A 72,089-nucleotide genomic window follows, 5' to 3' on the forward strand; every position below is an offset into this window, starting at 1 on the left:
TGAGTAGAGCGCTCTAGCCCCCGGCTAGGGTTTTGAGCACTATTTAGTCGCCTTTTACGACAAGCTTAGCGCTGCTTCAGGCCTATTCCTTTAACACCCGGACCTGCACGGGGAGACTGCGCAAATATGTTTGATTTGTTCAAGACCGTTTCATCGAAGTTATGTTTCTATATGTATTTTATGTCTAATGTTTACCTTTTTATATGTAAATAACTGTTTGTTTTAATTTCATTATTTTATGAAGAGACATTGATATTGCTTTTAATATTTTCCTTACATTAAATGTTCTTGCCGTTATATGGCCGTGGTCGCCGAAACGGCATTAAACAACAACAATTAAGCAATCGATCATTAATTTGTTAAACAGTAGAATACGTGTACAAAGCTGCATACCAGAGAATAACACTGATCAAACTGTAACAATTTTTATGTCAAATTAATATATCTAGAATTTGCAAATTTATAAATGGATATTTTCAGTGATGTGACTAGAGGATGGTATCGTTTTGAATTAAAATTTTATATCATTCTTAATTAAAATAAACCACTACATTCTGCCTAGAGAAGTATAATACATACCTCATTTTCATCATTTATAGTTGCATTAGCATGATCTTCACTGTCATCATTGTCATCCTTCAAAAAAGAAAACGTTATAGTGTTAGTCATTTGACTCAATGAAATGTTAACCATTTTACAGAACTGAAGTAAAAAAAAAATTCTTTTTAACAATTCAGGTTATATTATCTCACTTTTAAAGAATGTAATTGTAAAAATAACTTTGTTTGTTTGTTTGTTTGTTGGGGTTTAACGTCCGAGCAGCAATATTTCAGCTATATTCAGACAATGAACATGAAATGGATGATAAAATGAATATAAAATGAATATGAAATGAAAAAAAGGGACGGGTCACAAGGATAATAAGGTCGACAAATTTTGATTGCCACTGGAAAAAGGGGGATGGGTAAGATCGGGCAATTTAGCCTCCTGTGGCGGAGCGCAAAGGTTCCTACTCCTATCGAATACCACAGCAGGGTTCTTTAACGTGCGAGGAACGTGGAATCTTTCCCAACACGGTGCACCACTATGGTTTGCGGTCAGGTTTTCCGTATTATAGCCTGACAACCCCAGCATGTAACACGCCAGGGGTACCCCATTCCACCACCTGAGGCACACATCCCAGTTGCTCTGTGGGCAGAGCGCTTATCCCCCGGCTAGGTTTGTAGAAATAACTAAACTTGCATCATGCACATCACACATGATCTACACATTCCACATTAAATTTCATCAGCCCCGTGCAGGTCCGGGTGTTAAAAGAATAGGCCTGCAGCAGCGCTAAGCTTGTCGTATAAGGCGACTAAATAGTGCTCAGAAACCTAGCCGGGGGCTAGGCGCTCTGCCCACAGAGCAACTGAGATGTGTGCCCCAGATGGTGGATTTGTTTGTTTGTTTGTTGGGGTTTAATGTCCGAGCAGCAATATTTCAGCTATATTCAGACAATGAACATGAATTGGATGATAAAATGAACATGAAATGAAAAAAGAAAGGATGGGTCACAAGGATAATAGGGTCGACAAATTTTGATTGCCACTGGAAAAAGGGGGATGGGTAAGGTCGGGCAATTTAGCCTCCTGTGGCGGAGCGCAAAGGTTCCTACTCCTATCAACTACCACAGCAGGGTTCTTTAACGTGCGAGGAACGTGGCATCTTTCCCAACACGGTGCACCACTATGGTTTGCGGTCAGGTTTTCCGTATTATAGCCTGACAACCCTAGCATGTAACATGCCAGGGGTACCCCATTCCACCACCTGGGGCACACATCCCAGTTGCTCTGTGGGCAGAGCGCCTAACCCCCGGCTAAGTTTCCGAGCACTATTTAGTCGCCTTTTACGAGAAGCTTAGCGCTGCTGCAGGTCTATTCTTTAGACACCCGGACCTGCACGGGGCCCCAGGTGGTGGAGTGAGGTACCCCTGGTGTGTTGCATGCTGGGGTTGTCAGGCTATATTACGGAAAACCTGACCGCAAACCATAGTGATGCATCGTGTTGGGAAAGATGCCACGTTCCTCGCACGTTAAAGAACCCTGCTGTGGTATTTCCCGGAGTAGGAACCATAGGGCTCCGCCATAGGAGGCTAAATTGCCCGACCCTGCCCACCTCTCCCTCTTTGCAGTGCCAATCAAAAATTATTGACCCCATTGTTCTTGTGTCCCATCACTTTTTCATTTCATCATCATATCATGTTCATTTTATCATTAATTTCATGTTTATCCTCTGAATATAGCTGAAATATTGCTGCTCGGACGTTTGTTTGTTGGGGTTTCACGTCCGAGCAGCAATATTTCAGCTATATTCAGACAATGAACATGAAATGGATGATAAAATGAACATGAAATGAAAAAAAAGGATGGTTAACAAGGATAATAGGGTCGAAAAATTTTGATTGCCATTGGAAAAAGGGGGATGGGTAAGATCGGGCAATTTAGCCTCCTGTGGCGGAGCGCAAAGGTTCTTACTCCTATCGAATATCACAGCAGGGTTTTTTAACGTGCGAGGAACGTGGCATCTTTCCCAACACGGTGCACCACTATGTTTTGCGGTCAGGTTTTCCGTATTATAGCCTGACAACCCAAGCATGTAACACGCCAGGGGTACCCCATTCCACCACCTCGGGCACACATCCCAGTTGCTCTGTGGGCAGAGCGCCTAGCCCCCGGCTAGGTTTCTTGTTTGTTTGTTGGGGTTTAACGTCCGAGCAGCAATATTTCAGCTATATTCAGACAATGAACATGAAATGGATGATAAAATGAACATGAAATGAAAAACAGAAAGGATGGGTCACAAGGATAATAGGGTCGACAACTTTTGATTGCCACTGGAAAAAGGGGGATGGGTAAGGTCGTGCAATTTAGCCTCCTGTGGCGGAGCGCAAAGGTTCCTACTCCTATCGAATACCACAGCAGGGTTCTTTAACGTGCGAGGAACGTGGCATCTTTTCCAACACGGTGCACCACTATGGTTTGCGGTCAGGTTTTCCGTATTATAGCCTGACAACCCCATTATGTAACACGCCAGGGGTACCCCATTCTACCACCTGGGGCACACATCCCAGTTGCTGTGGGCAGAGCGCCTAGCCCCCGGCTTGGTTTCTGAGCACTATTTAGTCGCCTTTTACGACAAGCTTAGCGCTGCTGCAGGCCTATTCTTTTAACACCCGGACCTGCACGGGGCCTGCTCGGACGTTAAACCCCAACAAACAAACAAACAAAAAGCATAAATTAGAAAATGATGCATTATTTTTTGTTTTGTATTGTTATATTTTTTAATTATAATGATCCATGTTAATTTGTTCTTGTTAATTTTCAGTTGCATGAAATATTAGAGCAGATAAGAGAGGATGTAGATTTCAGTTATGAAAATTGAATATATTATCTAAATAGAGATGATTTAAATGACATTTAAAAAAAAGCTACGTAGCTGAGTGTGCACATTTTTGACATTTAACTCAATTAGATGAGAAGTGCCTACATATATTTAGGTAAGGGTAATAAGGGCTTTCTTACTCTTGATGAACCCTTTGAGTGGTTTTGATGAAATTAATGTTTGTTTATTTGTTTGTTGGGGTTTAACGTCCGAGCAGCAATATTTCAGCTATATTCAGAAAATGAACATGAAATGAAAAAAAAAAGGATGGGTCACAAGGATAATAGGGTCGACAAATTTTGTTTGTTTGTTTGTTGGGGTATAATGTCCGAGCAGCAATATTTCAGCTATATTCAGACGATGAACATGAAATGAAAAAACAAGGATGGGTCACAATGATAATAGGGTCGACAAATTTTGATTGCCACTGGAAAATGGGGGATGGGTAAGGTCGGGCAATTTAGCCTCATCTAACGTGCGCGGAACGTGGCATCTTTCCCAACACGTTGCACCACTATGGTTTGCGGTCAGGTTTTCCAAAATATAGCCTGACAACCCCAGCATGTAACATGTCAGGGGTACCCCATTCCACCACCTGGGGCACACATCCCAGTTGCTCTGTGGGCAGGGCGCCCTAGCCCCCGGCTAGGATTCTGACCACTGTTTAGTCGCCTTTTACGAGAAGCTTAGCGCTGCTGCAGGCCTATTCTTTGAACACCCGGACCTGCACGGGGCAATTGCTTTAAAAAATATTCGATACATTCATTTGCATACTAGAAAGATGAATTTGTAACTGTCTAAATTGCAAATTATGAAACTCTATAATATTGAGCATCACCTGCAAGGCTGATAATAGACATTCAGTCAAACGAGAATAGGTATCAGACAGGCCCTTACATGTGGGTCAGGGAAGTTTATTTAAAGTGAAAATAGCCTTTGAATTGGTTTAAAATAGGTAATTCAAAAACAAAGAAAAAAAAGAATCATTCAGTTTCATTAGTTCGGAAAAAAATGTTTGTTTGTTGGGGTTTAACGTCCGCGTAGCAATATTTCAGCTATATTCAGAAAAAAAATGAAAGTAAAAGGTAAATACAATTTCTGTTGAGAAAAGGCTATTATTCATGTCATTTTAAGCTTACAAATTCTCTCTGTTTGTTGTAGGCCAAAGGTGGAGGTCGACCACCTACACTGTACATTCAAGCAGACAATGCTGGTAAAGACAAAAACAACTTTGTCTTGATAATCTTGGCCATGCTAGTCAATTTGTTTGTTTGTTTGTTGGGGTTTAACGTCCGAGCAGCAATATTTCAGCTATATTCAGACGATGAACATGAAATTGATGATGAAATGAAAAAGGGATAGGACACAAGGACAATGGGGTCGACAAATGTTGATTGCCACCGGAAATAGGGAGAGGTGGGTAGGGTCGGGCAAATTTGGCCTCCAGTGGCGGAGTCCTATGGTTCCTACTCCGGGAGAATACCACAGTAAGGTTCTTTGACGTGCGAGGAACGTGGCATCTTTCCCAACACGGTGCACCACTATGGTTTGCGGTCAGGTTCTCCGTATTCAAGCCTGACAACCCCAGCATGTAACACGCAAGGGGTACCCATCCCAGTTGCTCTGTGGGCAGACGCCCTAGCCCCCGGCTAGGGTTCTGAGCACTTTTTAGTCGCCTTTTACGACAAGATTAGCGCTGCTGCAGGCCTATTCTTTTAACACCCAGACCTGCACGGGACGAAATTAGGTCTTCTATATGTACGTCATCTTATGGCCTACACAGATAGCCCTGCCTGCGACTGTGTCATTAATCCTATTTATGTCGACATTTGTCGAAAAAATGAAAGCAAAACCTCATTTGGAAGCAATTCATCTGGACACCAATGCAGTGACACCTGTTGTTATTTCAAAATGCCCTCCATGTGAGCTTCTACACCCTTTTTTCATTTTTGATCTGCGTGAATATAAAAAGTCCGATACCAATCCTTTATTTTTACAACAAAAGTTTTCTGAAATTAAAGCAAATTATCCAGATATTTTGACGGTGTATACAGATGGCTTAAAACATGGCGATAGCGTTACATGTGCGGCAGTCCATGGTGACAGAACTGCAACTGAACGGTTGCCATCGAACGCTTCCCTATTCACAGCTGAAGCGCTAGCCATCTTATTAGCACTTAAATTTTGTTTGTTTGTTGGGGTTTAACGTCCGAGCAGCAATATTTCTGCTATATTCAGACGATGAAAATGAAATTGATGATAAAATGAACATGATTGATTGTTGTTGTTTATTGCCGTTTCGGCGACCAGGGCCATATCACGGCAAGAACATTTAATGCAAGGAAAACATTAAAAGCAAGATCAAAGTATCTTCATAAAATAATGAAATTAAAACAAACAGCTATTTACATATAAAAAGGTACATAAAAGGTGAACCTAAGACATAAAATACATATAGAAACATAACTTCGATAAAACATTTAAAATATTGAAAAATCAAGGAAGGTATCCAATTTAGATTTTATTAAATAAACCGATGTCCCGCAAAAAATCGATAATGTTTTTAGATGAAACGGTCTTGAACAAATCAAACATATTGGCGCAGTCAAAATAATTTTGCCTGATCTTGGCAAAATCCACACAATCTAGAAGAACATGTTTCATAGAGAAAGGGCAATCACATGGGATACACTCAGGTGGAGGATCACCAACAAGCAAATGGCCATGTGTGAATCTAGAATGTCCAATGCGGCATCTAGTCATGACCACTTGCTCTTTGCGATATCCCGACCCGGATTGATGAACGCCTAGATCGGGTTTTATGGAATTGAGTTTGTTGTGTTCAAGACCGTCCCATCGGTCCTGCCACATCTTTAAAATATATTTCCTTATTAAAGGTTTAAAATCGGTGTATGGCAAACTAACGTCCTTTATTATTTCATTTAATGCCTTCTTGGCAACCCTGTCTACAACTGAATTCCCCTGAATACCAACATGACTGGGTACCCAGAGAAAAACAATCTCTATATCGAATTCCCGAAGTCGATGAATAAAATATAAAATTTGTAAGATAAGAGTGTTTTTCAGTTTGTGATTCTTAATTGCCAAAAGACAGCTCAAAGAGTCAGAACAAATAATAAACTGTGACAGATTAAATTGAGTAATCAATTTAAGTGCTAACAATATGGCTCGAGCTTCAGCTGTGAATATGGAAGCGCTTGATGGCAACCGTTCAGTTACAGTTCTGTCACCATGGACAGCAGCACATGCAACGCTATCGCCATCTTTCGAGCCATCTGTATACACCGTCAAAAAATCTGGATAATTTGCTTTAATTTCAGAAAACTTTTGTTGTAAAAATAAAGGATTGGTATCGGACTTTTTATATTCACGCAGATCAAAAATGAAAGAAGGGTGTGGAAGCTCCCATGGAGGGCATTTCGAAGTAACAACAGGTGTCACTGCATTGGTCTCCAGATGAATTGCTTCCAAATGAGGTTTTATTCGAATTCCAAAAGGAGGGGTTTTGCTTTCATGTTTTCGATAAATGTCGACATAAATAGGATTAATGACACAGTCGTAGGCAGGGCTATCTGGGTAGGCCATATGTTTACTTACATATTGAAGACCTAATTTTAAACGTCTGTCTCCAAGGGAGGGTTCATTTGCCTCGGCATAAAGGCTCTCAATAGGAGAGGTTCTGAAGGCACCAAGGCAAAGTCGCAACCCCTGGTGGTGAACAGCGTCTAAAATTTTAAGGTAAGATTTTTTGGCGGAACCATAAACAATAGATCCATAATCAAGTTTAGACCTAACCAAAGATCTATATAAATTTAATAAAATTGAGGTATCAGCACCCCAATCGGTACTGGACACCATTTTTAAAATATCTAGTGCCTTAAGACACCTAGATTTAAGTAATTTGATATGGGGAAGAAAAGAAAGTTTACTATCAAAAAGTAATCCAAGGAATTTTGTTTCTTCTACTATTTTGATTTTATTACCATAAAGAAAGAGATCTGGGTCCGGATGCAGCTTTCGCTTTCGACAAAAGTGCATACCAACAGTTTTAGATGTAGAAAACTTAAACCCATTCTCCAAAGCCCATTTCTAAATTCTTTTGAGGCAAAGTTGTAACTGCCTTTCAATATTACTCATATTTTATCCCCTGTAGCAGATCAAAAAGTCGTCTACATACAAGGAACCGTCAATATTGTCCTTCAAAACTTAGGCTAAACTATTAATTTTAATACTGAAGAGGGTGGCAGAAAGAATACTTCCCTGAGGAACTTCCATTTCCTGTTCCTTCTCCTCAGAAAAAGTCGAATTTACTCTCACATTAAAATGACGATCTGACAAAAAATTAGACAAGAACAGAGGAAGTCTTCCTTTCAACCCCATATCAAGTATATCTTTTAAAATACCATATTTCCACGTCGTGTCATAGGCTTTTTCTAAATCGAAAAAGACCGACACAACATGTTCATTTTTAGCAAATGCATTTCTGATGAGCGTTTCAAACCGGAGTAAATGGTCAAGAGTACTTCTGCCTTGCCTAAAACCACACTGAATATTAGTGAGTAAGTTGTGCTTCTCAAGGAACCACACAAGGTGATCATTGACCATTCGTTCCATTGTCTTGCAGACGCAGCTTGTCAATGCGATCGGGCGACAATTTGAAGGATCCGTATGATCTTTTCCTGGTTTTGGAATAGGGACTACTGAAGCCGTTTTCCAGATGGACGGAACGTTACCAGAAGTCCATATCTCGTTCATTAACGCAAGAAGTGTATGTAGAGATGGATCAGGAAGATGTTTCAAAAGTTGATAGTGAATATTATCTAGCCCACTAGCGGTATCGTGGGCTTTAGCCAGTGACGATTTTAGTTCCTCTATAGAAAATTGAGAGTTGTAGGATTCAGCATTATTTGACTTGAAGTTTAATTTTGTCTTTTCTGCAGATGATTTAATTTTTTGAAAATCCGGTTTGTAGTTAGTTGAGGATGAATGTTTAGCGAATGTTTCAGATATCTTTTTCGGTGGTTAGAGTGGTATTACCAACTTTAAGGTGTTTCACTGAAGAATTCGAATTTTTTTCCTTTTACTTTTCTAATAAAATTCCATACTTTATTGAGGGGAGTGTGTTTGTTTGTTTTGTTTGTTTGGGTTTAACGTCCGAGCAGCAATATTTCAGCTATATTCAGACAATGAACATGAAATAGATTGATTGATTGATTGTTGGGGTTTAACGTCCGAGCAGCAATATTTCAGCTATATTCAGACAATGAACATGAAATGGATGATAAAATGAACATGAAATGAAAAAAAAGGATGGGTCACAAGGATAATAGGGTCGACAAATTTTGATTGCCACTGGAAAAAAGGGGATGGGTAAGGTCGGGCAATTTAGCCTCCTGTGGCGGAGCGCAAAGGTTCCTACTCCTATCGAATACCACAGCAGGGTTCTTTAACGTGCAAGGAACGTGGCATTTTTCCCAACATGGTGCACCACTATGATTTGCGGTCAGGTTTTCCGTATTATAGACTGACAACCCCAGCATGTAACACGCCAGGGGTACCCCATTCCACCTCCTGGGGCACACATCCCAGTTGCTCTGTGGGCAGAGCGCCTAGCCCCCGGCTAGGTTTCTGAGCACTATTTAGTCGCCTTTTACGACAAGCTTAGCGCTGCTGCAGGCCTATTCTTTTAACACCCGGACCTGCACGGGGCTGAGATTTAATACTAGAAACAAAATTTTTCCAAGAGGTTCGTCTGGCTTGTTTACATGTACATCGAGCTTTTGCTCGAAATATTCGGAAGTTTGACAGATTTGCTGGTGTAGGATTTTTGTCAAACCGGCGATGGGCCTTGTTGCGTTCTTCGATCGCTTTGTCACACTCATCAGTAAACCATGGTTTACTAGGCCTTTTTGGATTTGTCGAGGTTTTAAGTATTGTTTTATTAGCAATTGATGTCAGTCTTTCATTAAATAATAAAATGGGATCTTCAACATCCTTCATCGTTTCTAATCGTAATTCTTCAAGACAGTGGTCTTCAAATGAAGCCCAATCTGCTTTCTCAAGTTTAAAACGAGGTTGACGTTCCTCCGTTTTGGAGGATAAATGCTCCAAAATAATTGGAAAATGATCACTCCCGCACAAGTCATCATGAACTCGCCATGTAAACTCTGAAAGTACGAGAGGATCACAAATGCTTAAATCAATAGAAGAATACGATCCATTGCCTGAATGAAGGAACGTTGAAGATCCGTCATTAAATATGCACAAATCTTCTTGCTGAAGGAGCTCCTCAACTTTTTTACCTTTATCATTCGTATGATTACTTCCCCATAAAGGATTATGGGCATTAAAGTCACCCAAAATAATAAATGGTTTGGGCAACTGCTTAACCAAATCAACTAATTTATTTCTGCACAAAATTGAATTTGGGGGAATGTAAATGGAACAAACGGTTTTGGTTTTATCAAGGGATAACCGAACGGCCACTGCTTGTAGATCGGTAGTTAAAGGAACTGAACTATGTATTACTCTGTCCCTAATAAAAATGGTAGATCCACCAGCAGCTCGTTCATTTGCCTCAGCAAATGTACTATACATTGTATATCCTTTTACGGAAATTTGATCCGTTTCTTTTAAATGAGTCTTCTGGAGACATAATGCAACTGGTGAAATAGACTGAACAAGAAGAGCCAATTCCAAAATATTAGCCTTTAAACCTCGACAATTCCATTGAAGTAATTTGGCCATTTTTATGGGTGACGAATGGGGGATATTTTCTCTGACTTGGATCCGCGACCACGACTCGATGACCTTCTAGTACGAGTGCCACCATTAAGTCCAATTCGAATTGACTGAGCGCGCTGCTCCTTGTATTTTTTCATGGCAACAGGATCTGTTTGGTCAATCTGATCAAGGTCGGGACCCAGCCAGTTTTCACCTGGACAAAGTCCATGATCTGTTGTTTCCATGTCAGATTCGGAATCCGAGTCCGACACCACAGGCGACACAATCTGTCGCCTAGACTTGGATTTCTCCAAGTCCTCCACATGGAAATTCCCAAACTTTTTGGGGGGTTGGACATTCTTCTGTTGAGATTTGGAAGACGATGACTGTTGTGATGATGGAGATGATTTTGAAGATGATCCGGAATTTTGGGATGACTGAGTCTGGGAACATTGGTGAGATTTCTTAGCTCTGGCCTTTTTTATTTCCTCTAAACATTTTTTGGATGGTTTCATTATTTTGGTGGATACCTCAGTGGGCAGTTTGGCAAGACCATTGATATCCTCTTTCCAACTCATGATCGTCTGCACCTCAACAGTCGAGGACAGACAAGCACGCTTTGCAACACTAGCATAAGATGTTTTGCCAGATGCAAGAAAATTGTTGGAAAGGGACCACTTCTGGCGAGCTTCACTATATGAAATTTTGTTTTCAGTTTTTATCTTTAAAATATCTTTTTCTTTCTTATAAAGGGGGCAATCTTTAGATGATGACATGTGAGCTTCCTCACAGTTTCTGCATTTCAGATCTTTTCTGCAGTCGATTCCCTCGTGTCCTTCTTCAGAGCATCGGAAACAAAACAGTTTTCCTCTACACTGGCCCTTTCCATGCCCAAACTTCTGGCATTTAAAACACCGAAGTGGGTTAGGAATATACAGACTGACAGCTGTCCTGTATGGACCAATGTAGACATGAGATGGCACTGAAGTGGAACTAAATGTTAACAGGATTGTTCTCATTGGTGTGGTTGCATCTGCTAGTCGAGAAGTAAATCTTTTCACTGACTTAACGCCTTGTGATTTCAGTTCCTCACAGATCTCTTCATCAGTCAAGGCGTCGAGGTCTCGACCCCGGTATTTAAGGACACCCTGTGACTGATTTAGTGACTTGTGTGCAGATGAAACCACATCAAGGTCACCAATCCTGGTTAATTTTAACAAATTTGATGATTGGCCAGGTCTGAGGCATTCAATTAAAATTCCTGATCTTATTTTCTTTGTATCTTTAACATCACCAGCTACACCCTTGATAGTTTTCTGTATTAAAAAAGGAGAAAGGTCATTAACATTTTTGTCTTTATCTTTTGCAGAAATTACAATAAATCTTGGCCAGTTTTTATCACTTTCGTCAGAAGAATTGCAGACATCACTTTTTCGTTTTTTTGAATAAGAAACATTGGACTCCCCGTTGTTTTTTGTCGCCATGTTAAGATTTAGTAACTTTCATCGTCTCTGTTCCCCACCCGCCACCGAGTGCCAACACGGGCGATGCTAGGACTCTACGGATTTCCAGCAGATAGCATCAGGGATTCCAGAGACGACATATTCGAACAGAGCGTATCTATCAATGGCGCATAGACAGCGTACTACTCGATTGACCCATGAGCCACCGCCTTCTTCATTTGCCATTTGTAAGGTTTTGAAAATCTTAGAAACATTGGATTTAACAAAATGCCATCAGTAAAGCAGGTGGACAAATGAAGGGCATGGCGTGACCAGCCGATTGATCGAACCGGGTCCATCCGATCTCCCGTTTAGACGACCTAAGAGCCATCGATGACACGGGGGTTACGTCACGACTGGAGTCTAGATACGACCTTCATCCACTAGGACCTCCTCGCCCACCAATAACTCACGGCAAACAAGTAGGTGAACCCACTTTTTATTTTAAACACCGGGCCCACGGTCGATGTTCGGATCGCTTTAGTCTGGCCTCTAACCTTTGACCTTTCCAGCATGGGTAACCCTACCAGGAGAAAAAACTCCAGCTGGCATAGTTCTTAGGATCACTGAGGCACGCAAGCCCCCCTACCACGACAAGGATAGCGATCCACAGGGGGGAAAATGAACATGAAATGATGATGAAATAAAAAAGGGATGGGACAAAAGTACAATGGGGTCGACAAATTTAGATAGCCACTGGAAATACGGAGAGGTGGGTAGGGTCGGGCAATTTAGCCTCCTGTGGCGGAGCCCTATGGTTCCTACTCCGGGAGAATACCACAGTAGGGATCTTTAACGTGCGAGGAACGTGGCATCTTTCCCAACACGGTGCACCACTATGGTTTGCGGTCAGGTTTTCCGTATTATAGCCTGACAACCCCAGCATGTAACACGCCAGGGTTACCCGATTCCACCATCTGGGTTTGTTGTTTGTTGGGGTTTAACGTCCGAGCAGCAATATTTCTGCTATATTCAGACAATGAACATGAAATGGGTGATATAATGAAGATGAAATGATATGTTTGTTGGGTTTTAACGTCCGAGCAGCAATATTTCAGCTATATTCAGACAATGAACATGAAATGGATGATAAAATAAACATGAAATCAAAAAAAAAAGGATGGGTCACAAGGATAATAGGGTCGACAAATTTTGATTGCCACTAGAAAAAGGGGGGATCGGTAAGGTCGGGCAATTTAGTCTCCCTCCTGTGGCGGATCGCAAAGGTTCCTACTCCTATTGAATACCACATCAGGGTTCTTTAACGTGCGAGGATCGTGGCATCTTTCCCAACACGGTTCACCACTATGGTTTGCCGTCAGGTTTTCCGTATTATAGCCTGACAACCCCAGCATGTAACACGCCAGGGGAACCCCATTCCCCCGCCTGAGGCACCCATCTCAGTTGCTCTGTGGGCAGAGCGCCTAGCCCCCGGTTATTTTTCTGAGCACTATTGAGTCGCCTTATACGACAAGCTTAGCGCTGCTGCAGGCCTATTCTTTTAACACCCGGACCTGCACGGGGCTCTTGGTCAATGATATTAAGTGTATACTGAAATGTACCGGTACTTTGGTGTCACTACATTACATTCCTATTTCTGATCCAGGCATATGCCCTAGTAATCACGGTCTGTTGAAATTTTGAATAATTGTGATCATGTGAGATGAGTGTTACTTATCTCTGATGATATTAATGCTAAACCTGACTGCAACCTGTCAAACAGTTTTCAGGTTTTAGCGATAGGTACTTTTGACAATAAACTATTATAACATGTTATATAGCTGCATTTCTTTCAGATATAAAATTATGAGATCTAAAGGTTGTATTTAATTTACAGATAAAATTCAGCTTCTTGATGGTAGGCCACACCCATGAAGATGTAGATCAATTCTTTAGCAGAATATCAGTCAAATGCAACCAACAGTCTGCAGTTACTCTGACCTTCAAGCTATTACAAAAAAAAAAAACATCAGTAGAGCCAACACCAAAAGTAACTAATTTGTACTCTACTAAAAATAAGAGAATTTGTCAGTAAATCAAAAGGCTCTATGTATTCAAAGCCCAAATGGGAGAGGATTTTCTCGATTTCCTAGAGGAGAAACATATCAAAATAGTCTTTGTTCCAGCTTGCTGTACTGACAGACTGCAGCCCATGGATGTTAGTGTACAGAAGGCTGTAAAAAATCACATGCGTGGTTCTTTCGAACAATGGTACTCAAATGAAATCGTCAAACAATTAGATAAAAAGGAACAAATAGACCAGGAAATCATTAATCCTGTGGATTTGTCACTTAGCAGATTATAACCGCTTTCCGCAAAATGGCTGGTTAAGATGTTTCAACATATCAAAAACAATCCGGAGATTGTCCGAAGTGGACTCCGAGAAACCGGAATTAGTGTTGTCTTGGGTGACCTTCTCGAGGACGAATTCGAGGATGAACTACCACTTGCTAGGATGTCACGCTCAAAATGATTTGATTTTATTTTAATACCGTATTATCTGTATATGTTTTATTCTGACTTTGTCTTTCTTGTTGTCATTCAATAAAATATTTTATTTTTTAGTGTTTCGTACTTAAAACAATTTCCTTTTAGTACTGAACATTTCCGTTTTTGCAATGATGCATCTTTTTTTTTATTTCCTACAAAAATGCAACAAAAAATATATGTACACAACACACTTACCGCGAAAATATTTTGTTGCAAATTCACGAACCGCGAAAATAAAACCCGCAAAAATTTTTTACACACTTTTTGATACAGAAACCGCGAAAATAACCCGCTATACGGTATTATAAAAAAAACATCAGTAGAGCCAACACCAAAAGTAACTAATTTGTACTCTATGTATGATTTCCGAGCCCTCTCTGACATGACAGACTTTTATTTTAAAGACATTATTGACAAGCATATGTTTGTCTTCAAGAAATCAAACAACAGAATTGTTTGGAAATACAAGAGCTGGCCGCTGTCCAGAGAAATACCAAGACAGGTAGATATCACTTCTATGGTACCAGATATCTTACCTCCAGCAGTTTGGTCAGAGGGAAGAGAAGAATTTAACTTAACACTGAAGAAGATGTCAAATGACTTGATGAAATGGAAGAGTACTGGCAGAGTCTCTCTAGAAAGCCACACCTGGTGGGTCAACTAACTACCTCAAGTCTTTTCAAGGAGAAGTGAAAATACCAACTATACCAAGAGTAGACCTCTTCCAAAAATTCAAGGTATGATATAACTTAAGAAACACTTTAACAGATCTTAATGATAATTCACTTTATTTCATGTATGACAATTTTTAGAAGATTATCTGTTGAGGTTTAACGTCCGAGCAGCAGTATTTCAGCTATATTCAGAGGATGAACATGAATGAAATGATGAAATGAAAAAGGGATGGGACACAAGGATAATGGGGTCGACAAATTTTGATCACCACTGGAAATAGGGAGAGGTGGGTAGGGTCGGGCAATTAAGCATCCTGTGGCGGAGCCCTATGGTTCATACTTCGGGAGAATACAAAAGTAGGTTTCTTTAACGTGCGAGCAACGTGGCATTTTTCCCAACACGGTGCACCACTATGGTTTGCGGTCAGGTTTTCCGTATTATAGCCTGACAACCCCAGCATGTAACACGCCAGGGGAACCCCATTCCACCGCCATTTCTTTTTTTTTCATTCCATGTTCATTTTATCATCCATTTCATGTTCATTGTCTGAATATAGCTGAAATATTGCTGCTCGGACGTTAAACCCCAACAAACAAAAACCTATTTCCATCCATGCTCATTATGACCATTGTATATGCTCATCGTTTATGTATAGAGTGTTTTGATATATTTTACAATATTATTTGTCTAATTTGCTTTCATTATATGGCCCCGTGCAGGTCTGAGTGTTAAAAGTATAGGCCTGTAGCAGCCCTAAGCTTGTCGTAAAAGGCGACTAAATAGTGCTCAGAACCCTAGCCGGGGGGCTAGGGCGCTATGCCCAAAAAGCAACTGGGATGTATGCCCCAGGTGGTGGAATGGGGTACCCCTGGCGTGTTACATGCTGGGGTTGTCAGGCAATAATACGGAAAACCTGACCGCAAACAATATGGGTGCACCGTGTTGGAAAAGATACCACGTTCCTCGAACGTTAAAGAACCCTGCTGTGGTATTCTCCCGGAGTAGGAACCATAGGGCTCCGCCACAGGAGGCTAAATTGACCGACCTTACCCACCTCTCCCTATTTCCAGTGGCAATCAAAATTTGTCGACCCCATTGTTCTTGTGTCTTATCCCTTTTTTCATTTCATGTTCATTCTATCATCGCCCCGTGCAGGTCCGGGTGATAAAAGAATAGGCCTGCAGCACCGCTAAGCATGTCGTACAAGGCGACTAAATAGTGCTCAGAAACCTAGCGGGGGGCTAGGCGCTCTGCCCACAGAGCAACTGGGATGTGTGCCCCAGGTGGTGAAATGGGGTACCCCTGGCGTGTTACATGCTAGGGTTGTCAGGCTATAATACGGAAAACCTGACCGCAAACCATAGTGGTGCACCGTGTTAGTAAAGATGCCACGTTCCTCGCACGTTAAAGAACCCTGCTGTGGTATTCGATAGGAGTAGGAACCTTTGCGCTCCGGCACAGGAGGCTAAATTTCCCGATCTTACCCATCCCCCTTTTTCCAGTGGCAATCAAAATTTGTCGACCCTATTATCCTTGTGACCCATCCTTTTTTTTCATTTTATGTTCATTATATCATCCATTTTATGTCCATTGTCTGAATATAGCTGAAATAATGCTGCTCGGACGTTAAACCCCAACAATCATCATTCTATCATCAATTTCATGTTTATCGTCTGAATATAGCTGAAATATTGCTGATTGGACGTTAAACCCCCACAAACAAACAACGCCTAATTCATTGGTGATTTCTATAATGTTTTTATCGGTATTTTCGCCAATAGGCCACGTGCAGGTCCGGGTGTTGAAAGAATAGGCCTGCGGCAGCGCTAAGTTTGTCGTAAAAGGCGACTTAATAGTGCTCAGAATCCTAGCCGGGGGCTAGGCGCTCTGCCCACAGAGCAACTGGGATGTGTGCCTCAGGTGGTGGAATGGGGTACCCCTGGCGTGTTACATGCTGGGGTTGTCAGGGTTTAATACAAAAATGCTGACCGCAAACCATAGTGGTGCACCGTGTTGGGAAAGATGTCACGTTCCTCGCACGTTAAAGAACCCTACTGCAGTTAAACCCCAACAAACAACTTTTCAAGGGCCAACAAAGTTATCAATTTTAGTCTCGAATCCCGCTCTAAATACCATATTTATGATACGAACCAAGCTCTAACACACCACACCCTGGCTTGTCTGGCAAATCAGTCGTTTGACGTCAAAGCAATCTCGAGCTAATCATCATTTGACCTCAGAGTAATCTCGAGCTAATTATTACTGTTTTTGAATAGCATTTCTTATGACAATACTATTTCAAATTTATGCAGTGATGTACATATAAATGTTGATTCTTTTTTGTTATTGTATACCCTATTATGGCCCTTTTATTTGACACCAGTCAAAATGGGTTGAAAAAGTAGCCGTAACAGTATAGATTATGTGGATTAGTCTTGAACGTTATGAGGAGTTATCAAGTTCAAGTTGGAATTAATAAGATGCGATGAAAAATTTGTCGATAATCTTTTGTACTTTTTAAAATTATATTTCGTTCCTTTTTGTTTCCGTATATTGCAGTGCTGGTGTTTCTGAGAAATTTTGCCACGTTTGACTTTTAAAAACAACTTGGCGGGTGTTTGTAGAAAAGCAGATGTCGCTTTCCCTACCGGTGCAACTGGTCCATGCTAATTTTTTTATTGGAGTCCGACTTGGCTTTTTTTTTTTTTTTTTTTATTACTTTGTATTATTTTAGTTATTATGGCCCCGTGCAGGTCCGGGTGTTAAAAGAATAGGCCTGCAGCAGGGCTAAGCTTGTCGTATGAGGCGACTCAATAGTGCTCAGAAACCTAGCCGGGGGCTAGGCGCTCTGCCCACAGAGCAACTGGGATGTGTGCCCCAGGTGGTGGAATGGGGTACCCCTGGCGTATTACATGCTGGGGTTGTCAGGCTATAATACGGAAAACCTGACAGCAAACCATAGTGGTGCACCGTGTTGGGAAAGATGCCACGTTCCTCGCACGTTAAAGAACCCTGCTGTGGTATTCGATAGGAGTAGGAACCTTTGCGCTCCGCCACAGGAGGCTAAATTGCCCGACCTTACCCACCCCCCTTTTTCCAGTGGCAATCAAAATTTGTCGACCCAATTATCCTTGTGACCCATCCTTATTTTATCATCCATTTCATGTTCATTGTCTGAATATAGCTGAAATATTGCTACTCGGACAAACAATAGTTATTTTGTGTTTTTTGTTTTGTTTGTTTTTAGTGTCTGGTCTTTGTCCCTGGATTACATTCTTTTGAGTTCTGCTAGAATCGTCGTGCCCTTGATTACCCTTGCACCTTCGATGAAATCGTAAACCGTAGTGGTGGAAAACCCTACTGTGGTATCCTCCAGGCGAAGAGACCATAGGGCTCCGCCAAAGGAGGCTGAATTGCCCAACCCTACCCACCTCTCCCTATTTCCAGTGGCAATCAAAATTTGTCGATCCCATTATCCTAGTGTCCCATTACATGTTTCATTCATCATTTCATATTCATTTTATCATCCACTTCATGCTCCTTGCCAGAATAAAGTTGAAATATTGCTGCTCGGGCGTTAAACCCCAACAATCGATCTATTTTGCATTTTTAGAGAATGTTTGTTTGTTGGGGTTTAACGTCCGAGCAGCTTTATTCAGACAATGAACATGAAATGGATGATAAAATGAACATGAAATGAAAAAAAAAAGGATGGGTCACAAGGATAATAGGGTCGACAAATTTTCATTGCCACTGGAAAAGGGGGGATGGGTAAGGTCGGGCAATTTAGCCTCCTGTGCCGGAGCGCAAAGTTCCTACTTCTATCGAATACCACAGCAGGGTTCTTTAACGTGCGAGGAACGTGGCATCTTTCCCAACACGGGGCACCACTATGGTTTGCGGTCAGGTTTTCCGTATTATAGCCTGACAACCCCAGCATATAACACGCCAGGGGTACCCCATTCCACCACCTGGGGCACACATCCCAGTTGCTCTGTGGGCAGAGCGCCTAGCCCCCGGCTAGGTTTCTGAGCACTATTTAGTCGCCTTATACGACAAGCTTAGCGCTGCTGCAGGCCTTTTCTTTTATCACCGGACCTGCACGGGGCTTTTAGAGAATGAAAACACAACCTGTTGAGAAAGATCTATTTTATATTAGAAAATTATCAGAAAAACAACTTGGAACCTTGTGATTACCACACGTGAATGTACATTTGCCTGAAATGATATAAAACAATACAGGAGTGTAATAGCTGAAACACAACACTATAACTGATTTAATTCATATAGGTATCAACATGCATATTACATCATTTTCTTGTTTCACTTATATGAATTGCCGTAATATAAAATCAATAAATGGTGTGAAATGTCATTTCGGACTGATTTTAGGGGTTTATATTGAGCATTGCTAGATTTAGTCACAAGCATATCAAACAGTGACTGATCGCGGCCTTGTCTAGATATATTTATATTTCGCTCTGTATCGTTGAACGTAATGGTAAACTTTTTTTTCAGTTTGATATTTAATTTTACAATCAACCTTTGTTCCAATAATTACAAAATTGAACAGGTTGTTATAATGACAATTTACAAGATTCTAACCTGTTTTAGTACTTAGAGCCTTTTCCATACTTAAAACCAGAACCAAATCCACCCGCGCCTACTCCGCCTCCAAATGATCCGAATCCAGCACTACCACTTGTAACACCGACTGAGCCAATTCCTCCACCTAATCCACCACCAAACCCACCGCTGCCACCAAATCCTCCTAATCCACCAAATCCACCACTGCCTCCCAAACCTCCTATTGCACCACTGCCTCCAAATCCTCCTCCAAAACCACCACCGTAGCCTCCGTAGGAGAAACTGTTAGTTGCCCACCATGGAAGCCATTTGCAGCAGGTCTTTGACCAAAAGTTGAAGAAAGGTATGACACAAGTGTTTCTTATCTGCCATTCACCCCATCGACATCCCCAGTTTCTGCAGGTACACCACCATCTGCCTGTAAAGGTAAGTTGAGTCCTATAATCTTAGCCTTATATGATATATATGATAAATCCTTTGTGTTTTTGAATAAACGATGAATGATAAACATGGCTAAACTATGGGCCTTTGTTTTTGGTTATTTATGTCGGATAAATTAATTTGAATATTTAATTTTTCATAAAAAAAACAATAACAAATAATACAACACTTCAGAGCGCAATATAATTCTGGCGTTGATTTCACAAAGAGTCGTAAGTGTAAAGTTGATCGCAAGTAATGACTTCACAACAGAAAATAGCATTGTTACGTCACAACTTACGATCAATTTTACACTAACGACTTTTTGTGAAACTGATGCCTGGTTATTAACGTATTCATATTTGACTTTCCAAAATGACAAGTTAATAAATGTTGCTACATTTTGTTCATTCAAAGTATTTAGGCCCCGTGCAGGTCCGGGTGTTAAAAGAATAGGCCTGCAGCAGCGCTAAGCTTGTCGTAGAAGGCGACTAAATAGTGCTCAGAACACTAGCCGGGGGCTAGGGCGCTCTGCCTACAGAGCAACTGGGATGTGTGCCCCAGATGGTGGAATGGGGTACCCCTGGCGTGTTACATGCTAGGGTTGTCGGGCTATAATACGAAAAACCTGACCGCAAACCATAGTAGTGAACCGTTTTGGGAAAGATGCCACGTTCCTCGCACGTTAAAGAACCCTACTGTGGTATTCTCCGGGAGTAGGAACCATAGGGCTCCGCCACAGGAGGCTAAATTGCCCGACCCTACCCACCTCTCCCTATTTTCAGTGGCAATCAAAATTTGTCGACCCCATTGTCCTTGTGTCCCATCCCTTTTTCATTTCATCATCATTTTGTGTTCATTTTATCATCACTTTCATGTTCATCGTCTGAATATAGCTGAAATATTGTTGCTCGGACGTTAAACCCCAACAAACAAACAAACATCAAAGTATTTAGATCAAATTTACTTGCGGTTTTTGATCGACTATTTCGACCAACAACTTATCCCACAATGTTTTCAAATACCGTGAGGTATATTGCAAGGCACGTACAGAATAGTCGTTAACTTACTTCAGTTGTGTAGAGGACTTGCTTAAAAGATTTGAAAAATGAATACGGTAAGAGTTTACGATTTCTTCTGAGAGGCGTGATATTCCTCTTGTGGACATCTTGAATGATGGTGAAAATTATCAACATTGACCATTGGCTGTACAGAGTAAAACATATCTTAAAAACGTTAATTTATAGGTCTTATGCATGAGGAAATGTTTGAACAAATGTTATTTGGTCTAAATAGCAATGAATAACGCTGTATTAATGATGACTATATATCGCGAATCTCACCAGCTCCGTATCCTCCATAGCCACCACTAAATCCACCACCTATGAGTCCACCTCCAACTACTCCGCCGGAAAATCCCCCTCCAATACTACCAAAGTTACTGCCATAAAAGCGGCGACCTCCTCCATAGCTGTAACCAGATACGGCTAAAACCAAAACAGAAGCAAATAAAGCAACTGATATCATTTGTCTCATTGCCATGATTGGTTTAACGTCAAATCAGGAATGTGCCCATCCATTCAAATGTGGACATATTTATACTGAAATCTTCACTTTGAAGTAGGTTTAATTTTTTTGGTTATGGATCTTTGGCTGAGAATTATTGACATTTGATTGAAAAGAAATTATTGTTTTTAGTTACAACAAATTAGTTTGATAAATCATCTCTTTGTCGGTTTTTAAGAAATGTATATGTTTATTGGTTAACAATGTGTAGTATTGTCATCTTGACATGGTCACGCTGGTGATGTTGCTACCGCATTTTCCTTTATACCTCGTACGACATTGTAAAACATCAGTAATTTTTTTGTGTGACTAAGCAGTTGTGAAATATACTAACCACCATCCTCCGGGTTTTTAATCGATCAACATTATTATTTACTACTTATTTTACTGGAATCTTTTTTAAAACAATTGATACGATACATGCATTTACGTTTAATCACGTATCTTCATATGTTATGACAGAAAAAATGCTATGTATTTTAAAATCATTTCCTTAAGGTTAATATTTCATTTTTAGACATATTCATTTAAAACTGCTGTTAACTTTTAAGATATACCAAATGTACAAATGAAATATATGGTATTCTCCGGGAGTAGGAACCATAGGGCTCCGCCACAGGAGGCTAAATTGCCCGACCCTACCCACCTCTCCCTATTTTCAGTGGCAATCAAAATTTGTCGACCCCATTGTCCTTGTGTCCCATCCCTTTTTCATTTCATCATCATTTTGTGTTCATTTTATCATCACTTTCATGTTCATCGTCTGAATATAGCTGAAATATTGTTGCTCGGACGTTAAACCCCAACAAACAAACAAACATCAAAGTATTTAGATCAAATTTACTTGCGGTTTTTGATCGACTATTTCGACCAACAACTTATCCCACAATGTTTTCAAATACCGTGAGGTATATTGCAAGGCACGTACAGAATAGTCGTTAACTTACTTCAGTTGTGTAGAGGACTTGCTTAAAAGATTTGAAAAATGAATACGGTAAGAGTTTACGATTTCTTCTGAGAGGCGTGATATTCCTCTTGTGCTACCGCATTTTCCTTTATACCTCGTACGACATTGTAAAACATCAGTAATTTTTTTGTGTGACTAAGCAGTTGTGAAATATACTAACCACCATCCTCCGGGTTTTTAATCGATCAACATTATTATTTACTACTTATTTTACTGGAATCTTTTTTAAAACAATTGATACGATACATGCATTTACGTTTAATCACGTATCTTCATATGTTATGACAGAAAAAATGCTATGTATTTTAAAATCATTTCCTTAAGGTTAATATTTCATTTTTAGACATATTCATTTAAAACTGCTGTTAACTTTTAAGATATACCAAATGTACAAATGAAATATATGGTATCATCAACAGTGACAATGGTACTAGAGGAGTCCGGAAGACCATGTATGAGGACAGGACATAGAACCATCAAGAACCGATAAATATCACGATGAATAGTAAACCCAATTTAAAACATGGACAAGAAACGTTAGTAGGGTAAGAGATAATATCATCATCATCTTCATATATACTGGTCCAACTTGCCCTGTATTTTGTTTACATGAAAGTACTCGCGAGTCAATATTATAAAAAGGTATTTGAATATGTCGGTAAACGATTAAACTTGCTTTTTGTGGAAAATTAAGGATTTCTTTCTATAGATTCTCATGTAACACTTGAGCATTTTTTTTATTTTTTGGTTGCCATCGGAAAAATCGGTGAAACAATTGTGGCAGAAAATTTTATCATTTATACCACGTGCATGAAAGTCAGTCCTAACACATCACTCTTAGTTGATTCCTACGACAAGCTCAATTCAGCCTTTGGCCTATTCCCTATAATACAAATGTACTAAAATATAGAATGGGGTACACCACTTCAGTTTTAACGCTTGTATTTAATTAATGTTGTCACCCAGTTTTGGTGTTGTTGTCTCTGAAAGACATTTCAAAAAGTTTTTATTCATTTTGTTTAGTAAGTTACATGTTGACTGTTTTATTTGCTCATTCAAATGTTGTAAAACGAAATACAAATAATTTATTCCCCGCCGTATGTCCTTGAAAATATCTGGTATTCGTAGCATATTCTGTCGGATAAATCGAAATGTTTTATTTTCATAATATAATATTTTGACAAATTTGTATTCACAGACAGAATCAAAACGGAAAATAAATAAAATTGGAAAAAACCCTTGTTTTTATGATATTGTATACAAATCTGAATACACTTTTTAGTTAAATAAGAACATAATAAATTATTTCGCTGAATAAGCCTTTAAAAATAAGGTGATAATGTATGAAACAAAATTTGCCTTGGAAAGATCGAAATTCCTACGATAGATATGCATTATGTAAGATTTTCACATTACCAACTCATTTAACCCTTTGTCGATTGACAGGGGATACTAAGCTTATTAAGGCCCTGTGCAGGTCCGGGTGTTAAACGAATAGGCCTGCAGCAGCGCTAAGCTTGTCGTAAAAGGCGACTAAATAGTGCCCACAGAGCAACTGGGATGTGTGCCCCAGGTGGTGGAATGGGGTACCCCTGGCGTGTTACATGCTGGGGTTGTCAGGCTATAATACGGAAAACCTGACCGCAAACCATAGTGGTGCACCGTGTTGGAAAAGATGCCACGTTCCTCGCACGTTAAAGAACCCTGCTGTTGTATTCGATAGGAGTAGGAACCTTTGCGCTCCGCCACAGGAGGCTAAATTGCCCGACCTTACCCATCCCCCCTTTTTCCAGTGGCAATAAAAAATTGACCCTATTATCCTTGTGTCCCATCTTCTTTTTTCATTTCATGTTCATTTATTCATCCGTTTCATGTTCATCGTCTGAATAAAGCTGAAATATCGCTGGTCGGACGTTAAACCCCAACAAACAAACTGTTGCTAATTATGAAAATTTTCATCAAAAACATCTTGTTCATGTGTAGCCAATAGCTTGTATAGGATTTAAGCAATAGAATACATTTCTTATTAATGCTTATATCGCCTGAATATAGCTGAAATATTGCTGCTCGGGCGTTAAACCCCAAGAAACAAACAAAATATTAATGCTTATCGACCGTTATATGAGAAGCCCGTGCATGCCCGGATGTCAAAAGAAAAGGCTTGTAGCAACGTTAAGTATGTAAAAGAAAATTAAACAGCGACTATATCCATACCTTGCCGGGACTAGGGTGTTCTGCCCACAGAGTAACTGGTTTGTATGCCCCAGGTAGTATAATGGGCACCACTGCAAGCTTGGGTCGTCAGGCCGTAATACAGAAATCCTGTACGCTAACCATAATGGTGTGAATTGTGTTGGAAAAATGTCACGTTCCTCACACGTTAATGAATCATGCTGTGATATTTGGCAGAGGAAGAAGCCTCGACATTGCCACAGGATGTCTATTTCCGGTGGAGATCGAAACTCTTCGCTATATTATTCTTTGGTCCCATCCCAATTTTCATTTCATGTTCATTTCATCACGCACTTCATGTTTATTCCCCCGTGCAGGTCCGGGTGTTAAAAGAAAAGGCCTGCAAAAAGGCGACTAAATAGTGCTCAGAACCCTAGCCGGGGACTAGGGCACTCTGTCCACAGAGCAACTGGGATGTGTGCCCCAGGTGGTGGAATGGGGTACCCCTGGTGTGTTACATGCTGGGGTTGTCAGGCTATAATACGGAAGATCTAACCGCAAACCGTAGTGGTGCACCGTGTTGGGAAAGATGCCACGTTCCTCGCACGTTAAAGAACCCTACTGTGGTATTCTCCGGGAGTAGGAACCATAGGGCTCCGCCACAGGAGGCTAATTTGCCCCACCGTACCCACATCTCCCTATTTCGAGTGGCAATCAAAATTTGTCAACCCCATTGTCCTTGTGTCCCATCCCTTTTTCATTTCACCATCATTTCATGTTCATTTTATCATCAATTTCATGTTCATCGTCTGAATATATTTGTTTGTCGGGGTTTAACGTCCGAGCAGCAATATATTTCAGCTATATTCAGACGATGAACATGAAATTATGATGAAATGAAAGAGGGATGGGACACTAAAACAATGGGGTCGACAAATTTTGATTACCACTGGAAATAGGGAGAGGTGAGTAGGGTCGGGCAATTTAGCTGCCTGTGGCGGAGCCCTATGGTTCCTACTCCGGGAGAATTCCACAGTAGGGTTCTTTAACGTGCGAGGAACGTGGCATCTTTCCCCAACACGGTGCACCACTATGGTTTGTGGGTCAGGTTTTCCGTATTATAGCCTGACAAGCCCAGCATGTAACATGCCAGGGGTACCCCATTCTACCACCTGGGGCACACATCCCAGTTGCTCTGTGGGTAGAGCGCCCTAGTCCCCGGCAATATTACGATAAGCTTAGCACTGCTGCAGGCCTATTCTTTTAACACCCGGACCTACACGGGGCCGTCTGCATATAGCGGAAATATTGTTGCTCGGACGTTAAACCCCGACAAACAAACAAACGTTCCTCGCACGTTAAAGAACTCTACTGTGGTATTCTCCCGGAGTAAGAACCATAGGGCTCCGCCACAGGAGGCTATATAGCCCGATCCTACCCACCTCTCCCTATTTACAGTGGCAATCAAAATTTGTTTGTTTGTTTGTTTGTTTCTGGGGTTTAACGTCCGAGCAGCAATATTTCAGCTATATTCAGACAATGAACATGAAATGGATGATAAAATGAACATGAAATGAAAAAAAAAGGATGGGTCACAAGGATAATAGGGTCGACAAATTTTGATTGCCACTGGAAAAAGGGGGATGGGTAAGGTCGGGCAATTTAGCCTCCAGTGGCGGAGCGCAAAGGTTCCTACTCCTATCGAATACCACAGCAGGGTTCTTTAACGTGCGAGGAACGTGGCATCTTTTCCAACACGGCGCACCACTATGGTTTGCGGTCAGGTTTTCCGTATTATAGCCTGACAACCCCAGCATGTAACACGCCAGGGGTACCCCATTCCACCACCTGGGGCACACATCCCAGTTGCTCTGTAGGCAGAGCGCCTAGCCCCCGGCTAGGTTTCTGAGCACTATTTAGTCGCCTTTTACGACAAGCTTAGCGCTGCTGCAGGCCTATTCTTTTAACACCCGGACCTGCACGGGGCTAAAATTTGTCGACCCCCCATTGTCCTTGTGTCCAATCCCTTTTTCATTTCAAGTTCATCGTCTGAATATTGCTGCTCGGACGTTGAACCCAAACAAACAAACAAACAATCATGTTTATTGCCCGGATATAGCTGAAATATTGCTGATTTTGTGTCGAACACCAACAATCAATCATTAATATGATTGCTTGATTGTTCAGGTTTAACGCCTGAGCAACAGTTATATTCAAGCCCCAGGTGGTGGAATGGGGTACCCCTGGCGTGTTGCATGCTGGGGTTGTCAGGCTATAATACGGAAAACATGACCGCAAACCATAGTGATGCACCGTGTTGGGAAAGATGCCACCTTCCTCGCACGTTAAAGAACCCTGCTGTAGTATTCGATAGGAGTAGGAACCTTTGCGCTCCGCCACAGGAGGCTAAATTGCCCAACCTTACCCATCCCCCCTTTTTCCAGTGGCAATCAAAATTTGTCGATCCTATTATCCTTGTGACCCCTCTTTTTTTTCTTCATTTCATGTTCATTTTATCATCCATTTCATGTTCATTGTCTGAATATAGCTGAAATATTGCTGCTCGGACGTTAAACCCCAACAAACAAACAAACATGTTGTAGTATATCACACTGACAAACTATTAATGCGTTCTAATCCCTGCACTTTTTTGTGTAGACTGTCAGATCGTCACTACCTCGAGCTTGGATTAAAATTTCATTTCGTCTTAAACAACACATTTGTTTTGTTGTGTTAAAACATGCGGCGTATGATGTAACTGAACTATAATTCGTGGCTTAAATAAAAGTCTCGTCTAAAATGCTACAATCGCACAGACAAATTATTCCTTATTCCTTTTTTAATTTCTTGTAGCCCCGTGCAAGTCCGGGTGTTAAAAGAATAGGCCTGCAGCAGCGCTAAGCTTGTCGTAAAAGGCGAGTAAATAGTGCTCAGAAACCTAGCCGGGGGTTAGGCGCTCTGCCAATAGAGCAACTGGGATGTGTGCCCCAGGTGGTGGAATGGGATACCCCTGGCATATTAGATGCTGGGGTTGTCAGGCTATAATACGGAAAACATGACCGCAAACTATAGTGGTGCACTGTGTTGGGAAAGATGCCACGTTCCTCGCACGTTAAAGAACCCTGCTGTGGTATTCGATAGGAGTAGGAATCTTTGCGCTCCGCCACAGGAGACTAAATTGCCCGACCTTACCCATCCCCCCTTTTTCTCGTGGCGATCAAAATTTGTCGACCCTGTTGTCCTTGTGACCCATCTTTTTTTTATCATTTCATGTTCATTGTCTGAATATAGCTGAAATATTGCTGCTCGGACGTTAAACCCCAACAAACAAACAAACATGTTGTAGTATATCACACTACCAAACTATTAATGCGTTCTAATCTCTGCACTTTTTTGTGTAGACTGTCAGATCGTCACTACCTCGAGCTCGGATTAAAATTTCATTTCGTCTTAAACAACACATTTGTTTTGTTGTGTTGAAACATGCGGCGTATGATGTAACTGAACTATAATTCGTGGCTTAAATAAAAGTCTCGTCTAACATGCTACAATCGCACAGACAAATTATTCCTTATTCCTTTTTTAATTTCTTGTAGCCCCGTGCAGGTCCGGGTATTAAAAGAATAGGCCTGCAGCAGCGCTAAGCTTGTCGTAAAAGGCGACTAAATAGTGCTCAGAAACCTAGCCGGGGGCTAGAAGCTCTGCCCAGAGAGCAACTGGGATGTGTGCCCCAGGTGGTGGAATTGGGTACCCCTGGCATGTTACATGCTGGGGTTGTCAGGCTATAATACGGAAAACCTGACCCCAAACCATAGTGGTGCACCGTGTTGGGAAAGATGCCACGTTCCTCGCACGTTAAAGAACCCTGCTGTGGTTTTCGATAGGAGTAGGAACCTTTGCGCTCCGCCACAGGAGGCTAAATTGCCCGACCTTACCCATCCCCCTTTTTCCAGTGGCAATCAAAATTTGTCGACCCTATTATCCTTGTGACCCATCCTTTTTTTTCATTTCATGTTCATTTTATCATCTATTTCATGTTCATTGCCTGAATATAGCTGAAATATTGCTGCTCGGACGTTAAACCCCAACGAACAAACAAACAAAATATCTTGTAATGGATCTAAAATATTTATGTTGATATAAGATTATTTTACAAAGTCATAAACTCAAAAGGAAACATGAAAGTCTTAAATTATCAATGGTTTCTTTACGTTGGTTTTTGTAATATTGTAATGGCGGTGTTACTTTCTAGATTAATATGCGCCTTTTCCAAATCCACCAAAACTCCCGCCTACTCCACCTCCACCAACTCCGACTGGACCTCCTCCTCCTACCCCACCAACTGGACCTAGTCCTCCAGCAAAACCCCCGCTACCTCCAAAACCTCCATACGACGAACTATATGATCGTGTTGCCCACCAGGGAAGCCATACACAACAAGTTTTTCCCCAGTATGGTCGAAGTGGCCAATTACATCTGTGCAATGCAAGCCATTCGTACCATCGGCATTTGAACAGTCTGCAGGTGCACCACAGCCTCCCTGAGTGACAAATAAATGATGGTTGTAACCATTGTCTTATACATGAAGCATGTTGTATTACCTTTCCAACAATCGTCAGATACGAAATAGAAAAATTATACAAACTAAACAAAATACATGAATAATGGTGACCATTATCTCTCGTTACATGTATATCATACTCAGCATTTTGGAAGCTACAATGTTACATTTTACTTCAAACTGCAATTATCAAAAGTTATGCTATTATCTGATTCATTCAGATAGTAATTATAAGATATTTTCGATGTTACTATATACGTTTTTTTGGTATACATGTAGGTCTAAACTTACAGTATCCTCCAAAGCCGTATCCTCCACCACCACCACCAAATCCGCCACCCCCACCAACTCCACCACTATAACCTCCAAAGCTGATTCCTCCTCCTCCGCCTCCGCCTATTCCCGGAACTGTGCTTGATACAAGCGCTATACACATAGCAATCAATAATGCCGAAACCATCTTTGAAAGTGCCATGAATACACAAACAGAGAGGATATATACCTTGCTGCAAGATGGAGAAGTATTTATACACTAACTAGTTACTTTTTATAAAAATGCTTTGGTATCTGTGGTTTAAAATTTCGACAAAAAAAAAACTCAGAATTGTTTTGAAGTATTTGTCATTACTTTTGTAATCAGCCCCATAATAATTAAATACATCATGTGTAAATGACTTCGTGGTTTCAAGTTGTATTTCATGCTAGTATTCTTAAAGATAAGGCATCAAGATGACATTTAAGATTAAGGAACAAATAATTTTGTTCTTGAAGAATTTGTGGCGTTAGTTTGTCGATTGCGAATTATGCTATCTGGCGACGGGTTAGTGGAGTCAATAACAGAAAATTGAAATATGAAAACCAAAATCAAGGTTTCAAACAGCAATTTGCAAATACAATTCAGTCATCTTCCTTCTAATACTACTTTGATAATATATTTAAGGTGGAAATTTATAAATTGCATGTTCGGTAGTTTAACATAGTTTGAATCAATCCTGGAATTTATGCACTGAAATTTACTTTTTTCTAAACAGATTTCGATAGTGCAACGAAGACTATATTGGAAAGACCAATATCTGATAACAAATCTTTGAACGATAATAATAGAGCCAGGAACAACTTTCTTCTTCAATACACCCTTACCGAAAATTACAAATTCATCGAGCAATCCACAAACTCCCGACAAAAACGGCATTAAACAACAACAATCAATCTCTGCCCACAGAGCAACTGTAATGTGTGCAACAGGTGGTGGAATGAGGTACCCCTGGCGTGTTACATGCTGGGGCTGTCAGGCTATAATACGGAAAACCTGACCGCAAACCATAGTGGTGCACCCTGTTGGGAAAGATGCCACGTTCCTCGCACGTTAAAGAACCCTGCTGTGATGTTCGATAGGAGTAGGAACCTTCGCGCTCCGCCACAGGAGACTAAATTGCCCGACCTTACCCATCCCTCCCTTTTTAAGTGACAAACTAAATGTGTCGACCCTGTTGCCTTTGTGTCCCATCCCTTTTTTATTTCATCATTTCATGTTCATTTTATCATGCATTTCATGTTCATCGTCTGAATATAGCTGAAATATTGCTGCTCGGACGTTAAACCCCAACAATCAATTAATCTGTGTGGTGGAATGGGGCCACTTTAGCATGCTACATGATGGGGTCGTCAGGCCATTATACGGACAATCTGATTGTGAACCATAGTGAGCACCGTGTTGGGGAAAAAAAACACGTTCTGCACACGTTAAAGAACCTTGCTGTGGAATTCCGCATGAGAGCAAGCATCGGTTTTTCACAGGAGGCTAAATTGCTCGACCCTTCGCACCTCGCCCAATTTCTAGTGGCAATGAAAACTCGTCGACACTATTATCCTTGTGTCCCATCCCATTTTCACTTCATCATCATATGATGTTCATTTTATCGTCAATTCCATGTTCATTGCCGGGATAAAACTTATATTGTTGTTCGGGGTTAAATACCAAAATTAATCAATGTAATTGTATGTAAGATTTTACATCCAACAGAAATATGTTTGTTGGGATTTAACGTCCGAGCAGCAATATTTCAGCTAAATTGAGACGATGAACATGAAATTGATGATAAAATGAACATGAAATGATGAAATGAAAAAGGGATGAGACACAAGGACAATGGGGTCGACAACTTTTGATTGCCACTGGAAATAGGGAGAGGTGGGTAGGGTCGGGTAATTTAGCCTCCTGTGGCGGATGCCTATGGTTCCTACTCCGGGAGAATACCACAGTAGGGTTCTTTAACGTGCGAGGAAACTGGCATCTTTTCCAACACGTTGCACCACTATGGTTTGCGGTCAGTTTTCCGTATTGTAGCCTGACAACCCCAGCATGTTACACGTCAGGGGTAACCCATTCCACCACCTTGGGCCCCGTGCAGCTCCGGGTGTTAAAAGAATAGGCCTGCAGCAGCGCTAAGCTAGTCGTATAAGGCGACTAAATAGTGCTCAGAAACCTAGCCGGGGGCTAGGCGCTGTGCCCACAGAGCAACTGGGATGTGTGCCCCAGGTGGTGGAATGGGTTTTCCCCTGTCGTGTTACAGCTGGGGTTGTCAGGCTATAATGCGGAAAACCTGACCGCAAACCATAGTGGTGCACCGTGTTGGGAAAGATGCTACGTTCTTCGCACGTTAAAGAACCCTGCTGTGATATTCGATAGGAGTAGGAACTTTTGCGCTCCGCCACAGGAGGCTAAATTGCCTGACCTTACCCATCCCCCTTTTTCCAGTGGCAATCAAAATTTGTCGACCCTATTATCCTTGTGACCCATCCTTTTTTTCATTTCATGTTCATTTTATCATCCATTTCATGTTCATTGTCTGAATATAGCTGAAATATTGCTGCTCCGCGTTAAACCCCAACAAACAAACAAACAATCCACCACCTGGGGCACACATCCCAGTTGCTCTGTGAGCAGAGCGCCCTAGCCCCCGGCTAGGGTTCTGAGCACTATTTAGTCGCCTTTTACGACAAGCTTAGCGCTGCTACAGGTCTATTCTTTTGACACCCGGACCTGCACGGGGCTCCCAACAGAAATAAATATATTGATGAAAATTCATTACAAAATTAATGTCATAGAATTTAAAGAATTAAAACGAAACAACCGAAATTCCGAAACTTTTGAAAGACAAAAGATACCATACTTATTTTAGCAATTGTAAGTATGGGCATCGGGTCGTGTGTGATATGCATAAGTACCTCGGATAGAAAATTTATTTTGTTAATTATAACAATAATAATAAACAGTAAATACATACACATTATGTTGAAGTTGCTATTTGACGTACCCTTTTGCCTAAATATACTTTGAACTTATACTTGATTACAATATTTATTATGATACAAGGTCTTCCATTAAATTAGCTAATCACACACAAAGAAAATTCAGCTGCAAAGATACGATTTGTCTTGTTAAGTAGCCACAAATTTAAGGTCTTCAATCTGTGTCAATCAATATTAAATGGTACGCTGTTGTCTGCAACCATGGTAACCTATGTTTATATTAGGCAAAACAGGGTTTTAGATTTTTTAATATACGTGATGAATGTGGTAGGGTTGACGGTACAGATGTACTTTTCGGTATCAGTATTATTTGTTTTTCACACAGACAATCAAGTGCATCATTTCTTATTTCACGTAGACATATTCTTCACATTTGTTCACGAAGTTGTAGTTTGCCTTTGTTAATTTAAACTGGATTTGAACAACTTGTCAGGTGTCTCTTGATAACCCTTTAAACTGGATTTTAGCAGCTTGTCAGGTGTTTCTTGATAAGCAGAGGACGCCTACCCAAACGGCATAACTTTTTTTGAAAATAGAGAGAGGTGGGTTGGTTCAGCCTCATGTGGCGGAGATGCCACGTTCCTCGCACGTTGAAAAAAAACATACTGTGGTATTCTCCCGGAGTAGGAACCATAGGGCTCCGCCACAGGAGGCTAAATTGGCCGGCCCCGTGCAGATCCGGGTGTTTAAAGAATAGGCCTGCAGCAGCGCTAAGCTTGTCGTAGAAGGCGACTAAATAGTGCTCGAAACACTAGCCGGGGGCTAGGGCGCTCTGCCTACAGAGCAACTGGGATGTGTGCCCCAGGTGGTAGAATGGGGTACCCCTGGCGTGTTACATGCTGGGGTTGTCAGGCTATAATACGGAAAACCTGACCGCAAACCATAGCGGTGCGCCGTGTTGGGAAAGATGCCACGTTCCTCGCACGTTAAAGAACCCTGCTGTGGTATTCGATAGGAGTAGGAACCTTTGCGCTCCGCCACAGGAGCCTAAATTGCCCGACCTTACCCATCCTCCCTTTTTCGAGTGGAAATCAAAATTTGTCGACCCCATTCTCGTTGTGTCCCACCCCTTTTTCCATTTATCATTGCCCGACCCTATCCACCTCTCCCTATTTCCAGTGGCAAATAAAAATTATCGACCCCATTGTCCTTGTGTCCCATCCCTTTATCATTTCATCATTACATGTTCATTTTATCAACAATTGCATGTTCATCGTCTGAATATAGCTGAAATACTGCTGCTCGGACGTTAAACACCAACAAACAAACTAAATTGGCCGACCCTACCCACCTCTCCCTATTTCCAGTGGCAATCAAAATTTGTCGACCCCATTGTTCTTGTGTCCCATCCCATTTTTCATTTCATGTCCATTTTATCATCCACTTCATGTTCATATAGCTGAAATATTGCTGCTCGGGCGTTAAACCCCAACAAACAAATAAACAAACTAATTCGTGAAAAAAACATGACATTTGCCTGTGTAATCAGGGTGTATTCTTAGTTTGCTTTAACCCCGTGCAGGTCCGGGTGTTAAAAGAATAGGCATGCAGCAGCGCTAAGCTAGTCGTATAAGGCGACTAAATAGTGCTCAGAAACCTAGCCGGGGGCTAAGCGCTCTGTCCACAGAGCAACTGAGATGTGTGCCCCAGGTGGTGGAATGGGGTACCCCTGGCGTGTTACATGCTGGGGTTGTCAGGCTATAATACGGAAAACCTGACCGCAAACCATAGTGGTGCGCCGTGTTGGGAAAGATGCCACGTTCCTCGCACGTTAAAGAACCCTGCTGTGGTATTCGATAGGAGTAGGAACCTTTGCGCTCCGCCACAGAAGGTTAAATTGCCCGACCTTACCCATCCTCCCTTTTTCGAGTGGAAATCAAAATTTGTCGACCCCATTCTCGTTGTGTCCCACCCCTTTTTCCATTTATCATTTCATGTTCATTTTGTCATCAATTTCATGTTCATCGTCTGAATATAGCTTAAATATTGATGCTCGGACGTTAAACCCCAACAATCATCATCAATCACCAACAAACAAACAAACAAACTGCGGGCCTATTCTTTTGATACCCTGTCCAGCACGTGGCACCAGGCCATGTGAGCTACTGCCATTACTTCGCGTCCGTCGTCCTCATTGTTGACAATTTACTAAAAACGCGTTTCATTTCTGGCACTACTTCACCAATTGTAACCAAACTTGGTATGAATGCTCCTTGTCGTATCCGCAATTAAAACTAATGTGTGGAGAAACATGGTTCCCGTTACAAAAAAATAGAACATAGGGGTCAGACAGACGTTTTGTGGCATATTAAAGTCGTTAGGTTGAGAAAAATTCTGACACGAGTAAAAATGTACATCAAGAAGTGGTGAAATTTTCATTTTAACCTGTTTAGTCATGCTGGAGTAATTGTCCTTTTTTCTTTGCTATTTCGAATGTTGTTTTTTTTTGAAAATCTCAAAATCTCCTCTGACACTACTTTAGCCCCGTGCAGGTCCGGGTGTTAAAAGAATAGGCCTGCAGGAGCGCTAAGCTTGTCGTAAAAGGCGACTAAATAGTGCTCAGACACCTAGCCGGGGGCTAGGCGCTCTGCCCACAGAGCAACTGGAATGTGTGCCCCAGGTGGTGGAATGGGGTACCCCTGGCGTGTTACATGCTGGGGTTGTCAGGCTATAATACGGAAAACCTGACCGCAAACCATAGCGGTGCGCCGTGTTGGGAAAGATGCCACGTTCCTCGCACGTTAAAGAACCCTGCTGTGGTATTCGATAGGAGTAGGAACCTTTGCGCTCCGCCACAGGAGGCTAAATTGCCCGACCTTACCCATCCCCCTTTTTCCAGTGGCAATCACAATTTGTCGACCCTATTATCCTTGTGACCCATCTTTTTTTTTCATTTCATGTTCATTTTATCATCCATTTCATGTTCATTGTCTGAATATAGCTGAAATATTGCTGCTCGGACGTTAAACCCCAACAAACAAACTGACACTACTTTACCAACTGGAATCAAACTTGTATAAATGGTCTTTTGGGTATCCTACAGAAAACTGATTTTTGATTTTTGATCTGTCAAAAAACATGGCTGTTGTATTTTTAAATATAAAATATAGGAATAAGACGGTACGTTTTCGCATATGTCTCCAAAATCATTAGGTTTAGGCAAATTCTGACATCAAATTAGAAGCTTTGAGCATGAGGAGATCTATCTGTGGTGCAATTTAAATTTTTTAATGTTCAGTTATGTTTTGTGTTATAGCTCTTTTTTTAGAAGTTTTTTGCAGGCGACTAAATATTGCTCAGAAACCTTTCCGGGGATTAGGATGTCTGCTCACAGAGCAACTGGGATGTGTGTCCCAGGTGGTGGAATGAGGCACCCATGGCGTGTAACATGGTGGAGTTTTCAGGCTATAATACGGAAAACCTGACCGCAAACCATAGTGGTGCGCCGTGTTGGGGAAGATGCTACATTCCTTGCACGTTAACAAACCCTGTGGTATTCTCCCGAAGTAGGAACCATAGGGCTCCGCCATAGGGGACTAAATTGCCTGACCCTATCCACCTCTCCCAATTTCCAGTGGCAACCAAAATTTGTCGACCCCATTGTCCTTGTGTCCCATCCCTTTTTTAATTTCGTCATCAATTTCATGTTCATCGTCTGAATATTCTGCTCGGACCCTAACAAACAACAAACACAAATGTTTACAAATTTTATATTTTATTCATTGACTTCGGGAATTTGATAAAGAGATTGTTTTTCTCTGGGTACCCAGTCATGTTGGTATTCAGGAGAATTCAGTTGTAGACAGGGTTGCCAAAAAGACATTTAATGAAATAATAAAGGAAGGTAGTTTGCCATACACCGATTTTAGACCTTTATTAAGAAAATATACTTTGAAGATGTGGGAGGACCGATGGGACGGTCGTGAACACAACAAACTCCATTCCATAAAACCCGATCTAGGTGTTCATCAGTCCGGATCGGGCAATCGCAAAGAGCAAGTGATCATGACTAGATGTCGGATTGGACATTCTAAATCTACACATGGCCATTTGCTTGTTGGCGGTCCTCGACCTGAGTGTATCCCATGTGATTGTCCTTTCTCTATCAAACATGTTCTTCTAGATTGTGTGGATTTTGCGAACACCAGGCAAAATTATTTTGACTGCGCAAAAATGTTTGATTTGTTCAAGACCGTTTCACAAAAAATCGAGTTTTCCGTAGAAAAAAGATTGTCTCAAAGACAAATTTAGGAAGTACACATATATACCACAAATCACAAATATATTCGACCTTGTATGGTTTCAGAGGAGTTGCGGCTCAAAGAAATCTGTATCTTCCTTTAGTAATATAGATTTCTTTCAAAAATTTCCTCTGACGCTAGTTGACCAATTGGAATCAAACTTTGTGTGAACGTTCCTTGGGGTATCCTGCATATAAATCATGTTGGAATATGTGATCTGTCGAAAAACCTGGACGCCGTTAAAAAATGTTAACGACGACAGACGCCAAATGAGGGAAATACGGGGAATTTTCAAAATTACACAATCCGCTCTTCACTTTAGCAGTGATTTGTATTTTTGAAAACATCCGTTTCAGCGTAAAAATTCAGCTTGTGGTAAAGTGCGTATTAAAGGTATCTATGATTTTAAACATTTAGTTTTCTTAAGCGAAAACAGATTTAAATCTTTCTATGATTTGCCTTTATTGCATGAATATAGATGATATATTGCAACGCGGACGTCAAACTTCAACAAACAAAACCAATCTATCATTCTATGATTTGCTACTATTTACATGTACCAGATTTTTAATTTTTTTTTTTCAAATGCAAAGTATTGTACATGTTTTTTGTTTCACATAGACCATGATTTTATTTATTTTTTTTTTTTTTAAAGAAAACCAAATTATTTGTATGCAATTGGGACTGTGAAAAATTCATTTGAAGCACAACGAGGAACAATATTTATCATATAATAACATAAACAGATGATGGGTCTAAACTTCTTTGGTTATCAAGATCCAACAGAAACAAAAAAGTAAACAAAAAATGACATATTGTTAACAAATTTTTTTTTAGATTTTACAGTGTTTGAGATGCTTTTGAAAAGATGACCTTAACGTAAAAGATCTTTCAAATTTCACGCTCTTTTGGCTTTTGTGTGTTAGTATTGGTTTAAACACTTTTTGTTTCAAATTTCACACGTCACAGGAGGCTAAATTGCCTGACCCTAACCATGCTTCCCTTTTTCTAGTGGTAATCAGAATTTGTCGACCCAATTATCCTTGTGTCCCGTCCCTTTTTTTCATTACATCATCATTATTTCATGTTCATTTCATCATACATTTCATATTCGTCAGAATATAGCTGAACTATTGCTGCTCATGCGTTAAACCCCAACAATCAATCAATTTTTACGCTTAACTACTGATTGGGTGTCATAAACGTGTCCCGTTCCCCATAATACTTACCGGAAGGAAACAGTGAAAATGCAAAAATATGTCTTTCCACAGGTTTCACATTAGCGTTAATGTCTATATACATGCTCTTGTTTGGGCGACTGAAGTTTGTTTTTTTTAGTATTTTTATTCACTCAAGTGTCACATGTTAGCATTTTCTGCCTGTGACTCCATTTTACATGTCTTTTTTAACATTAACTTAATCCCCGGTCAGATGTCAAGGGTTGAACACGTACAATAGGAATGAATTCTAAAAATGTTAAAGCGACTGTGCATTGAATTAAAATGACTATAATAGCAACATAAAGGTAATGCGTTCTTCAACTGCATATGACATTCGTTTTATGCTAATTTAAAGAGGTAGACCTAGGGTAAAGGAAACAACCCTTGAAATATGTGCTATATTTGTATCATATTCAATGTCCCCAAACCTTTTGTTTTAAACAGAATGAAATCAATGCGAGTTGCTGTATTGCTTACATGAGATTGATATCAAATACTGACTACAAACGTTCCAATGATTTTTAACAGTTGTTTCCCTTACATTAGGTCCAACTCCTTAAAATATATTAGTGTTACGTAAAAAGTTATGGGCTTAGGATGAATATTAACTGACCTATATTTAGACAGCCTGCCCAATTTAGGACCCTCGAATGAAAATTATATATACTTCAGTGTAAATACTTATATTGCGTTAACATGCAATTGTAAAATAAAATGAATATGTACAAATAATGCAATGACGCATTAATTTGTTCAAGGTCATATGGAAAACCAAGACAATTTTTTGTTGTTATTAAGAACAAATGTATTAAAATTAATGACATGTTTAAATGAGTTTTTGAAATTTACAAATAAAATATTTGTTTGTGTGATTTGGAAAAAAAATATAGTCTGTAGTTTATGACTACATGCACTTGTTTCTATCAATGGCCGATTATAGTAATCCGCCATTTATTGCAATAAGAGTATGTATGTTTATAACAGTGTTTGTTTTTGTTTGTTTGTTGGGGTTTAACGTCCGAGCAGCAATATTTCAGCTATATTCAGACGATGAACATGAAATAGATCATAAAATGAAAAAAAAAAGGATGGGACACATGAATAATAGGGTCGACAAATTTTGACTGCCACAGGAAAAAGGGGGGATGGGTAAGGTCGGGGAATTTAGCCTCCTGTGGCGGAGCGCAAAGGTTCCTAGTCCTATCGAATACCACAGCAGGGTTCTTTAACGTGCGAGGAACGTAGCATCTTTCACAACTCGGTGCACCACTATGGTTTGCGGTCAGGTTTTCCGTATTGTAGCCTGACAACCCCAGCATGTAACACGCCAGGGGTACCCCATTCCACCACCTGGGGCACACATCCTAGTTGCTCTGTGGGCAGAGCGCCTAGCCGCCGGCTAGGTGTCTGAGCACTATTTAGTCGCCTTATACGACAAGATTAGCGCTCCTGCAGGCCTATTCTTTTAACACCCGGACGTGCACGGGGCTGTTTATAACAGTGAGAGGACCTACTGATTGACGAAAAAATACACAGACAGATCGCGGTATAGAACTATAATGACATAATAAGGAAATGCTGTTCTATCCATTTGGAATATTCTTCCTCTCTCCACTCCAATATTGAACATTTTTTACATTCAACGGAACGGGTTTTATTTTTCTATTGAAGATTTGGAATATTATGGTAATTATTATCTTAAGAGGGGATAGCAACTATTGTTTTACCTGTGGAGTGACGTTTGTTTTGTTTGTTAGGGGTTAACGTCCGAGCAGCAATATTTCAGCTATATTCAGACAATGAACATGAAATGGATGATATAATGAACATGAAATGAAAAAAATGGACGGGTCACAAGGATAATAGGGTCGACAAATTTTGATTGCCACTGGAAAAAGGGGGATGGGTAAGATCGAGCAACTTAACCTCCTGTGGCGGAGCGGAAAGGTTCCTACTCCTATCGAATACCACAGCAGGGTTCTTTAACGTGCGAGGAACGTGGCATCTTTCCCAACACGGTGCACCACTATGGTTTGCGGTCAGGTTTTCCGTATTATAGCCTGACAACCCCAGCATGTAACACACCAGGGGTACCCCATTCCACCACCTGGGGCACACATCCCAGTTGCTCTGTGGGCAGAGCGCCTAGCCCCCGGCTAGGTTTCTGAGCACTATTTAGTCGCCTTTTACGACAAGCTTAGCGCTGCTGCAGGCCTATTCTTTTAACATCCGGACCTGCACGGGGCTGTTTATAACAATGAGAGGACCGACTGATTGACGAAAAAATACACAGACAGATCGCCGTATATAACTATAATGACATAATAAAAAAAATGTTGTTCTATCCATTTGGAATATTCTTCCTCTCTCCACTCCAATATTGAACATTTTTTTACATTCAACGGAACGGGTATGATTTTTCTATTGAAGATTTGGAATATTATGGTAATTATTATCTTAAGAGGGGATAGCAACTATTGTTTTACCTGTGGAGTGACGTTTGTTTTGTTTGTTAGGGGTTAACGTCCGAGCAGCAATATTTCAGCTATATTCAGACAATGAACATGAAATGGATGATATAATGAACATGAAATGAAAAAAATGGACGGGTCACAAGGATAATAGGGTCGACAAATTTTGATTGCCACTGGAAAAAGGGGGATGGGTAAGATCGAGCAACTTAACCTCCTGTGGCGGAGCGGAAAGGTTCCTACTCCTATCGAATACCACAGCAGGGTTCTTTAACGTGCGAGGAACGTGGCATCTTTCCCAACACGGTGCACCACTATGGTTTGCGGTCAGGTTTTCCGTATTATAGCCTGACAACCCCAGCATGTAACACACCAGGGGTACCCCATTCCACCACCTGGGGCACACATCCCAGTTGCTCTGTGGGCAGAGCGCCTAGCCCCCGGCTAGGTTTCTGAGCACTATTTAGTCGCCTTTTACGACAAGCTTAGCGCTGCTGCAGGCCTATTCTTTTAACATCCGGACCTGCACGGGGCTGTTTATAACAATGAGAGGACCGACTGATTGACGAAAAAATACACAGACAGATCGCCGTATAAAACTATAATGACATAATAAAAAAAATGTTGTTCTATCCATTTGGAATATTCTTCCTCTCTCCACTCCAATATTGAACATTTTTTTACCTTCAACGGAACGGGTATGATTTTTCTATTGAAGATTTGGAATATTATGGTAATTATTATCTTAAGAGGGGATAGCAACTATTGTTTTACCTGTGGAGTGACGAGTCTACAGATGCGCACGGCACAAAAAAAATGAAAAGAGGGGTGCTTTGGCGAGAAAAGAATAGTCATAATATAGAATAACGAAAAAAAAAAAACAAAAACAAAAAACGAAAGGTGATTTTTCAGATGTTTCTCGTTCATTAAGGAACTGTACATTTATATATATCACAAAAATCAGACGAACTTTTCAATAGAATTATCAAAACTTGGTTAAGTGCATATTTATATTTATATTGAAATATCCAAGTTGGCTGCCATTCAAAGTAAGGTGCCCCGAATTTTGAATTCATCGAAATTTTATGTTACTTTAGCTTAATATTATATGCAGATTTCAAAATATTGGGTTCTAAGACTATTTGGGGAACGTGAGGAGACTTTAATGACTGCTTGCAAGCACATCTTAAAATTTGTTATTATTTTTCTTCCAATGATTTTTCTCCAGAGTTTTAGAGAGCATCACTGACGGGAATGAATTGAAACTTGGTATGGAGGTAGATGGTATTGAGAAAGGGTGCACCGAAACTTTTGGCGAAAACAAAATGGCTACCGTTTCCATGGAATCGTGAAACGTTCATAATCCAGCACATTGCAATATCTCGGAAACCTAGGTGGCTAAAAATTTCAAATTTGGTATGATGGTAGAACACAATGTGTCTAATAAAATTGAGCAAAAAAACCAGAATCGATGTGTTGTCAGTTACCATGGCAACGAAAAAACTGAAAATTTCATGGATACCAAAATCCACTTTTTTCTCACACCTATAACTTGTTTATTTAATAGGCAATTGGAATGAAACTTTGTTGCATGCTGCTTCTCATTAATATCTCGGAATTCGCTTAAAAGTTGTTCGCTGATATGCTGCCATTTTCAAAATGGCTACCACAATTTATAATCTAGGACATTCTATATCACGGAAACCGAGGTGGCTAGAAACTTGAAATTTAGTATGGTGGTACAGTTTAAAGAGCCTAATAAAATAAAGCAAAAAAGTGAATCGATATGTTATCTGTTGCTATGGCAACGAAAAACTGAAAATTGTATGGATGCCGAAATCCACTTTTTTCACACGACCATAAGTTTTTTTATTCATTCAACAAATTTAATGAAACTTAGTAATATAATGCGTATCAGTCATACCTCGGAATCCAAGCAAAAATTTCCAAAATGGCATCCTTAGGTCACAAAGTAGGACATAGTATTATCTCAAAAACATGAATAGCTACAAATTTGAAAATAGGTCTCACAAAAGAATTGAATAGGTATAACAATACAATTATAACATTGGAAACTTAAATTTTGCCGGGGTGGGGGGGGGAATATTCGCTCTTGCTCGCAATGGCAATTCCCGTCGTGCTTGATATCGTATTGGTTATGTTGTATCCATCTGCACATTGAAATCAGATTTATTCAATGGGTGTCATAGTTTTCCTTTCCTCGTTTGTCTACCCCGGACTTGACTTTTTATGGGCAACTCGGCGGGTGTTTCTAGTAAAGCAGAAGTTTCTTACCCTACCGATGCACCTGGTCCATGCTCTCAGTTTTCAGTGGAGTCCGAGTTGCTTATTTGCTTTTGTTTCTTCGTATGCATGATTTTGGTTACTTTATGTCTGTTTTCCATGTCTGGTCTTTGTCCCTGGATTACATTCTATTGAATACTCTGTAATCTTGGTTCCCTTGATTACTCTTGCATTACATAGTCTCCATTTGTATTCTGCTATGGTATGGCTGCACCGTCATCGACTTCAATTTTGGCTATGGCCGTTTTTATATGCTATGCCTTTTTTGTTGTAAGAAATTTTAAATTGTGTAGGGAGTGGCAACTGTTTTATTAATTTTATATCATTTGCCTAATCTCTGACCGTGACACTCGAATTCAATTATATTACTGTTTGAGTTTTCGCCTTTTAATAAATGACATTAATGGGATATTTTGTTTTATTTATGTCCTTACAAAACAACTTACTAGAGTAGCTTATACATTTTTGTCCTCCTGTTTAGCTCGAAAGGCCATTTGAGCTATTGCCATCATTTGGCGTCCGTCGTCGTAAACTTTTTTTCAGAACTTTTCTCCTCTAGATCTCACACCACTTTAACAGTTGGAAGCAAACTTGGTATGCATGTTCTTTGGGGTATCCTGCATACAACAGGTGTGGGGATTTATGATCCATCGAAAAACATGGCGACTGTTTCTAAAAATCAAACATATGGATCAGACAGTAGTACTTTGCATATAACTCCTTGAGGATAAAAGTGTTCATCATTATGAGATTTATTTGCGGTCAAATTTTTGTTTTAAAACCATTTAGTTATGTGGGATTTATTGTTTAAAGTTTTAATGTTATTTTGTTAAAAACAAATCTGCTCCTTTGACACTATTTGACCAATTGGAAACAAACTTGGTATGCATGTGCCTTGGGGTATCCTGCATAGAACTTATGTGGGGATTTTTTATCTTTGGGAAAAAACATGGCCGATGTTGCTGAAATTTCCTAAAATCGTTTAATATCAAGAGTCTTCAGTTACATATTCGCTTATTGTAATCTACTATATCTTTATGAATATAGAATTAGAAATCAGTGTTTAAAATTATTTGTGCCATCGAAATTCACTTCGTAAGAAGACTGTGTACCAATTATTAAAACACTTGAGTGAAGATAGGACGTTTTTGAATCGGGTCACTGAATTGAATCACAGTAATGTTGTTAAAGGTGTCAATTATGCTTACGACAGTGGCAAATTACATAAATTCACCGGCGATATGTAAGCAGAAAAAAAACGAATATTTCACCGTTATATTAGGATTTACAGCAATAAATCTGCAACTACAATACGATTATCTCCCAGTCTTATTAAGCTCTCAAACAGATCAGTGAAAATAATGAGACTACCTTTAAATTCTGTATGAAATAAAATTGCGGAATTGATTTTGTTATTCTGTAAAATTCCACATTCCAACGAATGTTGCATTAAATTTGAATTAAATTTCGTGCTTAAACAATTTACAGATTAGTTTAGTTGTCGACTGTTTAATAGTTTCATGAAAATGTACGGTAGTGGTAATGCTTTTTGTTATACGGTAGTGGTAATGTTTTTTGTTATACGGTAGTGGTAATGTTTTTTGTTATACGGTAGTGGTAATGCTTTTTGTTATACTTTTTGTGTTTGGTAAGAAGCAGAATCAGCTCACCCTCCGATGCACTAACGTTCATGCAGGAGTTCATGGGGCAATCCATTTTCTGTGTTCAAGGTCTTGTGTGTAGAGCAAATTTGGTCTACGTATGTTATTTTGTTTTTATTTTTTTATATTCCGAATAGATTATCCCAGCCTCATGTGGTCCTACGTAGTAGTTATAATGTGGAATGAAAATTGGACAATTATTCGTGTTGATCTTTTTTGTTTAAGTACCTTAACCGTACATGTGCTTACATGTTAAAATGTATGTGATTGATGTTTTTGTCTGTTTTCTTAAAGTACATCGTTAATCGTGTTTTTGATCGGTGACCTAATTTTGTGGTTACATTACATCCAATTCTATTATGTAATGTGGTGAAAGATTTTTGTCCGTTTGTTTTTGTGCGTTACGTGACACAGTATGTTTTGTGGAATTATGTCGTTTATGGGGCTTTAACATTGAAATATCGTCATGTACATAAAGTAAAAAATGCAAATGAACAATGACTCCACTAAACACTGGAAGGTGAATTGGTGGGGTAAGCGTCCTTTGCTTTTCCAGAAACACCCGCCGAGGTGCTCATAAAAATGAAGCCCATGGCAGACAAATGAGGACAGATAAACTATGACACGCTGTTATAGTTGTTTTTGCATTCTATACGTTTTTGGAGTAAGCACATTTATATGCTAGCATTATGCCATATACTTTTTTGCGTTACAGATGGTTTTAAGAAAACAATTGTAAGTCTACTGCACATGGATTATTTAATGCTAAAATATTAACACAGGTATCAATCTGTTTCTTTCTTTTTGTTCTGTAAGGAATTAAAACATGCTTGCACATGTTGCAATAAGGTCTGAAAGTCCCCGTGCAGGTCTGGGTGTTTAAAATAATAGGCCTGCAGCAGCGCTAAGCTTGTCGTAAAAGGCGACTAAATAGTGCTCAGAAACCTAGCCGGGGGTTAGGCGCTCTGCCCACAGAGCAACTGGGATGTGTGCCCCAGGTGGTGGAATGGGGTACCCCTGGCATGTTACATGCTGGGGTTGTCAGGCTATAATACGGAAAACCTGACCGCAAACCATAGTGGTGCACCGTGTTGGGAAAGATACCACGTTCCTCGCACGTTAAAGAACCCTGTTGTGGTATTCGATAGGAGTAGGAACCTTTGCGCTCCGCCACAGGAGGCTAAATTGCCCGACCTTGCCCATCCCCCCTTTTTCTAGTGGCAATCAAAATGTGTCGACCCTGTTGTCCTTGTGACCCATCCTTTTTTTTATCATTTCATGTTCATTTTATCATCCATTTCATGTTCATTGTCTGAATATAGCTGAAATATTGCTGCTGGGACGTTAAACCCCAACAAACAAACAAGAAGGTCTGAAAGAGACATTTTATGACATACTGCTTGTCGTTATTAGAAAGATCACGGTGGGAAAAAAGTTAAAACAATGTGACTCCTGGAAAAGAATGCATTTTACAGATTTGACAAATACAGCCAATCCATGCAAGCGTTAATTTCTTACTTAGCCTGTATTTCAGGTATGTATAAATAAAAGTTTGACTACTTAAATAATATTACTATAACATTGTCCGTAAATTCACAAAAGTCGTTGTCGAGAAAAAAAAACAAACAAACAAACAAAAACAAAAAAAAAACAAGCAAACAAACAGACAAACAAAACAAATATGTCCAAAATATGTATTTGCAAGTAAAATAAAAAGCCTTTACATGTCAGTCTCTTAAATGGGCAACTAATGCTTGCTTCGATAATATGTGTAGAACAGTTAGGGATCATTTTCATACACAAAACAACTTTGACGGGAAAATCACTGGATCTAATGATTTTAAGTATTAAAAGGAAATAAAAAGAATATAGGGTCAGTTGAAGCTGTAACATTAACTGCTTAGCGTGGCAAAATCCACCAGAGCAGGTCCGGATGTCAAAAGAATAGGCCTGCAGCAGCGCTAAGCTTGTCGTAAAAGGCGACTAAATAGTGTTCAGAACCTTAGCCGCGGGCTAGGGCGCTCTGTCCAGAGCAACTAGGTTGTGTGTCTCAGGTGGTGGAATGGGGTACTCTTGGTGTGTTACATGCTGGGGTTGTCAGGCTATAATACGGAAAACCTGACCGCAAATCATAGTGGTGCACCGTGTTGGGAAAGATGCCACGTTCCTCGCACGTTTAAGAACCCTACTGTGGTATTCTCCCGGAGTAGGAACCATAGGGCTCCGCCACTGGAGGCTAAATTGCCCGACCCTACCCACCTCTCCCTATTTCTAGTGGCAATCAAAATTTGCCGACCCTGTTGCCCTTGTGTCCCATTCCTTTTTCATTTCTTCATTATTTCATGTTCATTTTATCATCTTTTTCATGTTCATTGTCTGAATATAGCTGAAATATTGCTGCTGGGACGTTAAACCCCAACAAACAAACAAACATACTTACGTTTTTCTATGCCTGAGCATGTTACATGTGTAATAACTAACATTTAATTCCATTGATAATGACAGTCCATAGACTTCTATCACATAAGTAAATGAATTATAAAAAGCTAACAATTTTTAAATAGTTGGGCGAATTGAAAAGAAGACTGATTTATCGTTAGAATCTGTTTCTATCAGTTTTAAATATTACAAGCTTTCTGTGAAAAGTTTATGTTAGATTAAAAAAATATATATATACATAAGATGAATGCGATTTTTTCGGTATAGATATACTCTTCAATTTGATTTTGTACCGGACGGACGAAGAAGGTTATTTGCGTTTTTCAAGTCACGTTTTTAAAGGTTAGACCATAATCATGGTAAAAAAAGTGATAGACACATTACCAACATTTCGTGAAACTCATATGCTGCGTCTACTCGATCGTTTTAGAATCGTAAAAATCATTATTATTTTACCACGGGCTGCCAATTAATGTCTTATCTTAAGTATTCATTACATGTATCAGCAAAACAATAGCGAGAACAATTAAACTAAGAAAGATTAACATACATCAAAGAAAAGGTATAATCAAATTTACATAAACAAATGTAGACAGAACAAAACTTAATGTCATATAAAACCTGAAGATAAGAAAAAACTAGAGAGCGTACCAAAAACAAAAAAAAACACTTGCAATATGAACCCTCACAAAAAAATGGAGTGTAAGCAGGTGCTCTATAACAGAAAGTGTGCCCTCCTCCACTTGAGGTACCCAGTATATTGCAAGTGAATAAAAAGCCCCGTGCAGGTCCGGGTGTTAAAATAAAAGCCTGCATCAGCGCTAAGCTTGTCGTATAAGGCGACTAAATAGTGCTCAGAAACCTAGCCGGGGGCTAGGCGCTCTGCCCACAGAGCAACTGGGATGTGTGCCCCAGGTGGTGGAATGGGGTACCCCTGGCGTGTTACATGCTGGGGTTGTCAGGCTATAATACGGAAAACCTGACCGCAAACCATAGTGGTGCACCGTGTTGGGAAAGATGCCACGTTCCTCGCACGTTAAAGAACCCTGTTGTGGTATTCGATAGGAGTAGGAACCTTTGCGCTCCGCCACAGGAGGCTAAATTGCCCGACCTTACCCATCCCCCCTTTTTCCAGTGGCAATCAGAATTTGTCGACCCTATTGTCCTTGTGTCCCATCCTTTTTTTTCCATTTCATGTTCATTTTATCATCCATTTCATGTTCATCGTCTGAATATAGCTGAAATATTGCTGCTCGGACGTTAAACCTCAACAAACAAACAAACAAAACGTTCCTCGCACGTTAAAGAACCCTGCTGTGGTATTCGATAGGAGTAGGAACCTTTGCGCTCCACCACAGGAGGCTAAATTGCCCGACCTTGCCCATCCTTCCCTTTTTCCAGTGGCAATCAAAATTTGTCGACCCTATTATCCTTGTGACCCATCCTTTCTTTTTTTCATTTCATGTTCATTTTATCATCCATTTCATGTTCATGGTCTGAATATAGTTGAAATATTGCTGCTCGGACGTTAAACCCCAACAAACATGTAAGTGAGTAAAACACCGTTAGCATAAATAAAATACAAATAATTGGGATTGAATCCATCTCTATGTACCCCGCTGTGGCTTAAGCCATATATACAAATTCCAGGTGATGAAAGCCTGAACAGAAGTTTTCAACGCAAAAAAAGGAATTCGAACTTGAGGTTGAGGTCCATGTTATATGCCAAATATATGGTATGCGACGCATCATCTTTACGTGATCTACCCACATGCATAACATTAAAAGCCAACATCAAATGACAAAAACGTTACATCCAGGTCACATGTCTGTCAGTTACCTTGAGGTCAAAGTTCATGTTCATAGGCCAGTACCAATGGTACGCGATACATCGTCCTTCGATGAGATGATCTACACACATACAAAATATCAAAGCCAAGATTGAAAGACAAAAATGTTACAGCCCGGACACGAGTTTGTCATTGGAAGACAGGAATTTGACCTTGAGGTCAAAGTTAAAGCTTGCAAGTCATAGGCCACTATCCATGGTACATATCATCTTCAAGTGATTTACATACAAAATATGTAAAGCGTTCATCTGAAGACTTTAAAGTTATAGCGGGGACACGATTTTTTGCGGCCGGACTGACGAATCGAGTGATCACTATAGGGCCCAGAACATTTAATTTGTGTGCCCCAGAAGGTGAAATTGGGTATCCCTGGCATGCTACATCCTGGGATCGTCAGGCCATACTACAGAAAAAAAACCTAACCGCAAACCATAGTGGTACACTGAGTTTGACAAAATACCATGTTCCTCTGACATTAAAGAACCCTGCTGTGGTTATCGACAGCAGAGTAACCAAAGTTTCGCTGCAGGAGTCAAAACTGCCATCGACACTACTCACCTAACACAATTGTCAGTGGCAATTAAAACTCGTCGTCACTATAATCTTTGAGTCCATTTACTCATTTCATCATTATTTCATGTTCATTTTATCATTTGTTTCATGTTCATATCTGTATTGCATGTAGCTAAAATATGGCTGTTTCGGCTTTAAACACCAACAATCAATCAATTTTTTTTTGTACGAAACTCAAGTTCATGCTTTTTATTAATGTCCATAGTATGTGTTGTACTCATTCAGATCTATAATCTGATTACCTGATAAATATAATAAGCGACGCTAGGATCGCTTTAGTTTCATATCACCAGCGACGGATATGCACAATATATGAACAGATTGCCGCTGATGAAATAAAATCAAAACAATATATATATATATATATATATATATATATATATATATATATATATATATATATATATATATATATATATATATATATATATATATATATATATATATTAACGTATTTTTCTTTAAATTGGAATATTAGAGCGTGTAAAAGTAAATAAAATAACGTCATATTCGCTTAGAATATCAAAAGACAGAAGATGTCACTGGTGACCAGCGGCCGGGGTTACATCTGAAAGAAACTGGTTGAAAGAAAATATTACCCGGGCTTATAATCGCCTACTGTCAATATTTCATGCTTCACAATTTCCAGTGATACGAAATGTATGTATTGTAAATTCAGAAATTGGTTAGGGTACATGTATCGATAATGTTCAAATCTCAAAGACTTTTAAATTCCAGGTTAATTTTACGTACATTATTTATCTGTCCTATTTTTCAGCCTTGACGTAAACAGCTAATATATACTATGATTTTGAATAATTTTCTGTTGTCCAACATATTCCAAATCAATTAAAATTTTTCCGTGCAGGTCCGGGTGTTTAAAAGAATAGGCCTGCAGCAGCGCTAAGCTTGTCGTAAAAGGCGACTAAATAGTGCTCAGAAACCTAGCCGGGGGTTAGGCGCTCTGCCCACAGAGCAACTGGGATGTGTGCTCCAGGTGGTGGAATGGGGTACCCCTGGCATGTTACATGCTGGGGTTGTCAGGCTATAATACGGAAAACCTGACCGCAAACCATAGTGGTGCACCGTGTTGCGAAAGATGCCACGTTCCTCGCACGTTAAAGAACCCTGCTGTGGTATTCGATAGGAGTAGGAACCTTTGCGCTCCGCCACAGGAGGCTAAATTGCCCGACCTTACCCATCCCCCCTTTTTCCAGTGGAAATCAAAATTTGTCGACCCTATTATCCTTGTGACCCATCCTTTTTTTTTTCATTTCATGTTCATTTTATCATCCATTTCATGTTCATTGTCTGAATATAGCTGAAATATTCCTGCTGGGACGTTAAACCCCAACAAACAAACAAATCAATTATAAATTGTCAAAAATGTGTATAAAAAGTAATACAACGCACGCGTGTGCGTCGTCTTTTAATTCATGTATCAAATAAAAAAAACCACGATGAGTGGAAAGTTTAAGATATACTTGTGATTCATATTCGATGTGGTGCTGGGTTCCCTCTAAACAAGTATTTGTACATTGTACATCATCAATTAATAAAACTTATCATTGACGAAATGTTTGACTGAGAAATGATGGAACTTGAATGATTCTGAAACGAGATGAATATACATTTGTTACTGCTTTAATATTATGTAATTTTAATTTAAATTATACATTTATCGAAACACAATTTGCATTTGATTTTTATAAGGGACACAAAACAATAAGTGCTCAACCTTGCATTTGTCCATGGCAGGTTCCACTCGAAGCTTTATCGTTTTAATTGCTGTTGCAGGCTATAATATGAATACAAATATGTATTTAAGCACACTCAAAATTGTACATTTCAGTTTATTAGTAGTTCCAGAGTTTTTATGCGACCGCATTTTTTGTTTTACGGTCATATTGTTTATGGAGCAGTTTGTCCCTCTTTAAGATAAGGGCTGAAAGGAGAAAATTCATTGGAATTGAAACGAAAATTTTACTGTCGATACGAATATTATGATTCAGATATCAATGTTCCTTTTGAGTTCTGTTTTAAGTGTTTGTTAGGGGTCAAAAAGCAGTTTTAGTTTATAGTTTATACATGTACTTCCTATGATAGGTTAGGTTTAGCCAAATTTGGCAGGGGTAAAAGTGTTCAGCATTATGAGATCTTTGGAGACGAAATTTTAGGTCCAATCTGTTTAGACTGTTGGAGTTATCCCCCTTTTAGGTCGTGTTTTTGCTATTTCCAATGTTATCACTTTCGTGTTTGTCCTCAGAAACTGCTGGACAGAATTCAGTTGAAGTTGATAATTATGATTGTTCCTTAGGTATGATCGTTAGGAATTAACAAAATGGCCGCTTTTACAAAATATGAACGTGGCTTATAAACCCGGGCGCCCCGTGCACGTCCGGGTGTCTAAAGAATAGACCTGCAGCAGCGCTAAGCTTGTCGTAAAAGGCGACTAAATAGTGCTCAGAACCCTAGCCGGGGGCTAGGGCGCTCTGCCCACAGCAACTGGGATGTGTGCCCCAGGTGGTGGAATGGGGTACCCCTGGCGTGTTACATGCTGGGGTTGTCAGGCTATAATACGGAAAACCTGACCGCAAACCATAGTGGTGCACCGTGTTGGGAAAGATGCCACATTCCTCGCACGTTAAAGAACCCTACTGTGGTATTCTTCCGGAATAGGAACCACAGGGCTCCGCCACAGGGGGCTAAATTGCCCGACCCTACCCACCTCTCCCTATTTCCAGTGGCAATCAAAATTTGTCGACCCCATTGCCCTTGTGTCCCATCCCTTTTTTTATTTCATCATTATTTCATGTTCATTTTATCATCAATTTCATGTTCATCGTCTGAATATAGCTGAAATATTGCTGCTCGGACGTTAAACCCCAACAAACAAACAAATATAAAGCCAGGCGAGCAATTTAAGTTCTTTAGAGGCTCTCGTTTATTTTCAGTCCGAGCTGGAAATTGTTTTTCATTTTTTATTTTTATATAAAAAATGTCCTGCCTACTTTTGTCATATTTCAGATATATCTAATGATGTTTGAGTTATAAGTGACAAAAAGAGTCACGTCCCAAAAATTTGTTTATTTTTATTTGGGGGGGGAGGGGGGAGGATGATTTCGACATTTTTTTTCGCTGCTTATGCTTCGATCAGATTTCAGATATCGCTGGATTTTTTTTTTTTTTTTTGGTTAAAAGAGGCCAAAGCGGTCGCACCCCAAAAAATGACTTTTATATTTTTGACTGGATTGTTAAGACAGGTGCTTTATGAAAATGAAATTGTTATTGCAACTTTTTATTTTTGCTCCGATTTTAATATTTGTTACGTCTCCTTAAAAACAATGCCTGTATTTTTTAATCATTCCTCAGATACCTCTTACTGTGTTTGAGTTATAAGTGTCTGAAGGAGCCACACTCACACTAAACAGGTTTTTTGGGGTCCAATTGTGAACTTTTTTCATTTGCTTTCTGATAAAAACCCCTGCCTCCTTTTTTCAATTAGGCTTTAGAAATCTCTAACGATTTTTAAGTTCTAAGGCACCAATGGCGCCACACCCCAAAATATGGACTTTCAAATACTTTATTGAATTTCAAATTTGTGTTATGTCTTATTCAAACCAGTTTTTGTAGGGTCTAGAACGTAAGTCCACCGAACAAAAGCCCCCAGACAAAAGCCCCAATCTTACAATAAGCTCCATGTTAATGTAAAAATATATATTTAATTGTTGTTTATTTTTTGTTCGTTTGATCCGTTTTTTGTGTGTATTTTATTTTTTTTTTTTAAACAAGAATAATTATCAAAAGAAAAGTCAAAATTGACTTCTATTGAAATGAAAATAAAAAATGAAATGGTTTCAATTGAATACTACTTCCTGGTTGACTTTAATTTTTAGTCATTATTATAGTTAAAAAAGCAACTATGAACATCGTAAAAAAGATCAAAGATGAAAATACATTATAACTTATTAATTATACCATTCATCTAAACTTTAAAACTTAGACTAAAATAAAATTTCAAAACGAAGTAATGTTTAAGTTTTACAATTCCAGTATTTATACATTTTTATATCAGTCTATGTTGTATTAGTTGCAAATAAATTTAATTTCAAATTTTACACTTAAGTATTAAGTGAAATATTATTTGTAATGAACTATAAATCCCATTGCTGAAGTATTTCGAAACCAAAATTGTGCCCATATTCGCCCTAAATTGACAGGATTCGATGTGCTGCGGTCTTTTCATGTTGGCACCGTGCAGGTCCGGATATCATAAGAATAGGCCCGCGGCAGCACTAAACCTGTCGTAAAAGGCGATAAAATAGCGCTCAGAACTTTGGCCGGGGGAGAGATGGGGCACTCTGCCCACAGAGTAACAGGGTTGTGGTCCCCAGGTGGTGTGATGGGGTACACCTGGCATGTAACATGCTGGGGTCGTCAAGCCTTAATACGAAATACCTGTCCACAGACCAAAGTGGTGCATCGTGTTGGGATAATTTAAGCGTTACACGCACGTTAAAGAACCCCATTATTCTTGTGGTCCATCCCAGTTTTCATTTGATCATCATTCCATGTTTATTTTGATATCCATTTCATGGTCATCGCCTGGATGTTGCTGAAATATTGCAGCTCGGGCGTTAAACCCTAACACTCAATCAGTCAATCTTTTCATGCTGCGCTCTGCGAAGGTTTTTCATTAACAACGGGGAAAGTAAGGAAATGTAGGAACGCCAATTTAGCTTATATTCGTAGATTATCAAGGGAATTGAAAAGGATAGATAAGATGTATTATATATAAAGAACATGACATGTCAATATCTATATCACATGATAAATCAGCCCTACCCCCCCCCCCTCAACATTATCACCCCTAACCCTCCTCAATCCTTATCACCCCTGATCCTCTTTAATCTTTAACATCCCTCAGGCCGATTGCCCTAAGGGGATGCAGGAGTCTCGAGTTGACGCGGCATCAGGTGGAGATTGTAAGAATGAGACACTAAACTCCAATGTTATCATAAAGTAGCCTTTATATTTTTATATATTATATATAAAAAAACATGTATGTATATGAGTAAATTTAAGGAGATCTTGATTATCATAAACGTCCACTTACAAGTTATACGCAGACTATTTTGGGATACTTAGGTTAAAGAGTAATCAATGGAACCAAGGTTATAGCAGTAATCAAAAGAATGTAATAGTTGTTTGTTTTGTAAGATAATGAGAACTTGTAAATTAAGAAAAAAAATCAAAAATATTATCCAATTATTATTAAGCCTCATTCCTATTATGAATTCATGTCCATTTAATTGGTGAAGACTGACACCGAGTTGGTGCGAATTAACTTGGATGGTGTAAAGGGAGATTACCTAAATTTCATATTGAACTCAACGTTTATAAAAAAGGATTGTATTCTATTAAAAATTTAGTTCGAAAGTTTAGAATTATACAAAAATACCAATCATAATGAATGGATATATCGACGGGTATTTTGAAGACTATCAAGGCGAGAACGGGGTACGCCTGGCGTGTTACTTGCTAGTGTTGTCTGGCTATAATACGGATAACCTGACCGCACCGTATTGGGAAAGATTTTGCGTTTCTTGCACGTTAAGAACCCTGCTGTGGTATTCGATGGAAGTGGGAACACAGGAGCCACAGGAGGCTAAATTGCCCGACTTTCCCGTCCTTCCCTTTTTTCTAGTGGCAATCAAAATTTTTTGACTCGATTATCCTTGTGTCCCATTCTTTTTATCTCATGTCATCATCATTTTATGTTTATTTTATCATCCATTTAATGTTTATCGTCTGAATATAGCTGAAATATTGCTGCTCGAACGTAAAACCCCAACAATGAATCAATCATATATATTATTATTGCAACCAACTTCCAAAGTAAAAGCTAAGAGATCATGATTCGGACTAAGAACATGACCCAGGACACAACGTAGACCAAGAAAACAAGCGGCAATCCACCATTAGTAAAATTAAATACGTAACCTCGGCAGCAGCCTCCACTAAAACTGGGAGAAAGGCTGCACCGATAGGGTAAACAGCCTCTGTTTTCTAGAAACATCCTCCGAGTCTATCTTATGACATCAAATTATGGTTTGATGAATGAGGGAACAACGACATTATGAACAACTCTGTTCTGATTGACAAGATGGGTACGCAGTCAAATGATTCAACCGTTATTAAAGTGATTCTGTAATACACTTAAGATATTTTCTTGGTGGAAGTGGATGTGTGGCTAAATAGCCCTTGATTATTTTAGATTACCCCCTTCCCTTTTAATGATTATTAGTGGAAAGTTTATTACTACCTTTCATTGAGTTTGTAATGTTGTATCATTTTTACTTTGTGACCGGTTTTTTTTCCATGGATCAGAACGTTACAAAAACCACATGAGATATAAATTCATCGACTAACTGCGGGATCAATTCATCATTGTGCAATGTTACACCTTCAAAATGTGTTTTCCCATAATGATCGATTTTTGTGGTTTACTTAATATATTGGTCAGACATGTTTTGGTATGTGGTTTCCTTTTAAACTATCACGATAAAAATAATAATTAACAGAATGTTTTGTTTTTGTTTTTTGGGTTTTTTTTATGGTCTTTTTTTTTTGCTTTTTTTGTTTTGTTTTGTATTTTTTTTTTTTTTTTTATTTTTTTGGGGGGGGGGTGTGGGGCGGACAAATATACTCAAAGAAAGAAACCTACTCATTTGAAATAAATTTATTCAGTATTTTAATTTTTGCGGAAAGTTTTTATACATTTAGTATGGGAATAAATTCAATTGGCTAGTATTTTTAATTATTTGTAAAGATGAACATTGAAATATAATATCTAGATTATGTTTCCGCGAGATGAACGCCTACTATTCAATAAATGTTAGTTTACACCAGCATTTTGCGTTTCTGATATATGCATGTTAATAAAAGATATGTAGGTATCCTTTCCGGATGTACGTTGTAGATTTAAAGTGTCAAGATCCCAAATGGAACTTAAATGATGGCTACAGGCTGAGAAGAAGTTAGGATGAACATAATTTATTATTACGTCTTACCAATCTGTTTTGGAATAATGGCATATTAATGTGATTCATTTAACGTCTCAGACATATTTTTTTCATGTACTTTTAATTCCGTTTTAGCCAACTTTAACTGTAAACGATCTCGAATATGATTTTTTTTTCATGTTTATACTGGTTTCCTGAATGATGTTCATTTTTTGGGGTTTTTTTTTTGTCAGATATTTTTATCCCCTGGTTTTCCCATTTTACATATATATTATAAACATATTTTTGTCAGTGACTCCTTTCCTTGTTTACAATCTCTTTAAACTCGCCTTCAAATGTTATTCCCCCTTTTTTAATGAAATTCTTGTTACCTATTCAAAGTTTTAATAGATGAAATATACTAAACAAAACCTATGAAAACCTCAGAGAAATTCTTTTCCCGCTCACATTTCAAATGCTTATATCTCAAAGACGAGTATACTGACCCATCATTTTGTCTAATACTGTTGTTCTAGCATTTTATTCCCGCAACACTTCGAAAAACTTGTTATTTTAAACAGAAAATGAGCAGCCTTAATGAATGAGTATAAAGGGAATCAAGGTAACAGCAGTAATCAAAAGAATGTAACCAGGGACAAAGATCAGACATGGAAAACAGACATACACAACGAAGAACATTAATTAACTAAAATCATACATACAAAGTAACAAAAGCAAATGAGCTACTCGGACTCCACTAAAAACTGGGAGCATGGACCAGGTGCACCGGTAGGGTAAGAGTCCTCTTCTTTTCTAGAGACACCCGCCCTATTGCTCATAAAAAGTAAAGTAGACGGAAGAGGAAAGGAAAACTATGACACGTCGAACAAATCAGTTTTCATGGCGCAGATGGATACACCGTAACGATCCACGAGTTCATGATGACTACCATAAAACTTCTATAGTGACGACTTCAATCTTGTAGCAAAATAGGAAACGCATGAATATGCATCAGGAAATAAGTGAACTAATAATACTTAATTATCATTTCAGAATTACTGATTACTCCTGTCATGGTTAAATGTTTGTACGAAAATAAAATTCATTTTTTAAATTTTATTTTAAAGACGATATTCAAATTGAAAAGCAGGATAATATCCCGTTCTTCTGTTTTCGACCTGAAAATTCATAAAAAACCAAATTTAATAAGTGAAAAATGAAGGAATGCGATATGATTGTTTCTTACAATATCAGAGATTAGTTATACTAATCTAAAGCTAGTAGTTTTAAAAAAAAAAGTGTTTATTTATACAGAAAATTGTGACGTATCGTAAATGGTGAGACATTGATTTCGTAATAAAAAAATGTGTCAAGTATACAAATAAAAATTTCTGAGGTAACCAAATTAATAGAATTATGTCAAATAAATATATATTTCGCAGATTTCTGTCATTGTTCTGACGTTTTGTTCAATATTCATGAAAGCTAATCTATATTTAATATAAGACTGCACGTAATATCAACTTTGTTCATTTAAAGGTTACATCTGTCTCTTCTTATATAAAAAAAAATAAATGCATATACTGAACTAAATATAAATAGTTAAGTTACATACGTCCTTAGTATGCTCCTTTTCCAACTCCAATTCCACCTCCGACGCCACCTCCAACACCGACGCCGCCACCGAGTCCAACACCACCGACTCCGTATCCAAGTCCTCCGCCAAATCCGTAATTACCACCGTAACTTCCGCCATAACTTCCTCCGTAACCTCCGCCATAACCACCTCCATAACTTCCGAAAGATGATCCGTAACGTCTCGTTACCCACCAAGGAAACCATTTACAGCAGGTCTTGCCCCAAAATGGTTGGAATGGAGGAAAGCATACGTTTAATACTTGCCATTCTCCCCATTTACATCCGTAAAGTCTACAGGTACACCACCATTTCCCTGCATATAACAAAAAATATGTTAATAACAGTACCATGTTAGATGTGCTCATTTTGTAGGAATGACATCAAAATATATACAATAATTTCTATTATAAAGAGAGGATCAGACAATTAAGGATAGTTTCTACTTATTTAAGATGAGCATACAAGTCGATTTTATGACAAAGTTTTATCATAGACGATTCTCAAATTTTGCAAGCAGAATTCGAAATAAAGATCACCACTATTTAATAAAATGCCAATACAAATTTATGTCCCTGTAATTATACCCACCACCAAAACTTTAAGTTAAACTTTAAGTTGCCCCGTGCAGGTCCGGGTGTTAAAAGAATAGACCTGCAGCAATGCTAAGCTTGTTGTAAAAGGCGACTAAATAGTGCTCAGAACCCTGGCCGGGGGCTAGGGCACTCTGCCCATAGAGCTACTGGGATGTGTGCCCCAGGTGGTGGAATGGGGTACCCCTGGCGTGTTACATGCTGGGTTGTCAGGCTATAATACGGAAAACCTGACTTCAAACCATAGTGGTGCACCGTGTTGGGAAAGATGCCACGTTTCTCGCACGTTAAAAAACCCTACTGTGGTTTTCTCCCGGAGCAGGAACCATAGAGCTCCGCCACAGGGGGCTAAATTGCCCGACCCTACGCACCTCTCTCTATTTCCAGTGGTAATCAAAATTCTCGATCCCATTGTCCTTGTGTCCCATCCCTTTTTCATTTCATCATAATTTCATGTTCATTTTATCACAAATTTCATGTTCATCGTCTGAATATAGCTGAAGTATTGCTGCTTGGACGTTAAACCCCAACAAACAAACAATGAACACATATTTTTTCTATACATGAAATATTCCAAGACTAGATAACTACTAAATATTTAAAATATACCCCCAAATTTGTACATTTTGATACCACATTATTCATTAAAATGCCATTTTCACTTAAGTAAACTTATATCATTTCCCTAAATTTGTTATATTCAAATACATTGACTAAAAAAGCTAAATAGTTTATAAAAAAACTGAGTATTTCAACTAACATAAAAATACTTACCAAAAGAAGGAAAAAATCCTCCACCTCCACCTCCTAGGTATCCTCCACCACCGCCACTATAACCGCCTCCAACGCCTCCTCCGACAGGAACAGTGCTAGATACCAACACAACACATGCAGAAGCAATCAATGCAACGGCCAGAACCCTTGAGACTGCCATGACTTCTTCAGTTTTGGCGATGTGCTTAGTAAAATGTTGTAGGGGTATTTATACACAGTTTGCGTTAGGAAAAAAACATATTTTGGTTTCTTAAATGAATTAGTGGTTAGAAGTTAAATTGGATAAAAAAATATTTTGAAGTATATCTTATCATTTCATTAAATCAGTCTCTAATGATGGACGGTATCGTAGTTTGTAATCAAGTTATCTATATATATATATAGTCTGCCTAACTATCAGGCACCTTATAACATTGCGTTCGAGAATATAACTTTATCAATGGTCTGGACTATTAGAATGAGCAAAACATATTAAGGCCAACAAAATAAATTTAACGAAAAGGATGTACTGAAATGTTTACAAGACATCGATACCACCGGGACGAGAAATCTCAGCTCAAGGCTATGTATTCGAATATAAGACTTCAAACAGAATGAGAAGCTCTAGATTTGCGAATTGTATCTAAATAAAAGACTTTTTTAGATAATTATGTCAATTTTATTTATCAAAATATTTCATTTGAAAATCTCATTCACATAACTGCAATAGTAATTTAGGACACCAAGCTTCCAGCAAATATTTAAAAAAATGTAACCCAGGGGCAAATCCTAGACATGAAAAACAGACACACACACAAAGAACATAAAATAACTGAAGAATACATACAAAGTAACAAACCTAAATGAGCTTCTTTGGCTCCACTGAAAACTGAGAGCATGGACTAGGTGCTCCGGTTTGGTAAGAATCCTCTGCTTTTCTAGAAACACCCGCCAAGTTGCTCATAAAAAAGTCATGTCCAGGATAGAGGAAGGAGGAAAGGTAAACTATTAGGCGTTGAACAAACAAATTTTCATAGAACAGATTTGTTTGTTGGGGTTTAACGTCCGAGCAGCAATATTTCAACTATATTCAGACGATGAACATGAAATTAATGATAAAATGAACATGAAATGATGATGAAATAAAAAAGGGATGGGACACAAGGACAATGGGGTCGACAAAATTTGATTGTCACTGGAAATAGAGAGGGGTGGGTAGGGTCGGGCAATTTAACCTCCTGTTGCGGAGCCCTAGGGTTCCTACTCCGGGAGAATACCACAGTAGGGTTCTTTAACGTGCGAGGAACGTGGCATCTTTCCCAACACGGTGCATCACTATGGTTTGCGGTCAGGTTTTCCGTATTATAGCCTGACAACCCCAGCATGTAACACACCAGGGGTACCCCATTCCACCACCTGGGGCACACAACACAGTTGCTCTGTGGGCAGAGCGCCCTAGCCCCCAGCTAAGGTTCTGAGCACTATTTAGTCGCCTTTTACGACAAGCTTAGCGCTGCTGCAGGCCTATTCTTTTAACACCCGGACCTGCACGGGGCTTCATAGAACAGATGGTTACTTCTGAAGGATCCACGAGTCAATGATGACCCCTATAAAACTTATGTACAATCGCAAAAATCGGAGATTGAGGTGGGTGTCTTTGGTGCAAATTCGACTTCTTTTAATCAAACTGATTTTCAAGTACTGTTCTTACTTTGTTCAGACAGTGTCAAGTTATCATTCAAGAAAGATAGACAGGGTTTAGCTTTTTTTTTTCAGAAAATGTGTTTGATTATGAAAACATGAACACATAAACTGTTTAGCATTTCGCAAGCTGACGGATTCTTTTACTTTTACAGGTTCAATCATCGACCTATTGTTTTGCTATAAGTTATGGTTGTTTTTTTATTTCTACATACAGTTTTGGTGGTTTTATTTTAACCCAGTTAATGTCCAGCTAACTGGTAGGGTAAAATCCTAAATTTAATGATAAAGGCAAATCTATATTTTCAAAAAAAAAAAACGTAGACAATCCACATGCAAAAATAAACTACAGAAAACGCAAATGTCGTTAATTCACCCATTTGAAAAAAAAGACTTAATTACAACAAATTAAAAATCAGACGTATATATAGTTCATCACAAGACAAACCGGATTAGTTTATCGTATAGTCCCATTTTGCAAAGCAATTGAACAGTTTACCGTCAAAGTTATTGAATCAGTTACACGACGGTCGTTGTAGCAACAGTTACAATTCTGGAACCTAGCTGTCTTATGAGATCAAATGCAAACTGATTTATTCCGTATTTGATCCAATATACGAGACGTCTCTGTCATAGTATGTGTTTTTGTTGATGTCTACCTGAACTTTTAAGGATCATATTTTTCAATACTATAATATATTAACTTAGTATTTAAATTACTTGAGCATTTGCCGTTACGAATTTCTATTTATTTTTATCTGAAAATTGTGATGCAGTTAAATGTGTTATTAATTTTTTTTTATATTTAAAAATATTTTTAATTTATAAAAGTATCAAAATATTGAGTATATCCACGTTGCAAAAGAGGTGGAATCTGTTTTTCCGTTTATGTCCGCATGTCGCGCGTTTTCTCGTGTATTGTTTTGTTTCTGTAGTTACTTGTATCACAGCCACTTGATATTTTGACTCAAGCTTTCTATAGCAGTGACTTTTTGAAGGATATGGTATTAGCATTAGCGACATCACCTTAATGTTTGGCGACTAGATTTCTAATTCGATCATATATTAAAATTGTAGTTCAGGTATTTTGCCAGTAGGCTTTGAAACTCCAATTCTCTTCGTCGTCTTCTTTCTACAATAATAATCAATTTTCGTAGTAGTTTGATTGTTGGTTTTTAAAACCCGAGCAGTAATATTTCAAGTATATCCAGGCAACGTAGTAGGAGTTATTGGTTCATATATTTATTTCGTTAGTGTAAATAGTACTTATTCCGTAATATTTCATATAATAGCAAGTGCATATAAGCAATAATGGGATTGGAAAACAAGTGTCGAACACTTTTACAAACTCTTTCCCAGAGTTTTACTCCTTCATTTCTTTACTTGAAAAAAAGCCTTATACTTCGAAATACTATTGGAATACTTTAATAAAACAGGTTAACAAAACGAACGTGTGCATCATAATCATTCTCCTTTATGATACCGTGAGTATGTGAAAATCGCTAGATGTTCCTCGGTATCACTAAATAATGCATTCAAAATATTTCATGTTATTTCATATCAGTAAAGAATCAGTAATTTCAATTCGATAAATCCTTTACACGTGGGATTAATTAACCTGCAGTATAAAGTTTTACCAGTTAATATCATAATCTGATTTTTTAAGTTACATCCCCTTATTAAGACGCATTCATGATCAAGCAATTATCAATGTAAATATGCAGAAACACGATTTGCATGGCTTTCTGAACAAAAAATCGTGGATATAGCTCCTCAATGAAATAAACATAATAGTTGTTGATAAACTGGTCAATATCGTGATATTTTGACTGCCCACAGGTAAGCGGTATTGACTAAGACCGTGATAATGACCAAGCCGTAGGTTTATCGACAACTATTATATAATTCTTCAATGACATAATAGGCAATAACAAAATTGCCCAAGTGATGTGCAAACTCAAACCAATATTCAAAAGGTAAGTCGATAGAAGGGACGTAAATCAAACAAAATCATGAAAAATATCAGCAAGTCAGAATATTGAAGGTAATGGTTCTAACATGGTCTGGTATATCCGATAAAAATGGCTGATAAAACCACGCTTTATAACGCACTACACCTTCCGCTTTCTTTGCGATTTTTAATGAAACATGTCAATCCTTACCATTATAAACTAAATTGATGCTGCCAAAATCTTCAGTGAACTAATACTTATTCATGCTTGTTATTAAATAAAATACTCAATCTTCTTATACGATTATCATTTACAATAATGTATTTCTCTTTTCGTAAATACTACTTTACAAAGTGACCATAGACACAATGGCAGCAATTAAACCAACCCAAACGGTATCGATCAATGTTAAGAACAAACAAGCAATATGTCAATCTAATACATATTTGACAAAATCCATGCATTTATTGGTTTAAGTTTTTGTTCAAGTTAGATATATGTTGTTGTTTTAATTGCTGTGTTGTACTTTCTTTCCACGTGGTTTTTGATCCGAAACTTAGATTTATGTGGCTTTCTTGTCACGTAGGCAACATTTTTTATATTGTTTTCTTGTTTAACAATTGCTTATATCGATTATAAGACATTATACTTAAACTTATCTAATAAGATGCGTGTTTCCATAATAAAATTGTGTGATGAATATTTTATTTTAATAAAGCTGCTAAATCGTGTAATAGAGCACGCAACAAAAACTTAAGTAGACCTAGGGTAAGGGATATATCTTTTGGAATCAGTGAAATGTTTGTATTATGTTCAATTTCACATCTGACTTTTGTAATATATCATTGGTTGATTATGAAATATCGCCAGATTCATTTTTGATACTTAATTGAAAGTCACCAATGGGTTAAAGATGTATGTTTGATATATTTTCTTTTTTTTTCTCTCATTTACTCTAAATTTTATTAAGCTCATATTAATCACAGACAATCAGTTGGAAGAAGGACTGGGTAAATGTCATGGTCTTAAACTTACTTTAGTTTCCTCTTTGGCAGATTTTATTTTGTTTTTGAAATAGAATGGAACATATTTATTTAATAGATCTTTTAAAAATGGCTAGCATGTGAAAAAATGGATTTAAAAAACAAACACAAAAACAACCAATTAATGGTTGAAATTGGTATTTCAAAATAATTTTTATATGACTTCTGATCTGTCACAAACATAATAAAACATTTTTTTTTATAAGTTGATATTTAAAAGGAACAGTGACGGGATTACATTTCTGTGCAACGGTCACAAGATGATTCGTTCATTTTGATCATTGATCATAATAATTGCAAATATGAATGAATCTATATAAATTTTGTTTTCTATTTTTTTTACGATTTTGCTAAAGAGAATAATAACAGAAAAAAAATTATTGCATTTTTCAATAACAAATTTCAAGAGTTGATGTAACCTTCAAGCTTCTCTGTTTTTTTTTTCTTTTATTAGCTGTGGTAGAAGAAACTTTGCTACAACTTCATTCACATTTCAAATATGATATTTTGCTGTAAATAAAAATAGCAGTTTCATAGTTTCAGTGTTTTCAATATATGTTTTAGTATACCAAGTTGATCAGATTATTTATTAAATCGTCTAGTAATGAAAAAATCTGTGTTAAAATATCGTAGTTTTCATATTTAAGTTCAGATTCTCCATAACAAAACATGCAGAAAATTAAAGTAAATGACAAGTCTGGTTCACAAAGTAAACTTTAATCACGGGTCAAGGTTATAAAAAAACTGCAAACCTACATTTTTTGACATTTGTAAGATGTCAGTTGTCACTTAGATTTTTTTATATTGTCTTTAAACTTTTATAAATGATTTAGTTGTCGCCAGATACAATTGTTTTTTTTTAATATTTCCAATAAGACGTTTTAGTATCTATGAGCCTTTAAATGTATACATGTAGCCTGTTATTTGATTAGTACCCTACAACAGTGTAGATTGAGAGAATTTGTGTATACATGTATCTTCTTTTTTGATTTGTTCTCTACAACAGGGTAGATGGAGAACATTTGTGTATACATGTAACTTCTTATTTAATGAGTCCTCTTCAACAGGGTAGATGGAGAGCATTTGTATATACCTGTATCTTCTTTTTTATCAGTACTCTACAACAGGGAAGATGGAGAAATTTTGTGTATACATGTATTTTCTTATTTGAATAGTACTCTACAAGAGGGTGGATCGAGAACATTTGTGTATACATGTATCTTGTTTTTTTTTTCATTAGTACTGTACAACAGGGAAGATGGAATGCATTCGTGTATACATGAATCTAAGTAGTTCTTGTAATTGTTGGGGAATGACACCAGCGTTGACATTCACTCAAATCTAACACACAAAGCAAACTATGTTTGTTTGTTTGTTGGGGTTTAACGTCCGAGCAGCAATATTTCAGCTATATTCAGACAATGAACATGAAATGAAAAGAGGAAAGAATGGGTCACAAGGATAATAGGGTCGACAAATTTTGATTGCCACTGGAAAAAGGGGGGATGGGTAAGGTCGGGCAATTTAGCCTCCTGTGGCGGAGCGCAAAGGTTCCTACTCCTATCGAATACCACAGCAGGGTTCTTTAACGTGCGAGGAACGTGGCATCTTTCCCAACCCGGTGCACCACTATGGTTTGCGGTCAGGTTTTCCGTATTATAGCCTGACAACCCCAGCATGTAACACGCCAGGGGTACCCCATTCCACCACCTGGGGCACACATCCCAGTTGCTCTGTGGGCAGAGCGCCTAGCCCCCGACTAGGTTACTGAGCACTATTTAGTCGCCTTATATGACAAGCTTAGCGCTGCTGCAGGTCTATTCTTTTAACACCCGGACCTGCACGGGGTTAAAGCAAACTAAGAATACACCCTGATTACACAGGCAAATGTCCCACGCATAATCGAGCATCATATGATAATCATATGTTTCGGTATACAATGATTACCGCATTATTATCATTTGATAATCATATGTTTTTCAGAAACACATGATTGTCATATGTTTTTAATCCAAAATTACCATGCGAAAATCATATGATTATCATATTACTATCATTTGTTCAATATCATGTGATTGTCATATGATTACCATATAATTATCATATGAATCGAGCACCACGTGATTATTATATATGGCACATATAGCTGGTAGGTTACAATAGGTTTAGTCACATCTTGTTGGAATGGTCGGAAACAGTTGTATGAAACACTATTTTTCGTAGTCTGTATATGTACATTCAAGGACATCCAATAATATTTCTTGGCAATATTATCTAATGAATACATTCTTATCATTTTTTTATTTTATGTTAATCATAACACTTTAGTTTGTTTATCCTATATAGTAAATTAAAAATATATAATTGATGTAGCGTTATTTAGACCGGTAAAAATATTTGTAATCCTCTTTTTAGTCAGAACCGGAAAATGGTGCCTTACATAATAAACGATCAAAGTTGTTGCTGGTGTTTGGTTTTGTGAAATAAATGGTTGTATTACGTAATCACTTTCTGTTTAATGTATCTATGGTTTTTGATTTAGTGCTTTAGCAAAGCATATTAGGTGTATTTCGATTACTCCATCAAATTATTATTACAATGTGTTTTCGATCTAGCATAAAGGATTTGTGGTTAGAAAAGTATGTGTGTCTTTTGCAATGGTAGGCATATTTAATGTTTAAGCGGGTGATTCTAGAAAAGCAGAGGACGCGTAGTCTACCGGTGCATCTCGTCCGTGCTCCAACTTTTCAATGGAGTCCGAATTGCTCATTTGCTTTCGTTACTTTGTATGTATTATTTCAGTTACTTTATGTTCTTTGTTGTGTATGTCTGTTTTCCATGTCTGGTCTTTGTCCCTGTATTACATTTGTTTGATTACCGCTATAACCTTTGTTCCCTTGATTACTCTATTTTGATAACCGCTATCAGCTTGGTTCCCTTGATTACTCTTTATTAAGAGTAATCAAGGGAACAAAGGTTGTAGCGGTAATCAAAAGAATGTAATCCAGCGACAAAGACCAGTCATACACAACAAAGAACATAAAGTAATTGTTTGTTTGTTTGTTGGGGTTTAATGTCCGAGCAGCAATATTTCAGCTATATTCAGACGATGAACATGAAATTGATGATAAAATGAACATGAAATGATGATGAAATGAGAAAGGGGTGGGACACAAGGACAATGGGATCGACAAATTTTGATTGCCACTGGAAATAGGAAGAGATGGGAAGGGTCGGGCAATTTAGCCTCCTGTGTCGGAGCCCTATGGTTCCTACTCCGGGAGAATACCACCGTAGGGTTCTTTAACGTGCGAGGAACGTGGCATCTTTCCCAACACGGTGCACCACTATGGTTTGCGGTAAGGTTTTCCGTATTATAGCCTGTCAACCCCAGCATGTAACACGCCAGGGGTACCCCATTCCACCATCTGGGGCACACATCCCATTTGCTAGGGTTCTGAGCACTATTTATTCGCCTTTTACGACAAACTTAGCGCTACTGCAGGCCTATTTATTTGACACCCGGACCTGCACGGGTCTGTACAATGAACAAAAGAACATTGACTATCCCCTACTCTACCTCAAACCGGATCAGTGCACCGGAAGGGATAGACGAAAAAGGAAAGGAAAACTCTAACCTGGTGAACAATTTGGTTCACATTGTACAGATGGATACACTGTCACGACCTACCAGTTCATGTTGATGAACATAAAAATTTCTGTAGTAATTGCTTAAAACCTAAAGCAGCATAACACTTATCAGGAAGCATTATTGCAAGGAGTCGCGCAAAGTACAAAAATACGCGTGATCGAAGTTTCGGTATTTCTTGAGCTAGCTTCCATTCATTTTTTTTGTAAATTGTTAAATAAGTAGTCCTTAGGACAAAGAATTTTGTCAAATATTTTAACAGTAGGTTATGAAATTCATACAAATTTTCCTTATTAAACACAATAAATATTAAAAGTCACAAGTCGCATCAGTATGTTTTTTTTTTCTTTAAACGTCAGTAAGATTATCAATGCATTAACCACAATAAAAGGCTGCCAACGCGGAAGAACAGTTGCACCAAACATATTATGCTTGAACAGGTGTTTTTTTTTATATTTTATTTGGTTTCTGTCTTGTTTGTATTCATGCCTTAAACATGAGACGTCTTGTTAAAAATATTAAAAAAAAAAGAAAATTTGTAACGATATAGTAAAACCAGGGAAATAAGAATACGTGTTAACAGATAAATGATTCCACTAACATGCTAGGATAATCACAATGTATACTAAATACGGGTAATTCAATCAATAATTAAGTCTAGTCCAATATAAATCTGAAAATATAGATATTACATCACCGCAGTAGTTGGAACAGCAATGGCTCTAACTACATACAGGCTTTTCAAATGAAATGGTGGGTTAAGTTTAACAGAGCACCTAACCTCTCTCTCCTTTTGCAGCGGAGTGAATATACTGGAAGTGATAAAATAGTATTGCATGCTGTAGTGTCATAATCGGGAAATAATCAGTGGTCATATCAGTACAAAGAATAATTTACACAAAACAATCATTACTCATTGTTTTAGGAAAAAAAGGTTTTATTAAACCGAAGACTGATATCTGAAAAAGGATATTGGTGAGAAACTTTTGAGACGCATTTCCGCAAGTCCCTGGTTTATGAGTCAAATATTTATGGCGTTCAAGGAAATCAGTGTAGTTACTACGAAACATAACTGCATAATACCCACATTTAAAAGTAAATTGAAAACAAGGTTTGTCAATTAATTGCATTTTATATCTGTCGTTTATTTTCGTCAAACAATATATCTATCTACTTAGCGTTTTCAGTCACATACATGTATAAGTACATACTATATTCCAGCTGGGCGTTTCTAACATAAACGCTACATCTTTCGTCTATCCCTACGTTATAATTACATTTTATGAGTAACTCAGTGGGAATTTTATGGGAGAGTAATCAAGGGAAGCAAGGTTATAGCGGTAATCAAAAGAATGTAATCCAGGGACAAAGACCAGACATGGAAAACAGACATACTCAACAAAGAACATAAAGTTACCAAAAGCATACATACAAAGTAACAAAAGTAAATGAGCAACTCGGACTCCACTAAAAACTGGGAGCATGGACCAGGTGCACCGGTACATGCATGGACCGGTGATTGTTTGGAAAACAGCATTCATGAATATAAGACAGGAATAAATTTTTCAACATCCCTTCCGAATCCCCTTTTATTTCTTGTTTAGGCAGAGTTACTGACCACTAACAAGTCTTATTGTTTTTGGCGGTTACGTTTTTAAGACAAAACATACATAGATTGTTTGTATATATGACAATGTGTAGGAACTATTGTTCTCGATTTGGTTAGTGCAGTGGGAGATGACGAATGCATTGCTTTCTTATAATGCATTTCGAAATAAAAAAGGACTATCGTTGAATAAAGGACCAATCCTTTGTTTTGGGCAATTTCTGCACCATGTATAATCTATACTATAGGCGGTGTATGAATCTTAAATTGGCCGGTACTTTATCACTACATGCATATATATGATACAAGGAAGATTGGGAGATCAAGACAAAATATTCAAGTATTTCTATCTGAAGATCAACTTGAACTATCTGTGAACAGCAATTAATTAACAATATCATATTATATCTACAAAGCAAAGACTTTTATTGGAATAAATAAAAACATCTGCTAAATCATCTATCAATTTATTGAAAAAAGATGTATACATATAAAGCAGGATATCATCTACACCTTCTTTTCTCATTCTAAAACAAAACATCAACATTGATAAAGCAGTCTAATGTTTGCATTTATATTTATATGTATGTAGATGTCAGTAAATTTTCTTATGCTAATTTTATTATAGTTTCGATGTTTTACGTTTAAGATAAATAATGTATTTTAACCTTCAGATTTTATCCAGCGATAAGGTCAAAACCATCTTTACTTTTGACGTTAATTTATCTTATGGAGCATTTATTTGATAAATGGACGAAATTTACATAATAAATATGCAAATCGATTTCCGCACCCACGTACAATAATGGCTTCCTTAGCCAATTGTAACCAAAAATCAGCTATAAACTCTCTTTAATTGTTTTTTTAATGTTCATTTTTTATTATGTATTTTTGTTTCAAAATTGATCTCAATATAAGGTAATATACAATATGCACATATTAAAGTCTTATAGTCTTACATTATTTTGTTAATGCATAACTCCTTTATAAATGTCAAAAGAAACTGAAAGTGAAGAAATTTTCAAATTCTTACTCGCTAATATGCGCCTTTTCCTACTCCTACTCCACCGCCAATGCCAACACCACCTCCGACACCGACTCCACCTCCAATGCCAACACCGCCTCCATCCCCGATACCGACTCCGCCACCAAAACCGCCTCCGAAACCAACACTTCCGCCGACTGGACCAAGTCCTCCACCATAACCTCCCCCGTATCCTCCTCCGTAACCTCCAAATGATGATCCGAAAGTAGATGTTACCCACCATGGAAACCATTTGCAGCAAGTCTTACCCCACCACGGTTGGAATGGGGGATAGCATCTATTTAATGCCTGCCATTCTCCCCATTTACATCCCCAACGTCTGCAGGTACACCACATTTTGCTTACTAAAATTCATTCACATACCAGTATATAAATGAGCAGAAAAATTAAAAATTACATTTAAATAAAATGTGCACTGTATGCCTTCTTCGGCAAAAATGAAACAAACAAAGGCTATGTTATATATGCGTGCTCGTTAAACATTACAGAATTAATCTACATGTATTTGTGCATATAATACTTTAGCTTTATTGTTAATTATATTGTTAAGTGTTAGTATGAAATATTCCTTTGTCCCCTAATCCAAATTGACATACTGGAAGGCATGATTCCAATATCTAAAATAAAGCAAATGTGGAAAAAAATATTAATCTTAATACCTTAACCCATTTATCGTATAAAATGTTATAGTCTTATTACGCTAACCAAATATCGTGATCCGGCACTTGTACCACATATTTTACAGTGCAGAATTACAAGTGTCCCAGAAATCCCAAGTGTTTAGTTAAGTTTATTTTATTATCTATTTCATTATAGTTCAATAAATAATTTGAATGTACCAGTTCACGTTTACAGCAGTACGCAAAATGTTTGGAACAGTATCATTTTTTTTCTGGTAACGTTCATAATTGTCAGGGAAAGAAATGTGCATGTATCTAGAGAAACGGGGCACCGATACTTACATACAATAAAAACCAACTGCATCATAAATGGGTATTATTGCCACATAATTTCTATTTTTTTAGATTATGATTTCGTAAATTGATGACTTACCCCCGAAACTGTATCCACCTCCAATGCCTCCTTCTCCACCAACACCTCCCCCTCCAACCGGAAGAGTGCTAGATACCAACACAATACATACGGAAACAATCAATGCAACGGTCAGAATTTTAGAGACTGCCATGACTTCTGCAGTTAATGCGATGTGTATTGCTGTTTATCGAAAGGCTTTTTATACACTTAGATGTGTTTTTTTTTATAGTATTAATTGGTCTCCCTCAAATTGATCGGTGGTTGACTACTGAGATTAATAGGTAAAAAAGTTTTGATGCATTCTTTATTAAGTCATTAAATCAGTTCCGTACAAAGCCATTGTCGTAGTTTCATGCAAAGTTTCGAACACTACATCAGTTTGAAAGACCAAAAGCTTAATAAGACTAATATACAAATGATTTTTGGAAATTATCTGTGGTGTACATTGGTAAAAATAGTTTACAAACACTTGTTTTTTATCTAACCTTACAAGGTATGATGATGCAATTTTGCATGCGAATGAATTTCTTGGTTTTGCTGAGAGTAAGTGTAAAACAACTTAACTACCTGAGACTGCTTGACTATATCGTATATTGGTATTACCTTGTGTGGACAATCTACAATCGATCAAAAACTTGAGGTGCTTTTACTTCAGCAATAGCGAAGGTACAGCAAATACTTAGACAAAAATACCCGAGTCCATTGTAACAGAGAAAATGTTTATTCTTAACTAATATTAAAATATACTTCTCAATATATAAAATAGCGCCTTTTTCAAAGATATTTTTTTTATATGTCAAAACCCTAATTACAGATATTACATTAAAAAGTGGAGTGTAACGATTTATTTTCTACAACTGTTGCACTTTTTTGTCATCATGTTCGAGCTGTTTAC

The 72,089-nt window shown here is 38.5% G+C and overlaps 4 protein-coding genes and 1 long non-coding RNA gene across 5 annotated transcripts; 1 reads left to right on the plus strand and 4 right to left on the minus strand.

The window, feature by feature from the left end:
* Positions 1-18,965: 18,965 nt before the first annotated feature.
* On the minus strand, positions 18,966-21,420 carry LOC148597347 (uncharacterized). The gene is made up of 3 exons (XM_088563579.1): positions 21,185-21,420; positions 19,440-19,839; positions 18,966-19,052 (listed from the first exon to the last, which is right to left on the minus strand). Exons 1-2 carry the CDS (start codon positions 21,381-21,383, stop codon positions 19,445-19,447), a joined length of 594 nt encoding a protein of 197 aa, XP_088419705.1. The 5' UTR covers positions 21,384-21,420; the 3' UTR covers positions 18,966-19,052; positions 19,440-19,444.
* Positions 21,421-22,815: 1,395 nt separating this feature from the next.
* Positions 22,816-41,951, plus strand: LOC148597348 (uncharacterized). Its single transcript, XR_015919226.1, has 2 exons — positions 22,816-22,919; positions 41,580-41,951. It is a non-coding gene; the product is annotated as an uncharacterized LOC148597348 (long non-coding RNA).
* On the minus strand, positions 28,656-29,609 carry LOC148597349 (uncharacterized). Its single transcript, XM_088563441.1, has 2 exons — positions 29,399-29,609; positions 28,656-29,086 (listed from the first exon to the last, which is right to left on the minus strand). Exons 1-2 carry the CDS (start codon positions 29,580-29,582, stop codon positions 28,800-28,802), a joined length of 471 nt encoding a protein of 156 aa, XP_088419567.1. The 5' UTR covers positions 29,583-29,609; the 3' UTR covers positions 28,656-28,799.
* Positions 41,952-57,258: 15,307 nt separating the features above from the next.
* LOC148597350 (uncharacterized) lies at positions 57,259-59,355 on the minus strand. The gene is made up of 3 exons (XM_088563655.1): positions 59,185-59,355; positions 57,798-58,133; positions 57,259-57,360 (listed from the first exon to the last, which is right to left on the minus strand). The coding sequence occupies exons 1-2, from the start codon at positions 59,342-59,344 to the stop codon at positions 57,802-57,804; spliced, it is 492 nt and encodes a 163-aa protein (XP_088419781.1). The 5' UTR covers positions 59,345-59,355; the 3' UTR covers positions 57,259-57,360; positions 57,798-57,801.
* Positions 59,356-69,563: 10,208 nt separating this feature from the next.
* Positions 69,564-71,355, minus strand: LOC148597351 (uncharacterized). The gene is made up of 3 exons (XM_088564073.1): positions 71,213-71,355; positions 70,148-70,503; positions 69,564-69,641 (listed from the first exon to the last, which is right to left on the minus strand). Exons 1-2 carry the CDS (start codon positions 71,343-71,345, stop codon positions 70,151-70,153), a joined length of 486 nt encoding a protein of 161 aa, XP_088420199.1. The 5' UTR covers positions 71,346-71,355; the 3' UTR covers positions 69,564-69,641; positions 70,148-70,150.
* Positions 71,356-72,089: the final 734 nt, after the last annotated feature.

Source organism: Perna viridis, chromosome 15 (genome assembly GCF_037379345.1).
Source record: "Perna viridis isolate PV_CMFRI_1.1 ecotype Kerala chromosome 15, ASM3737934v1, whole genome shotgun sequence".
In the NCBI taxonomy this organism is placed as follows: domain Eukaryota; kingdom Metazoa; phylum Mollusca; class Bivalvia; order Mytilida; family Mytilidae; genus Perna; species Perna viridis.

Excerpts from the sequence above, each read along its gene's own strand:
- LOC148597349 (XM_088563441.1), bottom strand. The coding sequence starts at position 29,582 with ATGGCACTTTCAAAGATGGTTTCGGCATTATTGATTGCTATGTGTATA. Across the intron at positions 29,087-29,398 it reads ATACGGCTTTGGAGGATACT|GGAGGCTGTGGTGCACCTGC; the intron begins GTAAGTTTAGAC and ends TTTGTCACTCAG.
- LOC148597347 (XM_088563579.1), bottom strand. The coding sequence starts at position 21,383 with ATGGCAATGAGACAAATGATATCAGTTGCTTTATTTGCTTCTGTTTTG. Across the intron at positions 19,840-21,184 it reads CTATGGAGGATACGGAGCTG|GCAGATGGTGGTGTACCTGC; the intron begins GTGAGATTCGCG and ends TTACCTTTACAG.
- LOC148597351 (XM_088564073.1), bottom strand. The coding sequence starts at position 71,345 with ATGGCAGTCTCTAAAATTCTGACCGTTGCATTGATTGTTTCCGTATGT. Across the intron at positions 70,504-71,212 it reads AGGTGGATACAGTTTCGGGG|TAAGCAAAATGTGGTGTACC; the intron begins GTAAGTCATCAA and ends AATGAATTTTAG.
- LOC148597350 (XM_088563655.1), bottom strand. The coding sequence starts at position 59,344 with ATGGCAGTCTCAAGGGTTCTGGCCGTTGCATTGATTGCTTCTGCATGT. Across the intron at positions 58,134-59,184 it reads AGGATTTTTTCCTTCTTTTG|GGAAATGGTGGTGTACCTGT; the intron begins GTAAGTATTTTT and ends TGTTATATGCAG.